At 35.2% G+C, this 72,089-nt stretch overlaps 1 protein-coding gene across 1 annotated transcript; it reads left to right on the forward strand.

Annotated features, from left to right (window-relative positions):
* The first annotated feature begins 17,806 nt into the window (after positions 1–17,806).
* On the forward strand, positions 17,807–37,533 carry LOC138320370 (cholecystokinin receptor type A-like). The gene is made up of 2 exons (XM_069263333.1): positions 17,807–17,854; positions 35,714–37,533. The coding sequence occupies exons 1-2, from the start codon at positions 17,807–17,809 to the stop codon at positions 37,127–37,129; spliced, it is 1,464 nt and encodes a 487-aa protein (XP_069119434.1). The 3' UTR covers positions 37,130–37,533.
* Positions 37,534–72,089: the final 34,556 nt, after the last annotated feature.

Below are 72,089 nucleotides of genomic sequence, written 5' to 3' on the forward strand. Positions count from 1 at the left end.
CCCTAAAGAATGTAGTCGTTTTGGCAATGACGTTTACAAAGGAATATTAAATATATATCGAACTCCACGTGACCATGTTTTAGCCAATGAGAATGGCGGTAAATGAGAGCATATCTGATAACCCTCATTAAGTATAATAATACACTAAAAATTAAATCATGGGCCATTACATACGGCGTTTGTTTCGTGAGATTTACGTAATGCAACCGATAGACTTTGCGAATTCTTTTAGATGTATGTTAATCTGTCACCGACAATATTACTGTCACTTCAGTTGATAATTGTATCCAAATAGGTTGGTTGATGATGCAATACTTAAAATCACATTTAGACGCATTGGCATCAAACAGGGTGAAATTCCGTTTTGATGCTAGTACCATATATGATCAAACATACATTATTTTTATTTCTTGTCGTTGAAAAGTAACATATTAATATTGTGGGTATGTATGATATGTGTGGGTATTATATTAACTGAATCTGACTTATATTCTGGTTCGGCGGTGCTATATCGCTTGCCTGTGTTCACTATACCGTTGGTGCTATGTCTATGGGCTGTGCTGGCGATAAAAGGTTCTGATTGGCGCGTCAGGCGTCAGTGTTGAAGCGAGGAGTCAAGTGGTTAAACCTATATAAACCATAGCAATACGAGCTCTTTGATACAACGTATTTCACAATTTACACCTCCATCAAAGGAATAACGTGGCGCATTGACAGATAGGAATCTCTTATTGATCCCTAATTATATCAAGGTAAGTAATTTTTTTTTTCAAAGCAATATCATCATTTGAGTTAAGAACTTGTTTCAAATTTAGTTGTACATTTTTGGCACGTCAGAACTTCATGATAAACTACATTGATTTTCAGCAGTTTCAGCACTTCACAACGTCAGCTATATTGATATGTTAATTACATAATATAGATGATAATGTCATTTTTAGATCAAGGATGTACTTATAGATTCAATGGAGTAAAGATAAAGTCTGGACAGTTTTCATGCCTCCTAATTTTACACTCAAAATTGTTTTTATTTGTACAATTTCTACTTTCTCTTTCTTTACATATATATATATTGTTTATTCATTTTGCTCTATGGTCAGACGTTTAGTTGACCGGAATTTCATTACAAGCCTCTCTTTGGTGGTTATGTTATATGAAATTAATTAAACAAGTTCAATGCATTTATAAATCACGAGACTTCATTTAATGAATTTAACAATTTTCTTATTACATTACTACCATTATAGATTATAAAATGATCACATAACTGGTATTGATGGAAATATAGACAGGACATTCCATTTCGTTTCTATTTAAGCATTGATATCAGTTGGTTTTTTTTCATCGGGAGATGAAAAAAATGTTTGCAAAAGGATTATAATAAAAATACATTCTTACATGGGTCTGTCAAGTGGACAAGTGTAAGATTTTGACTGGTCTACTTTAGGCGGGCTGAGATATCCATGCCCACTTGGCAGATCTATGTTTGATTCTTTTACTCCTATATAGTCATAGCGTCGACATCACAGGAATGCCTTTTATTTGTATGATTAATTAACATCCTATTATCAGCCAGGGTATTATAGCAATGCCTCAAAATTAATGACGTCGCCGATAATGGTCTCCGCTTGTATTGTCCTCTTGGTCCTACCTTGATAAAAGTTATCTTTTTGCCATCCTGCAAAATTACAGAAATTGCTTTCCCAATCATCATGTGCCATCCCTCACAAAATGTCCGTGTAATGTGACAAATGTTATAATATAAGTCGACCTCACTCGATCATATACGTATATAATCTGTTTAAGCTGGTTGCAATCGTAAAAACTCTCCATGCTGTGAAGCTCTGTTTGCATATCGAATACTCGGATTGGTATACCATAGAACAAACAGTGAATGGAGTGGCGATCATTGGCTCACTTCTTTATTAAAGTGGCCGTATTTATTAAAATTTTCTTTTAAAAACATATACATCAAAATTATCATTTAACAATCTTACATCAGACATAAAAAATAATTTTATATAAAGGTAAATATACAAAGGTGAGCGGACTATTCGCCAAAATGTCCACTAATAACTGAGGAATAACCATGTGAAGTATGGGAGAAAGGATATTCATCTTTAATCAAATCCTTGTGAGTTCATACATCCGGATACACACAAAATCCTTGTGAGTTCATACATCCGGATACATACAAAATCCTTGTGATTTCATACATCCGGATATATACAAAATCTTTGTGAGTTCATACATCCGGATACATACAAAATACGTTTTCGTGTTCTAATCTAGCAAATAAATCACTGTAAAATCAATCTGCTATATAATTTGTTTACAAACTGAATTGGATTTTCATTAAAAAAGTGAGAAAGATTTGTTGCGACAAAACGTCAGTTCAATAATCGTTGCAAACAGTTTTATCGTATTTGGTTAATGCTGCCTGCTGTTTCATGACTAGAGTGGTAAATGGCAAATTGTAGCCTAATTGTTAAACTAAAACGTGCAGCCACTGTATATTCTCTCGGACACTATTATTTGTGTTAAGAAATACACGAACCTTGTAATCATTTTATTCTGCCTCCATAAGTAGACAAAAGGAAAAGAAATCAGAACAACACAAAAAAGGAAAAGAAAACCAAAAAGGAGCCGCAAAGCGTGGCATTATCCCCCACGCCAAATACATAATGGTCAAAGTAAGAATTATTCAAGTATACCTTTAAATGTATGTGGGTATTGCAAAACTGAAATAAATAACAACAGTTAATAACAAGAAACAGTAATATGATTTATATGCAGAAAGTTTCACGGAGCTGCATTGAAATGTTTTAGAGTTATAGCCCGAAAACAAAAAGAAACAGGACATGTAATTTGGTATTTTTGTCTAAAATTCCTTGGTAACAGAAGAAAAAACCAAACATGGAAGATCCACAGATATATACAGAAAGTTTCATGGAGCTGCGTTGAATGGTTTTGAAGTTATAGCCCGGAAAAAGTAATGGTAATGGGGAAAATTTCAGAAAGGTCTGCAATAGCGAACGGCACAACTAGATTAGTTGTCTGATGTAAATAGAAAGTTTCAAGGAGCTGCGTTGAACGGTTTATAAGTTGTATCCCGGAAAAAATTCGCGCACGGACGCACGGACGGAGCCCAATTTAATATCATCCGCAAACGCGTTTCGCGCGGGATAACGGAAAACCAATAGACAAACAGAACGTGAATTGTGATTTTCTTTAATTTTTTGAACCATTATGCGTTGTGATTGTTTTTCTTTGCAAAGCATTATGTTATTACATCACGTAACATATATAAAACTTTACTTTTCAATTGGTGAAAATATCTTGTAGATGTAACCTTTACTATTTCATCAAGAAATCGTTATGGAATCTGTACAAATGTGTTGTTAATGTCTTGATCTCTAAAACACTTTTTTCTACATTTTGGTATCTGACGATATATCACTCCTTTTATTAGGTCTCTAAAGTACTTTTTTCCTTTTGACCTTCACTTTCTGTGGACTTAACGGTTCACCCAATGTCGATAAAGGAAACCATATTTGTCGTCCTTATATAGTGACTGAGATTTTCAGTACATATTCACTTGCTATCACAGGCACAGGTAAGCCTCCATCTTACAATACATAGACAACATTACCTTTTATTATAATCATTGGTTGGACGTTACGCGGGATATATTAAAGTGAATAGTCGGGCAAAAAAAAAAACCAGTCCAAAAAGCGTTCATTGACCTTCCAAAAGTCCTCACATATTCAAACGACGGTCAAGCTCTGCTTACGTTGCCTAGTTCTGACCATTGAAATAATGGAAAAGTTCTAAAAATAACTCTTTGAAAGCGAGGCTCCGTGGAAATGTAACCACGGACATAGCTAGCCGGGAGGACGTTTTAGGATTCCTACAATTTAAATTAATTTCTTCGCATGCAGAGAGATGTTAATGAGAGATTTTATTTTTCTATTTCATAAGAAATTATACTGGATACATTCACACCATTTTTACCAACTTTAGCCTTCCTTGCCCGACTATTCACTTTAATCACCTTTCGAATCGTTCCATATCTGTGCTAGTAAAGCTCTTGTTTCTGAGTTTTGAGAGTGTTTGTGTGACTTTTTATTAAATTACTCAAACTCTGGTATTTTATGTTCTTTTTGTTGCTTCATATCATGTGCCATCGTAATCAAATGGTTGATATTCCATTAAGGTATGGTATAGTATATGAATCGATCAGTACGAAAATATCCTCATTATTTCATACAAATGAAGTCATACGTCGGATATACATTTGCGTTGTATTAGTGTTACGTAATCCAAGCGTGTAATTGATTAAGTTTGCTAAATCACCCATCAAAATATAGTGAAAGAGTGGTATTTTTAAGGCACAATGATAATAAAAGTTTGGTCCCTCGGGAACTGTTAATAGGGCATCACAGAGAGGTGGTAATATCAGTGAGTTAGGACTGAAACACACAGGCTGGGAATGACAAAGGTTCAATGAAAGTGTGATCACAAACACTATCTATATAATAATCTGATGATTCACACATTTATTCTTACTAATTGATTTGATTATGTCACGGTGTATATATATAATTGTATGCCTGTCGAGTCAATAGCACGGCATGAAATTAATATTACTGAGTTCAGCAAAGCGATATCAACATTTGATACATGAGAAGTGTCTATTATGCTTTAGGTTCTGAACTATTATTGTCGTTTACAAAAAAACTGACCAAATATTTGTGTTTACTGTTTGTATTGTTACTTATTATTTCGAACATTAGCTGTGTTTGCTGCCCAACCGCATGTCGGGCTCTGAGAATACTGTTTTAGAATGGCCATAGCTGAAATTCAAACCATTTTATTCAGTTGATTGATCTCTAAGGAGTCTAAAGTCGCTGGTTCCCGGGCATTTACAATAACTATGATCCCTAGAGTTCATGATATTGTGATCATATTTTATCGTGTTTTAAATCCCCTTTTCTAGTATGAATGCCTAAATACTTCAATCACACACACGGTCGTTCTTAACTGACTTAGCAGTCAATCGAACCTTAAGCAAAAAATCATAAAATATCGTATGACGGCTCACAGATTAGTATCTAGGTTATAAGCATTGCCTGTTTGCAAACATTTTGTAATACATTATATTTGGTATGTCGAAACGGGCTAAAACCTATCAAAAAAAGTCATTTTTGCGAATCCATTTTCTGAGTTCCCGACAAAATCATATTGCTACAAGAGCGAGCGGTACGAGAAAGTTCCAGTGGAAGAGAAAACTATTCTTAAAATCTAGCCCCAATGCCGTTTGGTTTTCTACGCTGACGATCTCTTCGTATAATGACGTTTAAATCAATTGGGAGGCTGGATGTTTTTGCTTGTGCTGGTTAACATTAATTTGCAGTTAGCGATAAACAACAAGCGTAAAGTGATATCACCGTTGAAGTATGAAGGTATCGAAAAATGTAAAACTAAAAAAAGACAACCAGAACCATTGCTTCTGTTTCTGTAATTGTACCATAATAATTGACATCTCTCAAAACAACTTCATACCGATTTTCGCCACAGACCATTTGGAGACATACAATCACAAACAATATTTTAGAAAGTTGAGATATATATTCGCATATATGATTTGACAAAAACTGCGCGGGCAATGTGATTTTTGGTATGTAAACCTTTTAACTGTACTGTATTTCCCAAAATATAATGGGACTTGAATTATTTTCCTGTGTTAGCATATCTATTTCCGGCGTCAATAACAGTTGTATATCATGGTTCGTTAACCTAATTAACAGCACCATGCCACGTACATAAGTAACTGAAAAGAAAATCATCCAACGTATACATTAAAAATATGCCATTGTTTGTTAAACATTATCTATTTCATATACGTAAAGGGAAGTTGATTTATACCTTTAAACACTCTTACTTTGTGTCCTGACTGTAAATATTGTACTGTTCATAATTGAATTTACACAACTATGTTATGTCTTAATTAAGACAAAATTTCCCCACTTTCACAAAAGACCGCAATGATATGGACAAATACATATCAATAAACAAAAAGCGCGAAAGAATAGCGATATGTAAATCAATGCCAATTTGTGTTCTGTTTTAATACTGTACTGGTTGTCATATTTCTTTTTAAAACTCATTTTAAACACAATCATTGAATTCCATAATAAGTGTAACTATGAACAACGTATTTTCACAGCGGCTTAGGTTGGGTGTTTTCATGCATTTTCCATTAAAATTTGAATTAGTGATTTACAGTTTAAAACTTAATAGTACTTTAGTTTAAGCGTTTTCGTTGCGATTTGTTTTTTTCGGGGGGGGGGGGGGGGAGGGGGAACTTATTATCGTCCATGAAATATGCAAACGTTAATCGCACATAAAAATAGGTTTAGAGATTAATAAACTTGTAGGATAAAATAACACCACAAAGTCTCTTCCCTCTGTCAGCCATAGACAGGGACAAATTAACGTTCGTCTTCTTATATATAAGTAAGATGAATAGTAGGGTTCATGGGCCTCTGCTTTGACCTGTGACTAGATACAGGCTGTTTAATTTTTATCCCAATTACTTACATTGTATAACCATTGGTAAACGTTCGGTTACAAGAAGTATTGTACTGTACAGCTGTAAAGCAAATTAAACACAATATAGAGCAAATGCAGTTTGCTTATGAATGAAAATTAATCGCTATTACACAAACATGCCACAATTTGAGTGTGCATGGATCGATCTATAATATACTGAATCGTGCTATAAGCTATATATAAAATACTTATCTCGTGATTATCATCGCCTTTTATTTGCTCTGCTTTGATGACATTGTAAGGAGAATTTCCCTACAGCATATTTATAGAAAATATGTAACAACTTATTTAACAAGGGTAAAAATATAAAAATGCATAAACGATATAAAAATATATTTTTGATAAACACAACGGATATGTAACTATATATAAATGCGTTAGTTTAATAAAAGCAACGGATTTGGATTGAAACATTCCTCAGTGATCAGCAAACAATAATCGTAGCAGTGATTGGTAACTATCATTTTTTTAGGATAAATTTCTGAGATGATAACGTTGTTCATAAAATAAGACTGATCATTAGCAACTACCACATCCACCAAAGTAGTGCCTAATTAGTATATCTCTGAACTATTCAAAGTAAATTATCAGTATTATTCTCAATATATTTTTGGTTAACGAACGAATTTATGGACAAACATGGAAGGGTATCTTTTTTCATAGACACTAATCCTAACCCCTCTTTGTACAAAATATCATCTTGCACGGCGGAATCATTAGTTATAAACAGTATTTCTGTGTTACCAAAACAACATTTACGGGTCTTCATGTAGCGTATGCCTCCGAAAAAACCGAGCAACACACCCACACCGGTCACATTATACTAACAACGGGCGAAGCTGAGCGCTCATTAACTGCTACAGTAGCATAGGTAGCGTTCTACTTAAAATGACTGTGACTATTTTGTAATAGTTATAATAGACCTGATGTGACATAGTTTGGTGTGTTCTTTCTCTTGCATTGTGCCTCTGTGAGAAGGAGCGCCTTAGACAATAGGGAGTTCACTTTCTCACTGAAGACATTATTACATAAGGGACCACCTATGAATAAGCAGATGTCGATTCGACGGTAAACATTATAAAACCAAAGCCCATATAAAAACAAGGTTTCATAACATGACTTCCAATGTATACGTTTGATACAACCGACAAATATAAAAAAAATTCCCCGTCTTAGGAAAATAATATGGAGGATCATATGAGAGCCATATTTTCTTGCGTCGCCTTCAAACTCCTACAGTACAGTGTGTAGTCGTATATTGTTATAGATATTTCCCTGGGGTTTTGTCTCGTTTTACGAGGACCTCTGTCTATGAAACAGAAGGACTGTGGTACAACCATGTGATATATTACTCCTAACATTTCTAATTCTGTCTCGCCGTGAGAAATATCATCATAAACATCCTGATTTCGATCCTGATACATACACTCCTACCTGTAGTATTAATTCCACACAGCAAACAAGAAGAAAACAATACTCATGACAACTGGTAATACCGTCACTTATCTATGGTTGTTATGATTTGTGTAGAGATAGGAATTCTAGATAAAAGCACTAAATAGGGACAGTCGTCATGGGAACGTAACGGCAAATTATTTTTATATGAAATTTCATTGTGAAAAGTAAAACATAATCAACGATGATGAAAATTTAGACAGTAAAATATGTATTTTCGCAAATAGACGTATTTCGAATACGTCAACATCGTGATATCAAAACGAATAAATATGTAACTTGATCATTATTATAAACGTTTAAATACCTTTAATGGCAGTCTATCTTGGAGATATGTTGATACATTTTACAGAGTTGATTACTAACTACACGACTTTAATAAGACGTAATTTCAAATCTGAATTCCGAAAGGGGTAGTCAATTTCATACACAACAACACAGGCCTAAAATATGACTTAGGTTTGGCAGTTTTATAGACGAAATTACATTAATTTTGTATTCGTTTCTGTTTTCGGTTATCGTTTGATTTGTTAGTGGTCATGACATGCTTGTTTTCGCTCCTGCTACATCACACACAATAGCAGGACATGTTTTTGCGTGACTGAATCGTGTGGATGGATGTTGTCATCAGTGGGCATGTTACAGTTACGTAACACTAAAATAGATCACAATATTTCAAAGAGTTATTGCTATTCAACAAATAATGCACGTGATACATTTAACGTGGTTTTTTTCTTTCTTTTCTGAGATAAAAACATATACATTATGTCACAACAAGCTTCGATACATGTTTATTTTGAAATGTTATAATACTTATTTTAAGGCTGATATGTTTTATTAATTTGTCACTTAATTTTACTTACTTAATTAACGACATATTAACACCCATGTTAGGACGGCCTTCCGTGGATGCGGTGTGTATCGTGTATGTAGTGCGTGTTTTGGGAGACTGATGTATATTCGTGTTGTCTTGTATAGTGGAACTCTTACCCTTTTTATAGTTCTATATCTCTCCCTACCCGGTCACATTATACTAACTACGGGCGAACCAGTCGTCCCGCTTCCTTTAAATTGAACGCTAAACAGGAACTACTACTTTTATGGACTATAGTGTGGCTCGACGAGGGGATAGAACCCAGAGTCTATCTTACAGGGGCGAGGTCCCTATATTAACTTCGTTACTACAGGTTTATCTAATTAAAAACAACAGTCATTAATCCAGTTAATTTGTCATGTTGATTATATTACAAATGGCCTGAATTACAAAGGCTCCTTTCCATGTTATGTCCGACATATTTTACATGAAACCCTTGTATGAATTTTGACTGTAACATTCTGAATATTTACCATCGATGATACATAAAACGTCCTAAGCCAGACACGATTGTCGTAACACACTGATAGTGATAGGGAAACACTTGCGAAACCTTACTTATTTTTCCTGACGATAGCTTCCCAATCTTGTAAAATAAATTCAAACTACCTCTGACTTTTGGGTTCATTTAAAGAGGAAGACTTACATGGTCTTCTCGTAAATTATTTGTGAACATGATTGCATTTTTAAGGGTTGGATATCTGTGTGTGTATCTGTTTTAAATTGCTTGTTTAAATTGAAATCAATAAATGTACGCAAGCCTTCGCAGCCCTTCGTGAAGTGCATCTAGAGAGCGTAGATTAATTTTGAAGACATTTATTAAGTAAAATATGGCTGTATCCTCTTGAAAGTGTCGAGCATGAAGTAATAAAGAACAATAAAAAATCTCAATTAACTCGAAATTATCTCGCTTGACTGATGAGATGTCAACCAAAATAATCTTAAAATTCAATTACGAAGCAAGCATTGTTTAAGTAAACATATTAAATAACACAATTGGTTTGAGATCTACCTTCAAACTTGTATTTAAATCAGTATAATTTCATTATGTGTGAACCTCAATGTCTCATAGGTTAAATAGTTTTGTCTATCAACTTAAGGAAACTCTTAGAAAACTCTTGGAAAAGTTGAAACATACCATTTGTTGACTTCATAAACAAACGACTAGTTTTAATTAAGTGACCTTATTCTATGTTGTTTTAGTTATCGTAACTAATACTTCGATGTGAAAGAAAGTTTACATGAAAAAAAAATCGTTTTTGTAACTATGTCATGTGAGGATTTTAAATAATAGAGAAAACAATGGATAGCAGTGTACAGTAGAATTACAACATTTAGCAAAATAAAGCGCATGTTGTAAGCATGTAAGTAATCACAGCTTTGTAATCTTAAGTATTTCATACAAAAGTATAATTTTTCTAACCACACAACATTGGTAATATCACTGTCGCGATAGTTGAAATGCGCCTATTTAGATAGTGGTTGTTCATTCAACTTTTAAACAATCCTACCTAAGAATGGAACAGCATGGTGTGAAATGAAGTGTTTCTGTTACTATGGAATGAACAGAGGTCATTTAATTGTGAGAATGATGTAGTAAACACAACTTGGCCTGGTAATAGTGGCTCTTTTGCTAAATAACACATCGTTCTGTGTCACAACTGAATTCTTTTTGCATCTCCGTAGTAGCTTTTCAATAATTAGTTTTTTCCGTATCGCATGTGACTAGCCTCGAGGATTTTACGGTATTACAAAGCAAACAGCTGATATCAAATCCTTCTCTAAATGTTCCCGTGTTGTGCGTGGAATAACCTCATTAAAACAACCCATAACATGTTTTAACAATACATTTATGTTTTTGTTAAACAGCTAAAGCCGTGGTGAAATGTGTCAATATTTTTATTATTGGCGTGTTCGTGTTTAGTAGTTAAAGCCAAGCGTCAAGATAAGATAGTAACTTTGTATCACTAATATGTAAATCAGTTAGGGTTCGTTATTCTCTTTGTTTGTTATTGACGAACAAATTACGTTTGATAAATTATTCAATTATCAAACAATTAATAATGACACCAAATTGTTACGTGCACTAAATTTGTGTTTTGAAACAAAAGAACTAATACATAGGGGGAAAAGTATTTTGTTAAGCAATGCAGTACCATAGACCAGCTATATGATTGGATAGGACGATACATGCTGCAAATCTCACACGCAAACACTAATCTCGCTACAGAACTAAATAGTAAATTAACAGAAAACAGAAAGTCCATTGGATAACTGGTAATGTATGGTGCGTTTTGCATACTAAAACCAATTTATTTTATTTTTGATCGGCCTTCAGTTAGTCTCATCGATAAGAATGTAGCAATGTTAACAGTTCGATGGTATCCCATTCGTGAGAAATATCCCTGCTATGTTTAGTGACCAAACGCTTTTAGATTGGTTTTCCATATACCATGGATACGCTGACAGATTTAATATGTGCCATTTTTGTCCTGATCCAAGAACAGTGTTTGGATAGGAAGAAATATGTATGTCAGATCTTGCTATGAACAGCGGGAGTCTTGTACCGAAGCCGACAATTATATCGCCTATCACCCAGCACCTTTAAAGCGCGGCCTAAAACGATTACCCCGTAGTTATAACAACGTTTGATGTAAGCGTTTTCTCTCCACATGCCTGTATACTGTTGACACGCACGATCGGTGTGAATGGCTGTTTTTATTAGCATCTGTCCAACGGTAATCCCACAGTTGCCGAGTGAAGGGTTTATATAATGAAGTCCTGACACATTTTGACGGTCTGGTATTGTGCATCAACTCAGACGATGTGGAATACGTTTGTTTTTTGTTTGATTATTCTAACGACCTATTGACAGCCAGGGTCATTTAAGGACGGCCTTCCATGCATGCAGTGTGTAGCATGTGTGAAGTGTGAGGTGCGTGTTTTGGGAGACTGTGGTATGTTCGTGTTGTTTCTTCTGTAATACTAAACATGCCTTAACATTAAAACATCTTCTTAACGCTGAAAATTATATATTCAAAACATTTGATAATTCTATTACTTTAACAACTGGCATAAAACTGTTATCGGGTTATAATGCTTTAGTGGTTAGTATGTATTTCATAATTCCTATACATGTATATTATTTATATATTATTGCCTTCTTTTGAGGGCACGATGGACTCATAGTGCTGTCGAGGGATGGCATAGTACCCGAGACGGATAGTACATAACGAATTGAAAAAAATGATAGGACAAACAATCATGTACGATCACCAATAACAATTTATTTAAACGAGCGTGGACATGTCTAACGTTTTGAAATGCCATGACCGGAGGCGTCTAAATACATTTTTCCAGGTAGAAATCTTTGAAAATACTCACAGCATATTTCGTTCCCTTGTAAATTCGTCAGCATTCAAGTTTCCAAACCGAGACATTTGTGTTTTGCAAATCGTCGTCCGCACACAGCTTGTTTGCCAGAGAACAGCGCAGATAGCGACAGTGACGTCATTTTCGTCAATATGACGTTCGTAACAAAAAGCGCGACAAACCATAGTCCCGCGGTAAACCATAGTCCCGGGACTATGGCTCAATATTGCCCGGGGGTTGAGCCAATGAAAACGCGGGAAAAAGTAACGTTATGTAGTTGAAGTTGCTCATAATACTTTATTACACAATGTTGAAGTGTTCCTTAAAACTCTATTACACAATGTTGAAGTGTTCCTTAATCCTCTTTTACACAATGCTGAAGTGTTCCATATTACTCTTTAACTTAATACTGAAGTGGCTCATAATACTGAGCATTATAGAATTGGATCGTATTTATCAATTAAATAATACACAGGCGGTCCATAATACTCCATTACACCATATAGTTTGTTTGTCTGTTCAATTAAATAATACACAGGCGGTCCATAATACTCCATTACACCATATAGTTTGTTTGTCTGTTTGTTTGTTTAAATCAACGGTATGTTGCGTGTATGAAATACGTGGTGTTGGGTAACTGCAGTATGTTAGTTTTGTGTCTTATTGTAAAGTGAAAACTCTTGTCCTTTTAATAGTGCTTTATCACTGAAGCATGCTGCTAAAAACACCAAGCTACACATTCCACCCAGTCACATTATATTCACATCGGGCGAACCAGTCGTCCCACTCCATTAATGCTGAGCGCTTAGCTCAAGCAGAAACTGCCATTTTTTTAGACTTTGGTGTGTCTCGGCCAGGGGACAGAGCCCAAAGCATACCTCACAGAGGCGATTGCTCAACAGAAGGCCAAAAGTGATGCAGTGTCAAGGGAGACGTTAGAAAGAAGAGAGTTAGTAAGGAAGAAAAGAAAAGATTAGATATTAAATGTTGTCGCATTTTACGACCATGCAATAGGGGCAGCAGGTACAGTTCTAACGTACCTGCAGGGTACATACAAATATGGTTACAAGTTTCCATCAAACAACACTGAAGTGGTAAGTGTATGGTTTTCCGATATAACGACGATGTTGTTATTAATTTAAAAAAAAAAATCCTATATGATATAACGCATTGCAGCATGGCTCATTATTAGCTCACCGGGCCCGAAATGCTAGTGAGCTTAAGTAATGGCGCGGCGTGCGTCGTCCGTCAACTTTTCACAAAAATCCCTACTGGTCATAAACGGCTAAATAAATTTTCACCAAATTTGGTCTGAAGCTTCCTTGGGCCAAAGGGAACCAATATTGTATAAACGGTGACCCTGGTCCCCCAGGGGTCTGAGGGGCCGGGCCCAATAAGGGAAATATAGCAAATTCTTTTCAATCCTTCTTTTGTAAAATTTGGTCTGAAGCTTTCTTTTGTGAAGGGAAACCAATCTTGTATAAACGGTGACCCTAGCCCCTAGGGGCCTGAGGGGCAGGGCCCGATAGATGAAATATAGTAAATTCTTTAAAATCATTCTTCTTCTGTGGGAATGAAGGATTTAGTCTGACGCTTCATTGGGTGAAAAGAAACCAATCATGTATAAATGGTGACCCTGCCCCCAGGGAGCTGAGCCCCATTGGGGAAATTTAGCGAATTCTTCAAAACCCTTCTTCTGCAGGAAAAAAAGGATTTAGTTCGAATTTGGTCTGAAGCTTCTTTGTGTGAAGGGGAACCAATCTTCTATATAAACGCTGACCCTTGACCCCCAGGGGCATGAAAGGAGGAGCCCAATAGGGGAATTATAGAAAATTCTTTAAAATGCTTCTTCTGTGGGAATGAAGGGATTTAGTTCTAATTTAGTTTGAAGCTTTCTTGGGAAGAGGAACCAATTGGGTATAAACGGTTGAGTTGTTTCCCCAGGGGCCAGAAGGGGGGAGGCCCTATAGGGCAAATATAGCAAAAAAAACATGTGTTGAAAAAAATAGATTAAGTTCAATTCTAAAACCTTCAAGTGGGTAGCTTGTGTTCTTAGCCTGAATCAGGTGAGCGATACAGGCCCACTGGGCCTCTTGTTTTCAGTGACTAATCAGTGAGCTCTCTATGGTTTGAGAGAATGGCATGCATTCTTTAATATCTTTTCTGGGATTAAGGTAATATATAAAATAAAACCCAAAGATACGTGTTTTTGCAAGCGCTTACTTTTTCAAAAAGGAAAATTCATTATAATCCGAGAAGTGTTATTTTTTTTATTGCTATCTGATATGACATAACACTGTACCCTGTATATTTTGTGTTAGAATGTACAGTTAGAGATGGACATATTTTCTCTTGGGCTATATACAAGGCTTATCCAGCTTTCACCATATTACCGTACATTAAGGACTGATGGCTTACTTGGCATAGCCATTTAGTTGCACTAAGTGCTTAAGACAAACCTAATGGAGCTTGGAGACCAACCCTTTCTTGGGAGGTCGGTCACGCTTACGTTTTATTCTATAAAACAAAGCGGTAGTATCCCACTAATGGTGTTACCTAAATACCTGTCTGACTGGAATCCAAATCCCCTAACCAAAGATATTAATTCGTCAAAAAGGAGCAGCGTGGGTCAAGAAAAGCTTACATGTATGCGATGTAAAATTAAATAATATTGAACATATCTATAACATCATCGTTTTAGGCCGGAAGCCGAAGACCAAAGTCCGAGATTTCAACACATGCAGATCTAAAACTCAGTCAACAACTGTTTTTTTTAATCTTGTATCTAAATACGAAAGAATCTCCTTCATTACACATGCATAATCAGAGTGTATGGTAGGAAATAAAATGAATGCAGGGATTTTAGTTTTGAAATAAAATATTACAAAAACTGAATTCATTGATTTGCGATCAATCAAAGATAAAATACTTGACAGTACACAGAACGATAGAACATTGATATAAAACAAAGTGCCTGGTTTTTTTTCTGAATCCGTCTGATTCTCACCACATATATAGGGATTGGATTTCGCTTTTATGTTAACCATGCCTGTATGGAGCAATTCCTCTAAGAATATATTCTATGGGGCGCGGTAGTTTCAGAGATAATTTTATTTAATCAGATCAGAACTTTAAATATATATCCAATTTTGCTAAAAGTTAATATGTAGCGTAATAGAATCTAACATAAAGTATTTGTACTCGGCCACATGTGTGAACTCGGTGACCGTTATTGTGCAGCGAGGCGAAGATGACGCACGCTTACACACTGGAGTTTGCCGAAGTTGTCAAAACACCAATGTTCAAGTAGTTAAATGTGTTTGAGACTGTCGTCTGACTTGACGATATATCATCCTTGGGAGCCATGTAATTATACCCATCGCCATCGATAGATGGAATAACTTCACTTGTGTTCAATGGATACAATGTAATTGTGGTGACGCGTAGCTGTCAAAACGTGGATTACTTGCAGTGCATGTTTTATAGTACACATGATGAAATTCTCAAAGAAAAAAAGACGGGAGGATATGTTTATAACTAACCTCTGTCAGAAGGTCTCACGCCCGTCCATCCAAAAGACTCGATCGTAGGACGAACACAGACACAGAGGTAATGTTTACATTTGACATCTATCATTTTTAACAAAAATGAAAGCACTGCACGTCGCCCGTCGGGATTTTTTTTCTCGTTTCTTTATACAATTGTTAATTTTAAAAATATTTGGATCATATATAAATATAATACATATGTGTATTGTTTACATTTTTCCAAAATTCTAAGAAAAAAAAACAATATACACGTGATGTTGCGTCAAAATGTAAACAAAGCCATGTGTTGTTTTTTGGTGTTTTTTTTTAAAGTAGTCCCTTTACGTTGCATAGAACATTTTCATACGCAAGTTCAAAGTTACCATGCAGTTATGGTAAACAAAATCGGCTAGTACTTGCGTATAGTGAACAAGCCTAGCAAGTGTAAATATAGTGATATGCCGAGAAATTGTGAGTGTTGCGCCCATAAGTTGCCGAATAGTGTCTGATGAATTGTGACGTCATGATGACGTAAGCAGTCAACATTTGACGGGCGCAAATATCTGAAAAGTTTGACTCTTTTTTAGTATAGATAAGTATAAGGAATAAAAAGAAAAGGTATATGTAGATGCAAAACAATTATATTAAAATATTGTCAGTTTTTGGTTCGGAATTCAACACATTTGCACCCCATCTAAACTTTGAGCTCAATGACATTTCTTTAATTAATGATTTTCATTCACAGTTCTTTGAGGTTAACTTCTTCAAAATGAAATGATAAATGACCAAACCAAACTCATTCCGTTATATGGTGTCTATTTAAAGGATATGTGCAGCCATTTTTGAATGAATGAAAAAAACAAGGCCCATCCAACAAATCGCATAGTTTTTAGTGCTATAGGTTGGTTTTGGTCGTGATTTACGGGTAGTGTCGACAACAGTTCAAGATAATGAGCTTGGCGGTCATGTGGTCTTATGACGTCATAAATGTATTAGTCCGAATTGAAGAGTTTAACGTACCGTGACGTAATCGTTTCTGGGTATGCTGGTGTATTAGTCCACGGCTTCACAGTTTATAACGTATACGCAGTGTTATATACTATTTAAATCTCTGGTATACGTTAGGTCTACAATATGTGTTCGAGTACATGTTTATTCTACCTTTATGATATAGATTTTACATTTCAAACAAGTAAATCTAACTATAAATTAGATAATAAGTCCAATGTGATGATGATATCAAATTATGGTTCTGATCAGTCTGAATAAGGGCGTACATGTGAATGACGGATTCTTGATTATTTCAAGTATTTATATATAGAGTATATTATCTGAATTTCTGGGTATTATCAAGAGTAAAATGACAAAAATAAGCAAGAGTACATATATAGATATCGCGTACATGAAATTTTTGCCGGTAAGATGGAGACTTATCGAGGAAACAATAAAATGTGGACGGTGGGCAGTTCTGTTTATATTGGAGTTACGGTACCGAACGTAAATCGAAAAGTCATATATCCATATGTTGCCTTCCACTTTACCCTGAACATTTGATTAAGCAGAAATACATCTACGATATTTTTATGTATCTTTCTAAATTATAGTAGACTATATTTGAATTCAAAATACTTTCATTGGTGATCCTTTTGTATATTATACTTAAAATCCTTACTAATACCTTTGAAATTATGGAAGATTGCTGCATGAATATGCCACGATGTTGTAATTACAGTATATTGTACTTGAGTTGATTATTTTTTAAGATTAAATCTTAGTTGAAATAGGTCATTTTTATGTCATCTAACCCTAAGGGTCATGTTTCGTTCGTCGTCGTGCGACGTTCGCCGTGCGTATTTTACATTTGGACCATCTTCTCCAGTTCTACCAGTGTGATTTGGCTGAAACTTGCCTAAAATGATCCCTACAAAGAGTTCTTCTTTTTCGGGTCAATCCGAAATCCAAGATGGCTGCCACAGCCGCCATATCGCAAACACATTTTGAACTTCTACAAGTGAGTTCGATGATTGACGCTTAATTAATACGTACAGATAAATAACATCCTGGTCGATGTACCACATGTTTTGCATCAAGCAAATGGATGGCTTAATATATATCTATATCACTGTATCTTATAGTATATCGATTGAAATTTGAAAGAGATCGCACCGACTGCAAAAATAGTGTTTTTAATATAAGAAAATGAAATTCATTCTACCATATGTAGAACAAATATTTATCAATGAATTTCAATATAGGTATCGGTCAGCAACATACCATAAATGTTTGTAATGATAAATCATCAGTGTATGTACGTACGTTAAGTATTATATATATGTATACGTAATTGAAAATCATTTTTCTTTCTATAATTGTTGACTTAAGAAGTAAACTTCATTTGACACTTTCAATAAACTTCGGAATTAATAAAATATCACAAAGATACAAAAATGAACATATACATGTATATATTACAGGAAAATTTCATTATCGTATTTGCTGCTGAACTCATTTCATAAACTTTCTGTGTGAATTTTCCTTTAGAATTACATGAAGATACTTGCAATTAGAGCGCACAATTTAAAGTATTTTGAACATTGAATTCCACACGTTTACTTATTTATATTCGAGCCAAATCATTGTACGATTAACTTCCCTGATAAAATCTTAGAAAAACACCATATCGACTATATAATTTATATAAACGTCTGTAGAAGTGACAGCACATTATCTATAGTACAGCTATAAGCCAGGACTATTATCACGCCACTTCCGGTTTAGGGCTAGTTTTGTTTGTTTGTTTGATTTCTTTAACGTCCTATTAACAGCCAGGGTCTTGTAAGGATGGCCTCCTATGTATGCAGTGTATAGCGTGTGTGAAGTGCGAGTTGCGTGGTTTGGTAGACTGCAGTATGTTCGTACTGTGTCTTGTATAGTGGAACTGTTGCCCTTTTTATAGTGCAATATAACTGAAGCATGCCGCCGAAGACACCAAGCAACACACCCCATCCGGTCACATTAAACTGACAACGGGCGAACCAGTCGTCCCGCTCCCTTTACGCTAAGCGTTAAACAGAAGCAGAAACTACCACTATTAAAGACATTGGTGTGTCTCGGCCAAGGGACATAACCCAGAGCCTTCCTCACAGGGGCGAACGCTCAAGGCCGAAATCAGGCAGTGCCAATGGAGGCATTAAGAAAAAACATAAGATTTTAAATTTAATCGCCTTTTACGATCATGCAATAGGGGCAGCAGGTACAATTCTAACGCCCTACCTGCAGGGCAATTTAGGGCTAGAAAATATCCATAATCTGGCGGTCAGAATATGTTACCTCGATATCGACGGTTGCCAGGTTATTCCGGTCGCGCGTTTCTATACGTGCTAATAAAGCTATTCCCAGCATAAAATGAAATTATCTTTTTTGACTGCACAAATCCTTTAAGTTGTGTTAGCTGTAAGCTCTAATCAACAGCTGAATAGTTCTCAAGTATGGAAAGGTTTCCGCTTGTTGATAACGCCGTTTCACCAGTCATAATCATAAGGGACGTGTTGGTTTTGGAAGCCTATGAAAAGCCATATTTGTTCAGGATAATACAAAAAAACACCAAACAAACAATACAAGAAACACTGCTCTTTGACAGTCGCTTGGCATCATTGGTATAATACGCATGCATGTATCTGCTGTTTCATGTTTCTTTGACACGATAGATCAATTCAAATGCTGAAATATTTGCTCAAAAGAATGCTCCAAACATGATTTTGTTTTCGTTCCGTATGTATGTTTATATTGCATTTTCAAACCATTAACTACATAAATCAGTAATTCTAAGTGATGTTTCTATCTTTAATTTCTTTTCTTAATTTATAAATCAAAATATCAAAAAGGTTACAGGTAAAGATTTGCGAAACAAACCTGCAAAAAACAATGGAAGGGGTAGGAAGGGTGTAAGTACCACATGTACCCCTTGGTACGGTTACTGGACGTTAGTTAATCAATCAAGCAAACATTAACGTGCACTAGGCAACGCTATTTTACAGGTTTTTGGTAAATTGATGTTGGAATTAGTAGAGCGACATACTAAACAAGAGACCCATAGGCTTTAACGGTCACATGAGTTCGTTTAGAATGAAACAAAGACATATAAACACTAAGATACCGGTACTTGAAGTCGGTCAGTGATTTTATGAATTTAACTTTTAAATTTATGAACAGTATTTGCTTCCATCAAACCTGTGAACTCAGAAGATTTTTTTGAAATATTGAAGTCATTTTGACCCTGTTTGGCCCCACCTCTCTGGTCCCCCAGGGGGTCAGCGAGGACTGATATGCATGTTAAAATACTATATCTTAGGCTAATAATTCTAGTAAAGGTTGACTCATTTCTTATGAAAACTGAGCAAATAATCTTCATGAATGTGTTTTTCATATATAAACTAAAGTAAACTTGACCCCTCCCAAAGGGGAAACGTGAGACTTAATTTGAGGGTCATATAATTCACAATTTTCATAAAACACGTTAAGACCTTTCCACCTCTAAAGAGAATTTGATTCTACCATTTTCAGACTTTTTAAGTTTTCGCCTATTTGCTAATTTTGGCCACGTCCCTTTGCCCCTACAGGGTCGACCAGGACCAATATGGATATTATATTAAAATGCTATCTCAGGCTAATGATTCTAACCAAGTTTGACTCATTTCCTTTGAAAATGGATAAACAAAATGCTCATAAATGTGTTTTCCCTATATAGACTATAGTAAATTTGACCTTCCCAAGGAGAAACAGGAGACCCCAGAGTTATACAATTCACGATTTTTTAAAGGACCTTTAAACCATCGACGAGAAGTATTTAATCCTACCATTTCCAGAATTTTAGGAAACGGTTTTTGAAGTCTTAGCTTGTTTGATCCCTTTTGACCCCGTCCCTAAGGCTCCTGGGGTCAGTCAGGAAAACTTTGTTAATATGATTCAATGGCCAATTTATACTGATAATTCTGACAATATTTGACTCATTTCCTGTTACAAATGACCAAATAATTTAAAAAAAAGTGTTTTCCCCTATATAAACTATAGTAAAATTAACTCCCTCCCCAGGGGCAAACTAGAGACCCAAGGGTCATATAATTCACACTTTTTATTAAGAGCATAACGACCTTTCTATCTATGAAGAGTAATTGATTCTACCATATCTGTGAGCGGAGAAGAAGATTTTTGAAATTTTAGTCAATTTTACCCCTTTTGGCCCCTCCCACAGCCTCCTGGGGGATGGGAACCATATAATTCACAATTTTGATTCGCATTAGAAGGTTTGTGGGAAATTTCATTGAAATTGCTCTGCAGTTTTGGAGAAGAAGTCTAAAATGTAAATTGTTTCCGGACATACGACGGACGACGCACGACGACAGACAAAAGGCGATTAGAATTGGTCACTTGAGACTTCGACCCAGGTGACCTAAAATACACTTTCTGATAAAAGCAGGAAATTTGGCATGCCAAGACTACCAAAACAATTTTTAAACCGCGAGCCATCGAAAAAATGTATCTACTACGGGTATATCTCTCGAAATGACCGCTATTTTCGTTGTCGTAGAGAAGTAATGGCATTCCTGTTTATGCCGATGTTGTTTTGGTAAATATAAAACATTAATATCGCCATTAAAATTGAGCTTGTATACATCCGATGACTTTCGCTTTTAATCTCATTGACGTTTCCTTTAATGTAGCATTGTAATCAAAAGGGATATAGTTATATAGTACATTGTCTTACTAGATGGGCTTTGCAAAAATTATTTACGTCATTAGCAAGTAATGCAATGCACATATAATTCAGAAAATATTCCTGAATAATCGCAATCTCCTCCTAGAGGGACCGAAATTATTATTGGGATAGATTAAAAGAATAGGAAAGAAACAAGGAGAAGTTACTCTAATAGATCAGAAGAAGTCGCATTACGTTATGTTGTACTGCACGTCATGTTCAAGATACTGACTCGGCCCTGCAGGTAGGGCGTTAAATTTGTACCAGCTACCCCTTTTGCATGATCGTAAAGGGCGACTAAATTTAGGATAATATCGTTTCTTTCTCCCTACATTAATTTTCTTCCTAGATTCTGTCCTCTGGCCGAGACACACCAAAATCTTTAAAAGTGGTAGTCTCTGCTCAGCATAACGGGAGTGGGACGACTGGTTCGCCTGTTGTCAGTATAATGTGACCGGGTGAGGTGTACTGCTTGGTGTCTTCGGCAGTATGCTTCAATGATATAGCACTATAAAAAGGCAACAGTTTCACAATGCAATAAGACAGAACACAAAGGTAAGGCGTTAGAATTGTACCTACTGCCCTTATTGCATGATCGTAAAAGGCGACTAAATTAAGGATCTTATCTTTCTCTTCTTCCTAACTGACTTGATCTTTCCTAAGGCCTCTCTTGACACCGCCTCACTTTTGCCCTTGAGTTGAGCGTTTGCCCCTGTGAGGAGGCTCTGGGTTCTGTCGCCTAGCCGAGACACACCAAAGTCTATAAAAGTGGTAGTTTCTGCTCCTGCTTAGCGCTCAGCATGCAGGGAGTGGACAACTGGTTCGCCCGTTGTCAGTATAATGTGACCGGACGGGGTGTGTTGCTTGGTTTCTTCGACGGCATGCTTCAGTGATATAGCACTATAAAAGGGCAACAGTTCCACTATACAAGAAGACACAACATGAATATACCGCAGTCCCCCAAAACACGCACCTCGCACAACATGCACGCAACACACCGCATACATAAGGGGCCGTCCTTACATGACCATAGCTGGTAATAGGACGTTAATCAATCAAACAAACAAATAAACCACAGTTTCTCAAAAGATGCACCTCGCACATATACACGCAACACACCACATACATGGGAGGCCGCCCATACATGACCCTGGCTGATGATAGGACGTTAATTAATCAAACAAACAAACAAAGTTACTGACTACAATAAATATCTAAATGCATACCTACTAAGTACGCATGAGCTGCGGTGGCAGTACATCCACTGTGTACCAGGGTAACAGGGGTTAATGGGTACGCCATCAGTTCCTTCAGATCCAACTGCAAATGCTGGCATTGAGACTTCACAAACAGCTGGAAAGCAATATTGCCATGTTGCTTTTACTTGACCACATTGTTGTTTGCAGTGGTTACTTTCATCATCATGTCATCAAGGGTTTTCAGTTTCAGGTTTTTTATTGGTTCGAAGAAGTTTTCATTCTTATTCAGTCCGTCTTTGATGAAGGCTTCCTTTGCCCCTTCCCTGCTGTTTCTGATCTCAGAACATCTGATATAGCTAGATTCAGCTCTAGATGATAGTCTGAGGAGCTTTCCATTGTCTACGGCCATGAAATTGAATGATTTCAACTGTCTTGTACCTCCTTTTTCACTACTCAGGATTTCCGCAGAGCAAACATTACGATGTGTTGTTCAACTTTTGATCCTCTTTTGCACGTTTCGCGATTCCTGTGGATGCCAGAATCACCGATGTCTCTCCCGCCGGCAGATCCGTCGCTCCTTGGTGTCAATATAACGAGGAAGTATGTGAGGTACCGGGCGTTGCACAATGCTCTTTACAGCCTGCACAAAAGAGGCTCTAAGTTCTGTCTGCTGACACACTATAAAATCAATAAAAGTGGTAGTTTTTTCTTCTCCTTAGCGTTCATACGGGGAGTGAGACGATTGGGTCACCCATTGTCAGTAGTATGTGACCAGGTGGGATGTGTTGCTTGGTATCTTCAGTATCATGATTCAGTTATAGAGCACTTAACAGCGATAACTCAACCCTCGTGAAAGATTTTGACTAGCCAAAATCTTTCCCGAGGGTTAAGATATCCCCGTCCACTTGACAGATCCATGTTTGATTAGTTTTTTCTTCCATACTTGACAGGGTTATCCCGCTGTTGCTATGGAAAAGATCAATTTGTCTTTTACCCGGGTAGGGAAAAGACAGCTCATACTAGACACTGACGTCATCAATACATGCGGCGACCATTATGCACAGCGACGTTCTTCACCGTTTCTCGTTAACGTATGTTAGAAAAAGAATCTTATATGAGCCTGCCGGATGGACAAGGATATTTCAACTCTCGTGAAAGAGTTTGAACATCAACCCTCAGCAGGATTTGGGATTGACCAGCCAAAATCTTTCACGCACTTTCCACCTGACAGGCCCAAGTGAGATCCTATTAATCAAGCCTGTGTGAGATGTCTTTTCTCTACCCCAGTAAAATACACAGTATTTTCCCCTAACAACCGAGGGATAATCCTGTCAAGTATGAGATAAATTGTTATCTTGAAGTAAAATAAGATATTCAATGGTGGAAATGGTGTAAAGTAAGTAAGTTTTGAAACATAAGATAATTACCAATTCGCCTGTTCCTGTTTTGATAGAGAAAAATACCATTTCGTTAGTTTGAAAGCTCACTAGAAGGTGACTCCCTGTTGCAATATTGTCAGATTTTCTTTGTAACATAACCTCAAGTGAGCATAACGATTTGTATTTTTTAGATTAAATGCAATACATGTACATACCATAATATATTCTGTCATCTAATTGGGCCTACCTGAATTAACGTTTACATACATTGTATTGTATATAAAGGCTTGCAAGAAGTGTAATATACAGTTGTACTTTCACCTCAGATAAAGCTTCATCTTTAGAAAAAATATAGTGTTTTTGAGTTTATTTGTATGTAAGGCAATTGTATCATTATATGTACACGTTTGTTTAGGAGGACGCCTTATTCGCCAGTAGTCCGCGCCCATGTCTGCCGTCTAGATCTATTTAGCTAAACCTCGGATATATCTGTTATTCAGAGACACTACAAGAACATACCGAAGTCTCCCAAATAACACGTAACACATAGCACACATCAATAGCCGTCCTTACATAGCATATCTGTTATTGGAATGTTAATACCCAGGCAAGGTGTTCACGTGAATTTCATGTAAAAACTTTCAATTTAGGCGTATGTCGTTTCATTCGTAAACTTACATTTTATTTTGGTCAATAGGCCTTGAAATACTCTAGTCGCCATTGAGTTTTATCACATGCAGCACCAATGAATCGACCAGAAACATGTAAAAAATATGTCAAATTAGAAAAAAAAAACTAAACGTCTTACCCCTCTCCCATGTATACCTAAACTTATGAAAAACAAAGAGAGAACAAAGCTTAGTTTAACATATTCTTTTACAACCAGTGATAAATATGTGCCCCTAGTTAAAAGCAGTCACTTGGAAAACTTCCAGAGCTTTATAGATCCAAACCGCATTATCTTGGATACGACACGTGTTTAAATTCAATATGTTCTTCGTCGCGAGATCTAAGTGTATTTTGGTACATTATTTCGTCCGGGTATTTGTTGGTTTTACACAAAATCCAGTTACATCCGTTAGGTACATGGTAGATGGTAAAGGGAAAATATAATGGAAGTCTAATTGGGATCATTGGAAATAGATGTATGTTGGAAACAGTTTACCAAGAAATAGTTTAGTTCTAGTTTGCTGTATGTCATCTCAATAACAAATGACTCCATTAATGTCACGTGTTTGGGGGAACTGCCAAAGATACTTAAAAAACCTGTTCACGGCTTTGTCATTGCACCGCCTAAATGCAGAGCGCTAAGAAGAAACAGTAGTTACTATTTCCACTTTGTACATCCAGCCCAAATCTTAAAGTAAGAAAGTGTCAATGGAGATTAGGAAGAAGTGATTCTAGTACATGAATGTTGTAGGTTTTACGTGTCATCGTTACCAAAACAGCTAAACAATTGTTTACAACATAACCGGGACGGTGCCATTCAATTTTCTTAGCATTTCACCTGATTTTGTATTACAGTGTCATTTAAGAATATGTCAGTTTTTGAAGGTGGGTAAAAGCCTTATAATCCGCGAATAAACCATCAACGTATGGCCAGCAGCTGCTATCGGTTCATGGCGGCTTCACATCATCCCTTAACAAGTGGTGCTCTTTCATTCTATGAACACTCAGTAACTAATGTCTATTGTATAGGACAGTGAGATAACGTGAAAAGAAAAGAAAGAAACAAATATCAAGAAATGTGATATTAAATAGATATTGAATATTGAATAACAATCTGATTAAAATACAGAACCTTATAACCACTCCGTTAAATAGAGAATCTGACAAAATCCCATAGAGGTCACGTCCAGATGACCTTTATACCACGTGGAGTTCATACCAAATTCATTTTCTACACCTTGCCACATCAACTGAAAACGATATGTAGTCCCAGAATACATATACAACTAGCTTTGTTGTGCCCCTTGGGCGCGATGACTACGTAAACCAAAACTATTTCGTCCCCTGAAATTCACTGTAAAAATTTTGCAAGTAGCAATTTGATTGGTCATTTTCAAAGGTCACCTGGACATGACCCCTAATGGAATTTTCTCAAATCCTCTTATAAAACGTAGTGATAAAAAGGATCTGTATTTTAATCAAATTGGACAAAACAAATGTTTGTTGGTGTTAATGTGTTTTAGTCAAACATAATATCACAATTGAGAATGTCGTTAATACATAGAACAAAAAGAGTGTAAGCTAACCACTCACGCTGGGGTTACATCTGTAATACGGACAGTATGCATACGTAGCACCTGCCGTTGACACGTGTGGTTGAAGACAGCTTAAGTTTCCCCTCGTGACATTGATGCCGTTCACCACTCTCAAGTTTATATGTAGGAAAGCCGAAAACGTTTATATATGTACATAGAATGCAGTGGGCTGTCTGTTAAAATCACATGGATCAATACCTTACTCAAGCCAAACCATAAATCCTGCGGAAAGTATTCTTGATTTTTTTTATATCTTATAACTGTAAAATTACACACGTACTTGTAAATGGAACACCGAATGCTGTCTCAGGATTAAATCTGTTCCCAGATAAACAGCCTTATTAATGGTGTATGTACTGATTAACCCCAAACTATAACGAAACTCTATGAAATTAGCATTTCCTATAATGCCTGCTCGTCGGTAATCGAGGCATCTCTGTATGAAAACCACATGGCGTATATAATTTAGGCGGGTCTCAGATTTGAAGATTCGTGGTTCTGCATGACAATAACCATGTAAATTAGCTTGTTGTGAGGTTAAGAACACAAATAAAGACCATTGTGACCGTACACTAAAATCTACATAGCGAATTTTTCAATGGTTGTAATGATGTAGAGTATGAAACTTTTGTAATTGAAGAAACATATAGATTCGCCTGTTCCTGTTTTCAATAGCCGAAAATGTAATAAGGCTCTGGGCTATGTCCCCTGGCCGAGACAAACCATGGTCTATAAAATGGTAGTTTCTGCTCCTGCTTAGCAATCAGCATTAATGGAGTTGGGCAACTTGTTCGCCCGTTGTCGGTATAAAATGAGACCGTGTGGGGTGTGACGCTTGGTGTCTTCAGTGATGAAGCACTATATAAGGGGCAATTGTTCAACTTTACAAGAAGATATAACATGAATATACCGCAATCTCCCAAATCACGCACCATGCACTTCAAACACACTACACTGCATACATGGGAGGTCGTCCTTACATGCACCTGTCAGTTAATAGGACATTAATTAATCAAATAAACAAAGTCTGCGTAATAGCACAAAGCCGCACCGAATACCATGTAATGGTATTAGACTTGAATGTGACATCTTCGTCACGTTAAAAACGTTTTACAAACTTTGGCGCATTACAAAAACAAACAAGCTAAACCATGAAGTAATCATACATTGTATAAAGCGCTATCGCATGTACATAAGCATCCATGCACAATAAAAACAGATTTAAATGAATGTGATTTGTTTGTTTTATTATATACAACGCTGTAATTGTTTCGACGATCATAAACACAGTGCTTACCAATGTCAATGTAGCACGACTCTCAGGAGTAAATAAACACAAATCAAATAAGAAGACTCCTGTTTATGGATTACTAATTTGTGTTACCATTTCGTCTATCTGTAAATCTGCACCATCCACTTGGAGGGGAGTTTCGTAGTGCAAATAAACTGGGATGTTTTTTTTATCATTGAGAGATATTATTGATATGCTATCTCGGATACACAAACCAAAGCGACATTAGAAAATGGTGCCTGTAAACGCTTGCCCGCGTCTACACTGGCTTATGTATCAGAGAGCTCATCAATTGCTAGGACTGGTTCGTATCATGTACCGCATAATCAGCACTACTGGATCTCAACATGTACCCCGCAGTGCGTAACATTTGTCAGATAGTATTTAGTAGATATTTTTGATTTATAGGAAATATGAAAATGTGGAAATCTTATGTATTTTTTACCATTTGCCAATCATTTGTACTTGAAATTAATGATAAACTTGCCGCACGTCACTTGAAATAATAACGCCTTATTCCGGTATTGTTCTACATATTGCCCTTTCCTTCTACCGTGTTTGTTACAAGAAATTACGTTTACAAAACATATCCTGGCAAACTTTTTCCTTTATTCTATGTCTTCATTTTTTTCTTCTTACCTGATACCATTTTTACCTTACCGTACCTGAATATAATAAACGCTGTTGTTATTGTTTTGATGTTACGTTTAAATGTATCGTCATTTCCATGGCTTTTGCGAAATAAACAAGTTTATAAAGATGTTTCATTGTGTTGTGCATGGCTTAATTATAAATATGTGTATACTTACTGTATATAGAGCAAAATCACTTTGTGGGGGGGTGCTTTGAAGAACGAATGAACCAGTTATATTTCCCGCACATTTTAATAGAACAGTAAGTGGTTGTTTTATAGACATGTGTGTCTCCGTTAGGATTAAATCAAATATTCAACCTGAAACTTATTTTTAATAGAATGCGAAATAAGGAATGATTGTATCATTGATATCTGATTCAGTCTCAGTTACAGTGGAAACAGTGACACTCGCACTTAAAAAAAACAACAAACAAAGCAACAACAATTAATTTGTATTAGCGATGTCACTGACAAACACCTGATCCTGTTGCTTTCATATTCCTTCAGAATTAATCTTTTTACTGCCAGTGACATGGATCAGATTTGATATCGTTCATTAAAAGTTTTCATGATTAATAATGAACAGCCGAGGAAAGAATATGCCTGCTGAATTCGTCATGAAATTCCGTTGTATAAGGTGTTATCGTGTGCATATTATATCCGACGGTCACTAATGAGCAAATCACAGACACAGCATATAAGAGTATCCAACTTCATTTGCGTATTGGTATATTGTTCCCCTATAGCTAGCCGACAGTAGATAGGCTAGGCTTCTGTCATCTGGCTTTTGAATTTATAACAATGGCGCTTTCATTTTCTGTCAAGCGCATATTGGGTGCTTTGTTAGATGTTTTAGACATATCAAAAGTCCATTGAGTTAGTTTTAAATGAATAATACTGTTAAAGACAATCTGTTAAAAACAAAGGCCTGTGTGAACTAACAAAGATTTACTCACACGAAAACAGCGCCGTCAGTGTTAAGTTACATGTCTTGTAGCATTAGCCTTGCAGACGTGTCAATCGTAATGGCCGCCAAAGTATTAAGTCGACGGTATTGATAAAATCGTACATAGTTATAAAATATTTTTTAAGACTTTTTAACACATATTACAGCGATCAAATAAAAAGTAAGACCGCCATAATTAATAATGTAATAATTTAAAAATGTGGGTTTTAGCTTTGTTTGCTTTAAAATGGTGCTAAAATGACGCTAAAATTAAGATAGTAACTGTTTTAAGTGTGATTGTCCTAATCAGAGGTTGATAATACTGCAGTCATTTGCTGAATTATATTTGATTAGCTGTGAACACATTTGTGGCGGTCTAGGACTGTGAATTCGTAACACAGATATGGGGGTCTATGAATTCGTAACACAGATATGGTGGTCTAGCTATATGAATTCGTAACACTGATGTTGCAGTCTAGAGCTGTGAATTCATAACACACATGTGGAGTTCTAACTATGTGAATTCGTCACACTGATGTTGCTGTTTAGATCTATGAATTCATAACACAGATTTGTCGGTCTAAAGCAGTGAATTCGTCACACATACATGGTGGTCTAGCCCTGTGAATTTGTAACACAGATGTGGCGGTCTAAAGCTGTGAATTTGTAACATAGATATGGCGGTCTAGAGCTGTCATTTACACAAATTTGGTGGTCTAGAGCTGTCAATTCGAAACACAGATATAATGGTCTAGCTATATGAATTCGTAACACTGATGTTGCAGTCTAGATCTAGAGCTATGAATTCATAACAAAGATGTGGCGGTCTTGAGTTGTGAATTCGTAACACAGATTAGGCGGTCTTGAGCTGTGAATTTGTAACACAGATGTGGCGGTCAAGAACAGTGTATTTGTAACACAGATGTGGCGGTCTTGAGCTGTGAATTTATAACACAGATATGGCGGTCTAGAGCTGTGAATTTGTAACACAGATATGGCGGTCTAGAGCTGTAAATTCGTAACACAGATGTGGCGGTCTTGGGCTGTGAATTCGTGATACAGATGTGGCGGTCTAGACATGTAAATTCGTAACACAGATGTGGCGGTCTTGGGCTGTGAATTCGTAACACGTAAATTAATGTGAAAAAGTTTGATCATAATTAATAATAATTTCTTTGAAGTTATATGGTCTGTGACTTGTAGTTTTGGCATAGAAAAAGTATTTAGAGTGTTCTACATATTTTTCTCCGCCTCTATAAGTTTTAAACTTTCGATATTTACCGAGTTTTGTAAAGTTCGTGATCGCAAATTATTAAACAATTGAATTAAAATTTTGATTTTTAACGTGTACACGTTTCAAATAGCTCAGAAGTATCCGAACTGTTCCTATCTATTCCGATCTGTACGGGTATTGCCAATATTGACCACGTGATACGGCTGTATGATGCCATTCGGTTTTCCGATATTACCCGAAAGTTTGAAACATGGTGTTGACTGTGGCGATTCCTTCAAAACGTGTGACATTTCATGCGACATTTACCGCAATGACAATAGTATATTGGTGCTTTCATGGATCTGGAACATCATATTTAAGCATCCATGCTCACACATTGAATGTTTTATGAGAGTTTGTGATGTTGAAAATTACAAGAAATACAACTTTAAACAACACTGATCGACATTGCTCTTCCTCCGATATAAGTTGGTTCACTACTGCTTTCGGATTACTCGTGAGTTTCTACATAACGGAAGTGAGAGCTGACAATGTAAGTGGGGTATTTTCTTAATATATGTTATCGATCACGTGTGTATTCATCAAAATATACTCCACCTAGCAACAGCGGCTAAAATCACATTTTTAGTAAAACAGTTACTACTGTTGGGAAACGCGATAATTTGCCTTCCAAATTTATCCTACACAATAATACAAAGTGTTATGAATAAGACAATTGCTGGTCCGTTTCAAGAAAAAAGATGTCATCAGTCGGGCTCTCGAAAACCATGGTGCCATTTACAAAAATGTAAAAGAGGTCACTTTACAATGATTTATCAATAAGTGTGAAAATGCATATGAAATGTGGTTTTAAACATCTGCTTAGCTTCTCGGTCTTACTTATGTACTCACTTTCTGGAACATAATTCGACAAACTATCAATTCGCAAAATTAAACGTATTATATTCAAATTGTGTATGTCAATTAGTGCATTCGTAACAACCCGTACACTTTTCATATTCGATCGCATGTAGTTTTTACCCATAAATGGCATTTTACATGACATTAGACAGTCAGGAAACTGGAAACTTCCTAGTAATGGATTTAAACTTTCGTTTCACAATATAACATAGGCGGTATTGCAGATCGTAGGACGACAAATGGCAAATAACCGATCATTTTGCTTCGATATAGGAAGAATTGCAAGTGATTATTAATATTTATGCGATGAATTAAAAGCGGAAAGACAATTTTAGAGTTATATGTATATCATTTACTCTAGGAAGAATATTGTCAACACCCCTCCTATTCATACTAAATACGGTATTTTATATTCGTCCTGACCATCAAACATTTTTTTATGTTGCTTCGACAATCGCAACATCCGGTAACCGTACAGAAGAGTTCGCACACTGGCATTATATAGTCAAAGATCTCCTTGGTGCAAAGGGTCAGTCGAATTCGGTCCAATTTTGGCCGGGCTCCAAATGTTTTGATATATTCTAGGACAATAGTGTGTGGTCAAATGTCAATAGTGGTGTTGTGTTTTATCGTGGCAGTGTGTAAATTACTTGACCCGCGTGGCTTGTTCTAATAGTCAACCCGTGTCCTGGTTAATATAAAATCTTTATAAATGACTGGACCAGAAATCGATTTAGAGAAAGAACTCCCAGCATTTTGACTATCAACACGAGTTATATTGTCTATCATCAATTAGGACATGGAATACCAGCAGATTATGTTCATGTTAATACAGATAAAAACATTATGTATTGATAGTATATTAACCCACAAAATAAATAGTGAAACTCATAAAATTATAAATCTTCGGAATTGTACATGTTTTTGTCTTCCGAATTAATTATACAATTACCATGCATTTAGTTTCTTGTTTTTTTTCTTAGAATTTTTTTGAAAATTAATGAAGCGATAATCTGATCATAATGAATTTGAAATATGCGTAATGACCCTTATTTGAATTCAAAGGCATTCCTTTTACTGTAAAAATTGTGTGGATGCATTCATTGTCAGCAAAATATGCAAATCAAAATAGTCACTAAGGATGGAATGCAATCGTTCTAAAACCTAATAATTATTTGAAAAACAACAGTTATAAAATATTATTTTTCTTTAAAATCAGTACTTTAACAACTTTCACACATATACATTTACTTTTTCCTTTGCTTCCATTAAATGCGCCTGTTAATTTAAGATACAACTAATTTGAACAGCGTTTCCCTATGCTCTAGAAACTTTCCGTATTGGCATCATGAAAGATAACTAAATTTTGGACCATACGTAATATAGCCACCATCAATGGCCTTCTCCCTCAATGCTGCTTTGGGATTTAAAGGATCTTTGAGCAATACACCATATTATTAAAAATGTATGTGTCTGCTTCTCTTTGCTGCTAAATAGAATCAGAGTATTACATGTTTGTGACCAGTTTGTTTTGTTATGTAGTACATTAAGGAAACAAGGTGAAAGATGAATAATGACACCTACATACGATTGCGTCAAAAGCAGACAATTTCCGACCAGGCCGAACACACTGTATGTAGGAGGGACCATCCTGGAGACTTTGGCTCTTTCAATGTCAACAAAATTTTATTTCAATTGAATCGAAAATGGATTGAACAGCAAGCAATGCCTATGTATGTTCATTTCCTAACCTTTGCTGTTCACAGAAACTACAAGAAACTTTTTTTAAATAACATCGCATATCCTTTAGTAAACGTCGAAAACGAGCTAACGAGTTACTTAACTGTGAAAAATGAATGGAGATTGTAAAACAACAATCAGATTATTAGAATCTAGACCTTGCTACATGGAATATTTCCTAGTATTACGTGGAGACTATAGCGTCATACTCGGTAACCTTGTAACGTCTACAAAATTAAACTACATTGATGACATCTTCTTCAAGATTATACTTTATCCATTTTTAAAAGACGGATGTGGTTTTTTTCATCTTCGTCTAGACGGAACGGATAATGATATAATGGCACCCTAGTCCTCAAATGAAAAATAATATCAAGGATTTTTTGAACTAACAACCAATATGGCTCAATTTGTCTGGCTACCGTTTTGAAATTTAAAATACGCATATCACATTACTTCAGGGCTTTAGTGAAAAACATGTCTGCGATTAGAAAGACATTTATCAGCAGTGGTGATCGGAGTCATCCCGAAGTGTTGCCTAGCCCTACATGTACAACATCTCTGATTTTTTACAATGTCTGGTTTATAAACACAGCGAGTTTCGTCAGATAAGCTGTGATTAGATTAATTCCATGATGTATTACGCTTAAGCTATGAAATAAAGTTGATGCATTGTAGCACCGTTATCAATGTCTGATAGTCCTTTACCTAGATGCGATGTATACTTCAATTCTAGAATCGCTGTCCAGGTGTGATAATCCATATGTCTTCGTCAACTGGGCCATTTAAAACATTCATGTGCGTTTTAAAATATTTCCTCTCCATAAAATTGTGTAATTATAGTGATTTTGTCTAGCTCTCCAAAAGCTACCGTCACAGTTGTATGTAATTACTATCATACTCTGTTTAAGAGTATTTGATAAATGTATCGAGCATGGACTACTCGACATTGGTCCGTTTTTGTATCCTATGAACATTGATAGCGTTCCAAATATCACCCGTAACAACGCCCTTTGCTAACTATCAGAATTAAAACGTTTATCATCTGCATTATTTAACCAATTACTCCGGTTGAAATTGTGGTTTTGGATTCAATTGCTTATATTCTAATTACCATCTTAAATTACTTACCTGTAAAATCAACATTTCTCACTCCCTGTTCGGTTAGTCATGCTTTCACAGAATTTTTTTGCCAAGAGTCGAAGTTTGTGTTTCAAATTATACATGCGTTGGATGAAGTTCGTTACTGTGGATTGAACATGTTTTCAATTGTGCCATTAAATAACCTATATTGCTATCTTGGTTAGGTACTGATTATTATCTTATTTTAAGCGCATAAAGTAATATTTTCAAATAGTCCAACCACTCGCTTGATACTACGCATTTAAAAGTCTAGTCAAACGAAATGTATTCACTTTGCTACCACTTAATGACACTTTTTTTGATGTGAACAAAGCGCTGTCAAGACTTTTAAGACAATATGTGAGACCAAGCATTTGATTTACATCATCAAGACAGATAGTTCGACCAAAGAAAGGACTAAAATATAGCATCTAAAGCTGAAATTGGCACACCCATATTACAAATGCTTTTGTACCGTTGTCACTACATCTCGTTGCATGTTCGGAGCAAAGCCTAACAAAAAATAGTAGAAAAACCACGACATGCAGTTCAGTCTACACACGTTGTCAACAAGGTTTCGTTGAAAGAGACAATATTTTTTTGATAAAAAATGTCGTAAATTTTTGCTAAAGCCTAATGTCGTCGCAATAAATACTTTCCTGCAAGGGATTTAAGTCTGTAACATGCAAAGACAGAAGAAATAGTGGAGTCGTTTAGCAAATTGATAAAACTACAGCGGAAACCCTGATAACTGCAGTTTTTCTGTTGTTTAGGAAAAAATGTTCTTAAATGACTCCGGCTGTTCATAGGCCGTTAAACTAATAAAAGTAACTGATCGGAAATGGATAAAATTTTCATTTTCTTCGGGTCTCATACAACAACGGTATGCCAAATTGATAAAATGTTCTCCGAGCAATATTGACATACAGGCCTGTTGCTTGAACACCAAACGGCCATGCCGAGAAATTAATAAAAACCTAGCTCAACTGGCCATAGCGCGGCGTCCGTTTTCCGTCCGACAAAATTTTCTCATGAAAATCCTATAAATTGTTACTCGTTCTACAGTTCTGGATTGAAACCAAACTTAGCCAAAAATATCATCGGAAGGGGAACAGAGTTTGTATAAATTTTGGCTCTGGCCCAAGGGGACAGGAGGGGCGGGCCCTAATAGAAGTAATACAGATAAATTCATTAAATCGTTACTTTTCATATAGTTGTGCTTGGATTGTAACCAAATTTTGCCCAGAAAGGGGGGGGGGGTAACATAATTTGTATAAACTTTGCCTTTGATCCCCTGAAGGGGAAAGAGTGGGGCCAAATAGGGAAATTAGAGGTTTATATTGGAATTCCTTCCGAAAAGAAACAATGAACCTGTATTCAGAACATTACTTTGCGTTGCAAACCAGGTGAGCGATACAGACCCTCTCGGCGACTTGTTTTCGGATTATTCACATAAAACCATCAGTGCTTCGTTAACACAATTGTTTTATTGCACGTGTCTATCATCCCTTTGTATAATTGATTATGTATGCTTTCTCTTTACAGACATTGGTGACGAACAGAGGATGGACAATATCACAGACTACACTATTAGGTCCATAGAAGAACATGATGACTACCCAGCCATTCTCGTCGTCATGTGTATGCTGAGTCTATTCAGCGTAGCGGGAACTATTGGAAATGCTTTGGTCATTTATGTGTTCTCTAAGCAACGTGACAAATCTACTTCGACAATGTTTATTCTTACGTTGGCCGCTACAGATTTCTTCACGTGTTTAGTTATTGTACCCCATACAATTATATGGGAATACTTAAGTAAACGAATGCAGTTTGACGCCATATGTAAAATATACCATTTTCTTATTACATCAAATGTACCGTTTTCTTTCTTCATTATGGTCGCTATTGCCTTCGACAGATATTTTAAGATTTGTCGACCATGGACGCATGCTATGGACCCTCCGGTGGCCAAACGTGTCATTCTTGGTCTACTGATCTTTGCGATGTCACTAGGAATCATACCTTTCTTTTCCTATGGCATATATGAACCGCCAGCCGCTGTAAATCAGACATTAGGGAAGGCTGAAGGTGAGCCTGTTGTCAGCAGCCATGTATCATTCACTACGGCAACTTTTATAAATTATTCTATGTACGACTCGGAACCAACAGAAACATCGTCAAACGCCGATGCCACGAAGCCCCCAGAGTATTATTACGGAATGTGTGTAGCATCGGAGACATTTATTAGCAATCACGTGAGGATGTTCTACCAGAAAATATACGCCTCCCTGTTTTTAATTGCTTTTATTCTGGTCGGCATTCTATATGGACTGATTTTCAAATCTCTGATATCACGTCGTGCCAAGAAATTGCAAAATTCAATGTCAAATGGCAAAAGTTCAAAACTACAGGTCAATCAAACATCGACAGCAAGCCAAACGTGTATAAGCAGTTCCCGCTTAGTAACAAACGAGGAACAGAAAATGACAAATGATCAAAGTAACGAATCGCTTATGCCTCAGAAAAAGCCACTGCAGTCCAGCAGGGAAAGGGAGCGAGAGAAAATTAAAAACGTAAGGGAAAAACAAAGAATGGCGAACATTAAGACGGCTGGTATCCTGTTCATTGTCACAGCTGTATTTATCGCGGCTTTCCTGCCAGCTTGGCTCATGGCTATACGTATGATACCGGCCTACATGGTTCTGTTTTATATGTACTTTAGCTATAATGTAGCCAATCCAATCATTTACGCTTTTTTCAATCGTGCTTTTAGAGTGGAAATGAAGAATGTGATACACTGTAAAAAGTCGTCGCCATTTTAAGGGATAGCTGGAAATTATTTACCATCTTTAAGCTTCTACCTGTCCGAATTTATCTATATTTCAACGAATGACGTGTACTATAAAACACTGATCAGTGTCATCGATAGTGAAACTTATTACATCGATATATGTGTATCGAGTATCATCATTTATGTACAATTAACAGTGGACTGTTTTCAAGGCATGTTGTTTGGAAATACATTTTGAATCAAAGATGGTATGATTTTTCTTTCACAATATTGTGTCGATGTTTCTATTCGATATCGTCAATAAGAGCAATTGCCAATATGAATCGAAAGAAGAAAATTCATCACAGAAGAGACGTAACGTTGCCAATGGTTACTTTATCCTGTCATACCTTCTAGTATCGGGGATGCCTTATTGAGTCGAGATAGTGTGTCTGACAGTTTAGTTGACCATGTTGCCTTTTTGTGTTCGACTTATGTTTATTTCAAAAACCATGATGTAAATAATAAATCACTTGGATCAAAGTCATGCGTAATGAGAACATTTACTGGAGATACGTCAGGCTGTATGGATGTCAAGGATTCACATCGGCGGTTCTCTAGGGTCGAGATCACGATCTCTCTAGTATGTACATTTGTAGTATCATCATTGTTATCTCTATTGAATAGCACATTCTCATTTCTAATTATCCATTACATATATATGTCACCACCAACTCACATTCGTTCTACGTTCATTCATAAAATGTATACGTATACAGTCGTACTTACATTTCAATTAATGTATCAAAACATATATGTAACTACTTACATCAATTGCATTATCATTTATTGAATGAAGACGTGCAGACGGGGCTAGATATGTCTCCTGTATCGGCGCGGGACTGAAGTAGATTTTGCTCGTCGTAACATATTATTTCATGCTACATGAGAAAACATAGGTGCCGTTTTCACAAAGCGTTGTAACCTACGAAAGTTCGTATCTTTGGCGCGAATTACTGCCAAGTTACGTAATTTACGCCAAAACATGTGTAACTTTACGCCACTATTCAATCCTGTCGTAACTTACCACTAACAACCGTTAACTATTATGCAGATTCTTAAACATCAACTGGTTCCTTACACTTTTCAAAAACTACAAGTAAGCGGGATATTGTTTAGGTACTTATCTCGAGTCAAACGAAAACCTTTTAAACCTTTTTATGTGAGGAAATACGTGGATTGAACAGTGTGCTGCTTGCGTTAAAGGTGGCATGACCGCAATTGGATGCCGACAAATTCACACCAAAGGACGAAATAAAACTCGTTTGAGTACATAACACGGGCTTAGATCACATTTACACTCGACAGTGTTGTTCTACTTCCATTTTAGAGAGTGGTGTATATTTTCCGGAATAACATATGCTTTTGTCGTGTCGTAGTTTACCAGAAGAAAATGAGTAACACATTTGTGAAGGGACTTAACTTTTTCGTTAATGTTTACAAAGTTTTGTTATATGGTTCGCTGGAGTCGCTCTCAAAAGACATAGAAATGACAGAATAAAACCTTGCCTACATGTTGTTCACTGATATAATTTATGTAAAATATTTACAAATGTTTGTTATCATAATATGATTGTGAAGCAATTAACATACTTTGCTATGCTTGTCATTTTATCAACATTCGATGGATCTGATATAGGCACTGTCTGCTGTCAAATATACTTTCCTTTTTAAATACAATTTGACGAAAAGAAGAAAAATGTAAGATATATATTTAAGGATTAACTTGAATAGATTTTTTATGTTATGGAGATATAACACAACAATTTGAGCGTACTCTAAATAAACCGCGAAGCGGTTTATGATGAGAGTACATTCGCGGTTTATTTAGAGTACACTCAGATTTTTGTGTTATATCTCCATAACATAAAAAAATCTATTCAAATTAATCCTTATAATTCAATTTACTAAAGATTATATCTTCAACATTTAAAATTCATTTTCGGACTCTTTTGTCTATGAAATTATTACGTCGTCATCTCAGCCAATATGAAGCACGTTACAAACGGCGACGCCATTTTTTCCTTTATGGGCTGATAAAGTAAATTGTTAAGCCAATGAAAATGCTCGTAACAAGCAAAATTGAATTATATATATATATTGTATTTTAAACAACTTGATCACAACTTTACCGTATCGAGTCAAATAATGTATGTTATTTGTCTGCTCTATGCGATTGTTATGCTGCTAGATATGATATATGACGAGCCTTTGATATTTAATATACACAAATTCCATGTACATTGTAAATAAGTTATTATTTATGTGTTCACCAGGGTCGAACTGCGACTGTGTGAGTTCCCCAAGTAGCGATTGCCGACACGGTTTTCAAGCAGTGATATTTCAGGTTACTTTTAATGATTATTAAAGCTTACCAAATAAGTGCAATAGGTTTAATACGATAGATATTGGTATCGTGTTCTTAAACTCACATAATCAACAACTAATCAACAAAACTTTCATTAAAATTAGGCATTTCTAATGGTAACTAAATTCGATAAGTTTTGAATTCATTAAAACACAATCAATCGTAATTTATATAAAGTTAATGCCTTGTTGTGTACAATCGTGACTATCACTCACAGACTACTATATGGTTTGTTGCCGAAATCGATATACAGTGAATTAGCTATAAACCATACAGTAGCATGTCCAAGTGTGGTATTTAGATCACTGCTTATCGCTCTTATTATTATTATCTTTGAATACCTGGTTGTTGACTTAAGGAAACATTAATAATTTCACAGCCATCTTTGTAAATGATTATAATATGTGGCAAACATTCCCTTTTATCACAACTAGATTACTGTAAACAACTGTGTCTCTCGCTGTGGGTTTCGCTATTACTGGCATTGTAAACTTTTCGAGGCGATCTGTCCCTTTATCAAGACATACAAAACTATTATGTGACCGTGTTTGTTTGATGAGATCCCTGGAAAATTCTGTTGATATCACTTCTTTGACCCTTATTACTAGCATTCATACAGTTCAGTTCGACCTCCGTGGTATTTTTATCAATAGAATATTTTTTGAGATTCATGATTAATTTTGTATTTCTGTTATGTTGTATCTTTCATCATGTAGATATTAATGAAGAAAACCATTAATTGGGGTCGATTTGATTTATTTATGTGTTATTACAAAATCATTTCAGGCTTCAGGTTCGAAATCGTTTTGCCTCCCACAAGATTAGTATTTCTTTGATATGCTTAAGCAGAAGAGACACGGTTAGCAGGTTGTTAACTTTCCTACATCGATTTGTTCTATTATTGTTCATACAGTAACGAACAATAGGTGAAATTTCATATGTAATGTTGTGTTTGTTAAGTACAATGATGTATGTCATATTTTGAATAAAATAAAATCTGAATGTTACATATCAAGTTATTATTTTGCTACCAATTTGTAATATAATTAGATTTGCGCTAAGTCGATAAAGCTGATATTTACTGTCCCATTAGGTAAAATACTGTAACTGGAGTGGGGCGCATACGTAAAAACAGTTTGGCATAAATAAATGATTTTGAAACATGTGTAAATCAGGAGACTGCGGTATGTTCGTGTTGTGTGGTCTTGTGTAGTGGAACTCTTGCCCTTTTTATGTGCAATATCACTGAAGCATGCCACCGAAGACACCACGCAACACACCCAACCATGGTGATTAAATAATTTTCCAGATTTCATATAGCAAGAATGACTGAACAAATTAAAACGTTTCAGGTTTGTTGAAAATTCACATCACTTAAAAACAAAACGTAGAATATTAGTATTCACAAATTGTTTGGAAATTTCTATTTGTAATCTCTGGCTGATAATGTTCCTATCATCATGGAAATCTAGAACAATATGGCGCCTTTCTGTCTATTAAACAAGAAACTATGATACAAACGATATTACAGTAACATCTGAATATTGCTCCTTTCGGAAAAAGGACAGGATGTCTTGGTTTCAGAAATCTTCCAAGAAGGCGCGTGAACATCACATTAACATGGCCACCAGCAGTACACTGAGAAACGATTTGCTAATGACTGCTTTTGAATGCCTCGCCTTGATCATAATGTGCTGTCATATAATCAAGGAAAAGGAGAATTTTCACTCTATCTGATGCAAATTTGCAGTTATTTTCAAATGTTAGATTGCAGTCAGAATGATGCCATTAAATGTCTGTAGTTACCATTACACGCACCTACACCTCAGAGGTAATAAAACATTTTTGTAGAAATAACGTAGTGTTTGTCAGAGATTAAATTGTTCTGGTACAAATGACACAATATTATATCGGTTTGGTTCACATTTACATAGCCTTATTTCACTAGCTGTGGTCTATAATGACGAGAAGCTTGTCTTCCTACCAATCAACTATTACGCTTGAAACTATTGGTGTTATATATACATTGATATGCTCTCTAATCAGGGACACAATACAGGGACACTAATATACAGTGGTATGCTTTATATACAGGGACAGAATACATTAAGATGCTTTATATACAGGGACATAATGCATTAAGATGCTTTATATACAGGGACAGAATACATTAAGATACTTTATATACAGGGACAGAATACATTAAGATGCTTTATAAACAGGGACATAATATATTAAGATGCTTTATATACAGGGACAGAATATATTAAGATGCTTTATATACAGGGACAGAATACATTAAGATGCTTTATATACAGGGACAGAATACATTAAGATGCTTTATAAACAGGGACATAATACATTAAGATGCTTTATATACAGGGACAGAATATATTAAGATGCTTTATATACAGGGACAGAATATATTAAGATGCTTTATATACAAGGACATAATACATTAAAATTTTATACTCTCTTTAGTCAGGGACAGAATACATTGATTTTCTCTATAGTCAAGGACAGATTACATTGATATGTTTTATATCCATGGACAGAATACAGTGAAATTTTCTATAGTCAGGGACATAATACATGGATATGATCTATAGTGAGAAATAAAATACAGTGATATTCTCTATAGTCAGGGACATAATACATGGATAGTATCCATTGTGAGAGACAGAATACAGTGAAATTCTCTATAGTCAGGAGGGAGGATATAATTAAAGATAAAGTTGGGTAGAGTATCAATATTTGGAATGGACCGTTTCGTGGTCCATTTCAAATATCGATACCCTACTTAACTTTAACCTTCAATAGAGCCACTAGAAAGAGACTATAATCCTTATGTTTACAATCTTAACTATAATAGCTCAAAATGTACCCTATTTAGTGTTTATGGCGTTTATTAGACTAAAATTGGCGGAATTTCCCGCCAATTTATCATTGAACATACAAATGAAAAAAATTATGTCTGATGAAGCATATATCTGAGGTTTTCCCGATATGACACTATAAATTGTTTTATTTATCTTATGTTAAAAATTCCATAGTGCAGAACATTTTGATTTTAATCTTTTGTTTTGTAGGAATACACATGCTTACACAATTCAAAACGTGGCATGATATCTAACGTAGTTGCAATGCGGCGATTGATCCAAACCGCAAGCTTCAAGGAGGTGTGACGAAAAGAGTTTCTTCAATTTTGTGATCATTTGAGCTCACGTTTAAAAATACTTAAATACACGGATGTTTAAAATGGTTACATTTCGTTAATTCCGGATTTTGGAGGTTTACAAATGAATCGGAAGTCGTTTCGAGGAACATGTACAAACACAGGTAGGCCCACTTCTGTAAACGTTTACCGCTCTCAGAATATTAGCATATATTAGTATTGCTGTTTCAAACACTTAAATAAATGTTAAACATATCTATTACAAGTTTCGTTACAACTGTAGGATTCCGCTTCATTAATTTTCGAAACACTCAAACGTACTCTCGCCGATTAACAGTAGGTAGTCCCCTGGCCCTGCGGTGAATAAAATGCATTGTCTAGCTACTAGTAATATGTCGGTTTTTTAAAACTAATCTAACTCAAAGACGGTTGTTGTCCTGACATATCTTATTCATATGCATGTAATGAAAATGTTACAAATACAAATAGGATAATACATGTTCTCGCGAACAACACAGCGTCACCGACACACCAAATGTAAACATTGCGACATCATTGGAATGTACAAAACTGTACATTGTACAACATTGTATATTTATCATACGCACGGAAGCATTGCTCAAAGAGATACGGTAGTAACATAAACAATGTAAAATTTCTACATTTGTATTTACACACGTACATGTATATGTGTTAAACCCTATATTTGATAATATATGTTCCTCGAACGTTCTATCGGTACTGAAAACACTAACAGTTTCTGATGCTGACCATCATCCGAGCGGCTCCAAATTGCGCGTGACATACTCAATCTATCGAGAAATAAAGTTGAGTAGTCTTTAGTTGAAATCAAAGGGTTTATACTATCAATTCACCACTGACTGTAAATATACATGCATATGCTCTTTCTTGAAAATTCCTTACATGATTATCACTATTATCTTGAAATGAAGTTTCTAAAGTCTGTTTTATAACAACAGCTTCACAAATTGGTATCAATTCTAGTTGAAATAACAACTGACAACAATCGCATTGGTAAAATCCAGATATCGGAATAATGTTGGTGTACGAATAGAATTAGCTGTGTGAAATTCACTGTTTCATCCATTGAAAGCTGTAGATAACAAAAGTCCATCTGTATATTGAGGTCAGGCCTAATAAACGTAAGTTATACCAGCTTTATTTGTAACAACACCTTCCTACAAGTATCGTTACTGATTAGGAATCTATACATTCTGACGAGATTAAGGCTCGTTTTGTGAATCTGCCAATGTATTGATATCGCAGACAATGCTCATAATAACAGTACGACCTATTATAACATTGACCTAGTTAAGCATTAGTGTTATTTTAGTATTAAAAACTTGATCTTGCTGAAAACTTCAACGATTTGATAGTTTCAGCTGAATGATTAGTTGACATGACCTGCTTAAGAAGATTACATCCTAAGGTCACATTGGCTGGACCTTGCGCATACAAGTAGTTCATATTCAATGAATGGTATCGCTAGGTTTTTTATCTTCATTAATTTTGTTTTGGATATGGTGGCTGATTACGGCCATCTCGTGTTGTCGTGTTGTCGCCTTGTCGTGTTGTCGCCTTGTCGAGTTGTCGCGGTCTCAAACTGCGACAACCCGAGATTTAACAGTTAAAATGTCGACTTGTCGCGTTTTCGAACCGCGACAAGTCGACAACACGACAACACGACAACACGACAACACGACAAGTCGACATTTCAAACACGCTAATTAGCGCGTACAGAATATCGTGTTGTCGCGGTAAAATGTCGACTTGTCGTGTTGTCGAGTTGTCGACTTGTCGTGTTGTCGCCTTGTCGTGTTGTCGACTTGTCGTGTTGTCGAGTTGTCGACTTGTCGCCTTCCTGTACACATGCGCAAACAATGGATAACACTCGCCATATTGGATTGCTAATGAAAATAATTGTGTGCATGTGTTTGTACCTAGATGAAGAAATTTGATAGCAATTTCTTTACCGAGAGTTGTCAAAGTATTTTTCTCTGAACTATGAATTTCAATAATTTGTTTATTATATGATAATCGTGTAATAATGGTCTGGTCACGCCGTCTGATTTGTACGCAGTAATCGTCATCTGTTAATTTTAAGGTCACTTGAACCGCTAAGGCCTAATAGTTCGAAGGCCCGTTAATCCGAAAATTAGAAAATATTGCAATTTTATGGTGGCATATTTCTGCTATCGATTTGCCGACTTACGACTTAATAATGTCGACATCGTTAAGGCATTAAGTCGAAATCATATCGGAATATGTCGACATAAACAGAAGAATATGTCGACTTACCACATGTACATGCCCACATAATGAATCCAAGATATTTATGTAGACAGTCGGTAACTCGGCGATTAATGTGTTTATGCTCGGGTGTGACACCGACTTGTCAGTTATTGATGTCGACATCTAAACTAAAAGATGTCGACATCTGGTCTTGAAAGTGGAAATCAAAGGCCACCCTTTCATAGAGCACTGTGTAGATCGACGTTGATTTTGTTAATTCAAGTTTTTACTCATTTGATTTCAAAAAAAAAAAAAATGTGATCCTGCACATCCCGGCCATGAAACTGTAGTCTGCGTGTACGTAGCTGTTAGCCCGAGCTAAGGAAGTGTACAACGAATTATAAATATATATAACCGTGGGTTGAAAATTCGTTTCCAAGCTGTGTGTGTGTTTTGTTGATTGGCATTCGTACCAAGTCCATGTAGTACATACCGTACTATACTATATTAAAAGAATGAATGAAAATAAAAATAAAAAAAAAATTTAAAAAAAGATTTTTTTATGTTGTATTTTCTTGTGAATCCCGAAAAAAACCAGTTACGTAATTTAAAAGCCATAAAGGTCACAGTACAGGTACACAATACACGTTGGGAAACCAGCTTTACTTGTTAGCTTGGCCTACATAAATATTTACATCCCTCGATCAGAGATTTAAATGTAAATCTCTGCCTCGATACACTTATATAAAGGCACAACGAATTTTTGTTACGGTCTTAATGGTCAGATTCAAACTTTGGGCTAAAAATCCTCCAGGGACGCGGTTTTAAACTCCCAACTCGCGATACATCTGCATCTATTTTTCGTAGTAAAAACATGCGTTCTTTGTAGTCAAACGTAGTAAAAAAAGTCACGTGCTTATACCTCATTCACGCCATTGGCCGGAATATACAATTGTATTATGGGTAACTAGTGCTCACGTGATTTTGTGTTTACTTCCAAATATGGTGATAGTTTGCTTGCCATTTCTTCGGAGAAATTGATTTATTTGAAAATATTTAGACTCCAAAATATTATTAATATTGCATGCTTATCGTTTGACTTGCACATATGCACTGTTTTACTATAAATAATGAACTGAAATGAGTTGTAAAACTGCCATTTTCACGTTTTGTAAATAAATGATATAATACGAATTGACCAATTCAATAGGTCTAACCGTCTAATCTAAAATCAGCGAAGATCGGCTACTCCCGGCTAAATTCGTAGAATTCTAAATTTATATTTATATATATTATTACCTGCTTTAGGGCTCAGAACATATACATATAACACAGAGAAAATAAGGCCAAAGTATGTATAAATACCAGGTCAGAGAAATCACTCTATTTGGAAGTAAACACACACTCATGTGATCACTAGTTACCCACTAATACAATTCCATATTTATTTCGGCCAATGGCATGAATGAGGTATAATCACGTGACTTGTTTTACTACGTTTTACTACAAAGAACGCGTGTTTTGTACAATTATGGGGAAAATCCTCCGCGGATCGTGGTTTCATTTCCACCATTTGAAATTGTTAGCAATACTATCATATCATAGTTTATTTTCCATATTATTTCCAAACAAATAGTTATAAGCTTCCGCATAGCCCACTTAGCTTTTTGGGAATCTAATACATATGTACACATATACTAAGAAACACGGGCTTATGTGCTTACATGGCAGGTCTCAAGGCCCTCTACCAATATTGTGAATTTCATGGCCCTGGGGTCTCGGAATTTTCCCCAGGGGATAGGGTCTTTACCATACAATGTAGTTTATATAGGAGACATATTTATTTGTTTGTTTAAAAGCAAAACGTTATTCATAACTGTGCATATCGGAATTCAGGTGACTATTAGACATTCTCAACTCTCATCCATTTGTAAAAAATTCAAATTTTAACAAACTTCTTCTCCACAACACGGTTTTTCTCATTTTACAGCAAGTACAAAAACAACAACAAATTACAATCATGAATATTTTGTATTGATATATTTTTTTTTGCAAATTTTCAGCAAAACAAACATGTTTCAAATTAAATTAATACACATATTTGATTAATATATTTGATCTGCATTCATTATTGAATTTTAAAAAAATTAAAAAAAAACTTTATAACATAGCAAAGGTACATGGTTTGTCATTTTCATCAAGAGAGATAAATCCGATTTGAAGGATTTTCCACAAAGTGGAAAAGTTAAAGCCGCATAATCCGTATCTTTCAGGGTCCGTAAATCAACAAAAGAAAATTAGGGTACATATATTATAAAAAGTTATCAACTTTTCCCTAATTACACACCCAAAAAGTCCCGAGTTCAAAAGAAATTAATGATTAAAAATTCGATATCCAGAGTGTTTGAATAATTCACTTTCCATGCATTATTCAACCAAAATTTAGACTGGTACATTTCCTGGTCTAGTCCGCTAAACCTGCCTATATTATTAGGCTTTTTTTTTTCTTTTTTTTTGCCTAATATATAGTCTATATATTAGGCAAAAAAAAAAAAAAGCCTAATAATATAGGCAGGTTTAGCGGACTTTTCCTGGTCAACATCAATTATAATTTCAACACAAATTTATTAGATGATGTTTCAAGTAATTGTCGAGTATATATACATGAACTTTGACATCTGCCATGGCACAACATGTAATCTTCAATTTATCAATGTTTCACAATCAAAGTCTACTCTAAGCCTTCTGTTTCAAATGGTGGAAATGAAACCACGATCCGCGGGGGATTTTCCCAATAATGGCACAAAACACGCGTTCTTTGTAGTCAAACGTAGTAAAACAAGTCACGTGATTATACCTCATTCATGCCATTGGCCGAAATAAATATGGAATTGTATTAGTGGGTAACTAGTGGTCACATGAGTGTGTGTTTACTTCCAAATAGAGTGATTTCTCTGACCTGGTATTTATACATAATTAGGCCTTTTGAAGAAGATCTTATTTTCTCTGTGTTATATGTACATGTATATGTTCTGAAACCTAAAGCAGGTAATAATATATATAAATATAAATTTAGAATTCTACGAATTTAGCCGGGAGTAGCCGATCTTCGCTGATCCTAGATTAGACGGTTAGACCTATTGAATTGGTCAATTCGCATTATATCATTTATTTACAAAACGTGAAAATGACAGTTTTATAACTCATTTCAGATCATTATTTATAGTAAAATAATACATATGTGCAAGTCAAAATGATATGCATGCAATATTAATAACATTTTGGAGTCTAAATATTTTCAAATAAATCAATTTTTCCGAAGAAATGGCAAGCAAACTATCACCATATTTGGAAGTAAACATACAATCACGTGATCACTAGTTACCCATAATACAATTGTATATTCCGGCCAATGGCATGAATGAGGTATAAGCACGTGACATTTTTTACTACGTTTTTACTACAAAAAATAGATGCAGATATATCCCGAGTTTGGAGCTAAAACCGCGTCCCGCGGGAGAATTTTTAGCCCAAAGGTTGAATCTGGCCATTAAGACCGTAACAAAAATTCGTTGTGCCTTTATATAAGTGTATCGAGGGATGTAAATATTTATGTATATATATGGACAGGGCAAGCTAACAAGTAAAGCTGGTTTCCAAATGGGTATTGCGTATCTGTACTGTGACCTTTTTGGCTTTTAAATTACGTAACTGGTATTTTTCGTGATTCAAAAAAATTAAATATTGAAAAAATAATTGTAATATAGTATAGTACGGTGTGTACCACATGGACTTAGTACGAATGCTAATCCACAAAGCACACACACAGCTTTTAAACGAATTTTCAACCCACGGTTATATATATTGATAAATGATTATGGCCAAGAGGATGGAAATGCACTCTAACTTCCTCAGCTCGGACTAACAGCTACAATGTGTACGTACACGCAGGCTACAGCTGCATGGCCGGGATATGCAGGATCACAATTTTTAATTTTGTAATCAAATATATAAAAACTTTTCTGAATTAACAAAATCAACGTCGAACTCTGCTGTATGGCGCCTTGCTGCATATACACAGTGCCCTATGAAAGGATGGCCTTTGAATTCCACTTTCATGACCAGATGTCGACATCTTTTAGTTTAGATGTCGACATCAATAACTGACAAGTCGGTGTCACACCCGAGCATAAACACGATTAATCGCCGAGTTACCGACTTTCTACATAATTATCTTGGAATCATTATGTGGGCAGGTTCATGTGGTAAGTCGACATATTCTTCTGTTTATGTCGACATCTTCCGATATGATGTCGACTTAATGCCTTAATTATGTCGACATCATTAAGTCGTAAGTCGGTCACTCGATGGCAGAAATATGCCACCAATATGGTCTATGGTACAAGCACTGACTTCAGTTTTCTATATTCAAAGATAGTGGCTATTTCAAATGATTTGCGCATGAGTAACAGGAAGGCGACAAGTCGACAACTCGACAACACGACAAGTCGACAAACACGACAACTCGACAACACGACAAGTCGACATTTTACCGCGACAACACGATATTCTGTACGCGCTAATTAGCGTGTTTGAAATGTCGACTTGTCGTGTTGTCGACTTGTCGTGTTGTCGTGTTGTCGACTTGTCGCGGTTCGAAAACGCGACAAGTCGACATTTTAACTGTTAAATCTCGGGTTGTCGCAGTTTGAGACCGCGACAACGCGACAACGCGACAACACAACAACACGAGATGGCCGTAATCAGCCACCATATTTTGAGCTAATTCCAACACTTGCAAGTAGGATTAAGAATAATGCGTGCCGCAAATGGCATGGTCGTAAAAGGCGACTAAATGTGGAACTTTTATCTCGTGGCTCTAGCAAACTATCGTGCACATTTAGTGTTCAGTGTTCAAAATAACTGGTTTGCAGTGAGAGAAAACCCGTCTTAAGAAACACGAATGTGAATTGTTTGAGAAATCCAATATATTTTGATCTACGTAATCAAGATAATTAATATCCCAAATTTAGTTATTTGCGATCTATTCCAAGGGGCAGAAGGCTTTATTCTAACCTTCAACTTCCAATATAAGTTAATGCATTGCTTGCAGTTCCAACATAAAGCAAACTTAAGAAGCTTAAACACTTGCTTTAAACATAAAAAAATCTAGAAGATAATTAGTTTACAGACGCTAACAATTACTGAATGTTACCTTATTTATCCCCTTCACTAAGTTCATGTGACCCTAGTTTGCAATACTTTTTAGTAAATCATGTCTAAACCCAAATGAAGTGTTAACATCTTTCTAAAGCTTTGATATTGTGACAAGATGAGATCTTGTGTTTCTGTGATGTGTCAAGTTTATTACGATATTATTTCAATCTGTAGGAATATCAGAACATCTGTGAATAATTATTAACAAGAAGATACTGGGAAACGTAATTCAACCATTGATAAATATATACCCGATCTTTAATGCATCGTAACCGGCCGATATTCTGATAAAGTATGAGCGATCCGTTGAGAGAAAGCGTGGTTAGTTACAGGAAGTGTGAACCTGAAATGACGTAGTACGCAAGTTTTCGTGTATGAAATGTTATTATTTTTAGTCCGAGCGAGTATAACAGAGTTTCGGATGTAAGTGCAGTTCGTATGCAAGTTATAACTAATTTTGTAAGTTAGGATGTGTTTATTTATTACGTATAATACAAATGTTGCAAATTGTGTACGCAACCTTTTCCAACAAGAATCCAGCAATAGAATAATCTCACGTGGTTACTATAGTTTTCCAGCAACGCTCCAGCAAGGTTCCGTTACTTCGGGGTTTGTATTTCACTTCTGCTTTGGGAGTCAAGGTGTGAGTACGTCTAGTGATGTTTCTCTGTGTATCTTTCCGCTAGGGATGTGAGGTGTTTCTTGGTAGGAAATATTGTAATGTAACCATAGGATAGCTACTGTGAGAGTGTGTTGAGAAAGGAATAGATCTTCAGAATTTATCATTGTTTATTGTAATATATTTAAAACATAATTAAATCATTTACCTTTATTTAACTCTTGGTTGTATTTGATTAGGGAATCGAATCACAGTCTCGGTGACAGTGATTATTTAGTATGAGAAGCTTGAAACCTCATACCTATGTACAACTGAAGTTTGTTATAAATTATACATTGTACCTAATGGTCCAAGGGTAGACAACTCCAGGATTATAGATTATAGATTTTAATGAGATATTCCTTGACCATTAGTCAAGTTCTGTATGGACATGGTATCAATCAGGTTGATACCCAACCTATGTAACGGTCAGACACGCTACCTGAATTATAGTGGTTTTGGTCATACCACTTGGCCGTTACAATATGGTTAAAGGAAGTATTTTGATCTAGATAGCCTTAAGATGCATAGCTGCGATGACGTAGCTCTGAGCGACGGATGGTTCTGACAGATGGTCGTCGTCAGAGCTACGATTCCTTCCCATTGACCGCAGTGTTGCAAAACATCCAGCGGAGAAAATGTCAATTAAATTGTAATCAAATTCAACAATATCAAACATTTTTAACATAAACTGACTATTTTTTACTTACCTCCATGTCTAAATTATGTTTGTAAGCACATTATAATAGCTCATATCTCCGAACCAGTTCACTTTCGCCGCCATGATACTTCTCGTTAGAAAGTCTCTCACTCCAAATATGATAATTTACCATATATGGAATGACCTACAAATTTTTATTGCGAAAGAAATATAATGTCACAGAGTATAAACTTGAATTAAATAAATCTTTATCGGTAAATTCCAATCGATACTTACATATTTTCAGTTTCACAATGTTTATTCTTAGTTAATTGACCTATTTAAGCTTCAAAAACACTTTACCTGTCGAGTGTTTCATTTCATTACGGTTTCCAGCAAATTAAACATGGCGTTGTATTTAGCCAGAATTATATGTGTTGTGTTTGCCTTGGATTTTACCACTAGTAGTTGCGAAAACATTATAATCCGCAGGTTTGTGAATTAAATAGTAATCATGGTTTTCAGAAAAATACAGCTACATATGGATAATATCCGAAAATATATTTTATCAGCCTCAAAGTGCCCAATGTGGAGCACATCGGGGCTTGCAACACTATCGGCAACGGAATTGAATTCATATCCTATCTGGAACGGAGTGGAGACAAAGTACGATTATTCGTTCTATAAGATACATCGCATTTTAAGCAGTGATGCATTATGCACAATTCAAACATCCAACCTTCTTTCACGCATAAACGCTTAGTTTAGGGCAATTATTGTTAGTTTGTATTTTCAGTAAATGATATGCATCAAGTAACTTTAGAGATTACTTAATTAAACAAACATAAATTATTTAAAATCCTAGTACTTTAAAGTTGGGGATGCCTTGTGATAAGACGATACCATTCATATAATATGACCTAAATTTATGCATATGACCCAACCCATATGACTTGATGTGATCATCTTACGCAGTTTATGCCAGCATCAACATGCAGTACTTAACATCAATCTAATGCAAATCAAATGATGTAAAATGACAGTTTTTAGAAAAATCGTTTAAGTTTAAATGATAAAATGCACAAATGCTTAACTATGTCACTGTGACCTACTTTCTTCAATTTTTCATCATTCTGGAGACAATGCTAGCTTCCTGAAAAGTTGAGTATCGCTTAGGTAAATAAGGTCAGTTCTTCTTCCACGCATAAACGCTTAGTTTAGGGCAATTATTGTTAGTTTGTATTTTCAGTAAATGATATGCATCAAGTAACTTTAGAGTGTTCCATTTGGGTCATGTGACTTCATAGTGTTTGCCATGCGTGGAACTGTGTATATAATGACCCTAAATCTTTTTTGTTATTTAAGATAATTTGAACATAGAAATCACAAATTCGCATGGACAATGAATGAAATCTGAGAAGATAGCCGTGCCAGGTTACGAGAAGACAAAGAAATTAGTCTATTTGATAGAGAATCTTTCTCGACTGGATGATATTCACATGGAACCAGATTACTGCTCTGCTTCCGCTTATGGCATCGGATGGAATTTTAATCAATAACATGAAAACGGAGTAGACAGGAAATATAATTTCAGATTCTAATTTGGTGCAGAGAAGGTAGGGAATCTATTTCTGGTCTGTTCGATGATTCCTCTACAGGAAAACATAATTGTTTACAAATTAAGTAATACTTAGCAGTATCAGAGATAAGGAGGGCTATTTTAGTATCACCGCTGTTCGAAATGTGTCAATATAAATGAAATTCAATCATATAAATTGGGACAAATTCGAAGATTTGTCTTTTTCATTTTTATTAGATTAGTGTAAAGAATAACTCGGATTAGTGGTCAAATATGACCCTCCTTTCATTGATGAATATACGACACCGATATTAGTTCAATCTTGCACTTAATTCTGTGACACGTGAGGACTTCCTGGCTATGTAAGCCAGAGGCCTGATCAATTATACGCGGAGTAAGATAGAAACGTACTTATGCCTTTCGCAGTCCAAGAGCTTCCATTGTACTTGGTGTCTCTTCGTCCACGTCATCTGTCTCAGGTGCACTTATCTAAGTTAATCAGAAAATAGCTTCCCCTAAGATGGACAACCTAATCCACACTTATGGGGACCGGTATGTGTTAAATGTACTTCATGTTAATTCGATGACTGGCGCCCTTCCCTCTCGTCCCTCTCTCTTTAACCTACCTCGTCTGAGCAGTCAATAAACAAGCGCACATGTTTGTACATCCTGAACAGCTTGTCAACATACCATCAATCTTGAACACTTATCCAAATCCATAACTTAATCCGTATGGGGTGTACTATTATATTTCACAACCATTAGTTATATTGGCTGTGAAATTCAAAATGTAATATGGCAGTAAATATATGTACAATTAAACGCGGACATAACGAATTCAGTTAGAGGGAATGTTCCTGAGTAACGTAATCATTCCATGGCTGTCATCTGATATTAGTAATATAACAATGTTTTATGTATAGTGATCTCATCCTTGGGTCAATTTCTTTCATTTTCTTATTTTCGTAATGTTACACCCTTTGACAAATACCAAATTGTCAATCGCATATGGCCCTATCCTAAAGTTTTCAGCAAACATATGTTTAATATTGTATGCCATTTTTTTATTATTTCAGATTATACTTTGTTTATTAAGTTTTGTATTTCTGCCAGAGGCGTTGTTTGGAAACAAAATACTGCATAACGAAACAAAGACTATGCGTATATCCATTACCTCGATCAATACAACGAACTTCTTATACGGCGAATTTAACTTTAAGATCCTTTGAATCGACAGAGTGTACTCTAAATAGTGTACTATGGTGTTTGTGTTATACCTTCATAAAAACGATTCCGTGTAATTTTTTTTCTGTAAATTCATTGCTCGCTTGTTTCAGCCAATCAGAGACGGCGTTACTAATGGCGACATTTTGTTTGGTTGATGAGATGATTTAATGAACAAAATTGTTATACCAAAGGAAATTTTTGTTAGAAATTTTTTGACGGGCAATGTTTTTGACACGTGGATAAGAAACGTAATTAAATAAGAAGTTGTCCAATTATGAATGCACGAACGAAGCAATGTTGCTATTCCTATTTTGGAATTGAAAAACACAGCTGTATTTTTTGTTTTCTTTGCCAATATATACCGATGAATACAGCGTGTATTGGAAGCAACATAAGTTTATCATGTCAGGTTTCGCAAACAATTATCTTCGTAATATGATTGTTAGGAAAAAGGACATTTGCATTCCGCAACTTGTCAACGTGCTTTAACGGAAAACAGCGTCGGCGAAGGAATTCTTGCCCTACCCAATTACGCGACGTTTTAACCTCTTTCTGCTCAAATTGACACAATTTAAATTAGCAACACTTTATGAAGTAAGCTTAAAAGCTTCAGCACGTTACCGGGAAATGAAATGTTTTATGAATGTGAAGAAAATTGTCAATATCACTTAAAGGGTTTTGATGCAAAGTTCATATACTGTGGGTGCTCTAGAATGGTGTATGATGGGTCTTCAATCCACCATATGTACTTTTAGCAGGATTAGGCCATTTATCAGTTATCATAAGAAAATCCTCTCAATACCAAATATATAAGAGACTGCCACATTTTCTATGAGACACTATTGTGTAAGGACATATCGACGATGAGCGTTGCTGCTGTGACATTCTAAACAAGCCAACGGTAAAATGCAACATTCCGTAGAAATGTGCTATGGATATTTTGAATTGTCAATTAAGTGGTTGGCACATTCTACAATAGGGCTACAACGAGCAGCGCAATAACTGATCAAATTATTAATTATAGTTTAAAACCATAACAGGCATGTACTAAAATGAGAATAATGCTTTCGGAATAAAGCATTACATACCTTTTTATCTTATAATAGCTCATTTGACATCAGTATCATTAAAATCCGTATAGGCCTGAAATTATTCACAATCAATTCTATCTCCCAGTCTTCCCAAATCTGTTGAAACAATGAGAACTGGTGGCCGATCACCAGATATGTAGTACATTTATTAACGATAACAAAACCACAAACTAAGATTAAAGCCACTCCTGTATTTTTGATGTACCACCCATCAATGGGTGAAAGGTAACATCACAATTTTACAAACAAATCTTAAAGATTTGAATGAAGATACCAGCATTCACTCTGTGAGGGTTAAATCAAATTATTTCTTAATCATATTATTCCAAATGTTAAAAAAATAATTGATGTAAAGAAATTTAATCATCATAAATATTCTAAATACAATACTTTCTAAATTTTGAATTTATCTATTAAGCAGAATCAAGTTTTAAATGAATTAAATTCACAGGTATAATTTGATATTCCATTTAAATAAGTTTTAAGGTATTTCAAAATCGTCTTTTCCATTAAATGCAACACTGTGGATAAAAATGCACTTTAATGCCAGAATGGATTTACTGTCAATTATATGTCAGTCTTTTAAAACTTAAGGAAACAATAAGAAATGTGGGTGATGCTCAGGTCTGTAGTACACATGTGTCTGTGTAGTGATATTCGCTCATCAGATCTACGTCTTAATAATTAATATATGTTGATAATTTAAGGATGTTTGCAGTCAAAATGTTATGTTGTATCAGTATAATAACACTTTAAACTTTTTTTGTATACACTGTATATGCAGTAAATAATTCAGCCTATAATCAATACCTTGTATTTCTTTAAATACATTGCAGTTCATACACCAATGACAACGAAAGTAACAAGTATTTATTATATAACTGTATTTATAATTTGACGGGTTTTTCATAGCAATACTTATAAGTGCAAAATATTATTCATTTGACTTTGAACATATTGAATAACAGCCGATCTCGAATCCGTGGGGAACTGTTTTAACTTTAGGAGCACAACAAAAGATGTCCATAAAATATTGCAAAATTATATTTAAAAGTTCAAATCAAATATTTACTAGATCGTTGGGAGTAAGTTCATTAACAACGTTTACAGCATTTGTCATTCGATGCCGCAATGATATAGATATACACCCCTTTCAACCTGAGGAAAGGAATATTAAATTTTGTACATAGTAATAGGACATAAAAGATGTGCATTTGCCGAATATACTTCGATGCCATTCATCGATATGTGTATGTATTTGCACGCGTTAAAATGACGTTTATTCAAATAGTCGGATAAACACAGTTTTCAAACTAGTGACACAAAACTTTCTATATACAGTATATACAATAATATACAGGAATAGAAACTGCCGATGGCTCACACTGTTAAACCCTATAAAACATCGTGAATATAAGCATTTAGCATTATATCGTACAAAATATATCTTTCTGCCATCCTGGATTTTAGATAGATACAAAACAAACAAAATAGATGACTAGTAAGATTCACGTAGAAACACATTAAATATGTTAAGTTGGAAATGAATGTTTTAATATAGAAGTTATTGATGTAATAGTTTCGAAGGCTGGAATTGTTCATGAATTATTCATGATTAAAATTCACGAATATTCTTCAATTATTCATGAATATTTTAATGCAATTCATGAACTGAAAAATTAATGAATAATGTCGGAAAATATTTTATGAACATTCATAAATCCTTTTAATCATTAACATTAATGTAATACTATGTTTAACGTGATAGTTCATGAGTTATTCATGAACTGCAACTCGCAGCAGTATGCTCAAATAATTTATGAATATTTATTAAACTTCATGAACTGGAACAATTAATGATTATTCATTAACTTAAATCTTGTTCATAAAGTTTAATGAATTTAAATTGGAGTTAGCAGCATCTGAATTTCGTGAACTCTAATGGGGGTCTAGAATTAAAAAATTTCTATCAAACCAATGACAACTCTATTGGAATCAGTTCAATAATTGATGAAACAAATTCTTATGACAACAGGTATAAATCATATATAAATATATAACATCAGAAGAGTTTAACATGAAATCACCAACAGCTTACTGTGCTCATTATATTGTCATTCTGACACAGATAAGTGTCAACAGAATCTGTTTTCAGTAATACGCAGCAATCAATTTTATATTACATTCCAAGTTATTTAGTATTTGTCAAAAAGAAACCTTTAGTTGTAAAGCACGATAAGTTATATGGACAACTTAATTAAGTAATATTTGACAAAATTTCATAAATTAATATATATATGCATAATCACAATAGTGATATCAGTGTGCAACAATTTCCTGTTGAAAAAGAACTGCAGATAAATCAGAACTTACTAAAAGTGTTCATCTGTGCTTAAAGAAATCAAGTAATGGAATATTTCGTTCAATAATGTGCCAAAACTTCCATTTCAAGATGAAAAATGGTTTCCCTTCCACATACCAGCAGATACAGCAGCCATTTGGGATTATGACTGTTTGGCGGGAAATTTATATAGAAGTCATGTGGCTCATGTGGTCATGTGACTTCAGTGGATATTAATTAAAATTCATCAAAATGTCATTTTGAAGAATTTTTAATGAATATCAGTCATGCATTAAACTTCATGGATAATTCGTGACACATTGGTCATGACAAATCATGAATGTTTCATGGGTTCATAAAACATCATGAAGAGTTCATTTGATGAGTATTTATGAACCACAATCTGCTAATATTCTTGAAAGTGAATCATTCATGAATATTCATGATGTCATGAATACCATTTCGCAGGGTTCAGAATGTAAATATACGTTATCATCCATTGCATATAAAAAAGTACAACTTTGTAACAATCGTTTTCGGATGTTTTAGGAAACTTCAAAGGAACTTTCAGAACATTTCATATTGTGGAAAAAAATCCGGTTGTGTAATCGCAACTTTGACTGAAATTTCGAGGTCAAAGTTCCAATCACTGGATAATAAAGCTGATAACAAAGACATGACTTTCAATCCATATTGCCCGCTACGTTATAATCAAGTTGGCTAATTACTGGCATTTTGATTCCCTTAAACTAATGTGTCCACGGAATAATCAATAAAAGGGGATTTAGATGACGCTTTCTGAAATGAATCTGAAGATTGTATATAACACTAAGACCGAGGACCATATCTTGGTGTAATGTTGCCAAGTCTTCATGTTTTGTTGATCGAAATGTCGTCACGCTCCGCTAATGAATCTATCAACAATAATTAGGTGGCGCCGCGAACTGTGATATAGGGGAGGTCGCCATCCTTAGGTTATATGTAGTCAAGGAGATAATTATCGGAGATAAACGTGCGTCGACATTTAGGCTTACAGACAATGTATTAAATATACAGGCCACCATCGTGCTCTAAGTGGTAGATGTTCACCAGTAGTGTGGGTATAGTGTGACGGCTTATATGGTACAAAGACTACCATGTGTGAAGCGATGCCCTCTTACAGTACGACCGTTACTTTGGACACAATAGTACGATATGATATTAATATTGATTAGTAATCTTTGATATATAGGTCAACCAAATAGATTTCGTCGAAGGTGAATTAATCTAATCTGTACTGGTTTTGAATAGAAATAGTGGCCAGTAACAAGACACTCAAAATCGCGACACCTTACATAATTCTTGTTATTAAACAATTAGTTTAAATTTATCTATAAACCCTACCCCTTCTGTTTTGTAATTTCGGGGAAACATTTACAGAATTTAAATCTAATTCGAATACTTCAAAATTATTATCATCGTTTCTTCTTGTTCCGCTATTCAGTGTTCCGCTATTCAAAATGTGAAATTTGCAGTTGATGAAACTATTTTTCTGAACGCAATAATCACTGAGTACACAGACAATTTTGTTTTGAAAGGTAAGATACATGATTTTATAGGCCTAATGGTTTAATCAATCTGGGTTTCCGTTTGTCCAATTAGATATCAACCAAACAGAATTATTTTCAGGTTAATATCCCCAGAGCGGGATAAAGCTAATTCATCTTATGATATATAGACTTTTCTTTCATACCTACGAGTGTATTACTGGCTGGTCTAGGGTTATACACTCATGTCTGTATGGCATGGCTAGCCATGCAATAAAGCCTCGTGACGTCACGGCTTCAACAAAATCTCTTATTTCCCCGGTAAAATTTTAAACATTTTTTTCACAAATATGACTGGTTTTACTATAAAGGATGCAAAACAACGGAATTCATTATGAAAATACCACGTAATTTTTCATGTATTGAAAATTGTTTCCCAGTCGTCGATTTCTTAGTATCCGCTTATGAAAGAGTCTATATTCTTTTTCACATGAACGTACAAATGTCATTTTATAAATCCGGGCTATGATGCCATTAACCAATTGGCAGATTTGCATGGCTGGGTCATTTGTCCTCTTGGCAGCAAAAATACTGACGATTTGAGTTGGTGCCTACTGAATCCAGATCCATCTTCATCAAAGAACATGAATCGGACATTGCTACCGTTTTTCAGATCCAATACCGTGGTATAATCTAGAAGTACCATACATCTTCATTGCAATAGATTCAACTTCTAGGTCCTCGCATCTGGGAAATTAATAAATATATATTGCCTTTTGGACTGGAAACTGAGTCTTTCCATCTGACCGTAGTTCCCCTGAGGTTCTCCAGCCAGCGCTAATGACATCGATGTCAGATTACCGCGGTATATTACACATAATGTGACCCCGATTACTCTTCTAGCGGTCGAAAGAAGCCTCGCAGAAACCTATGATTGTATATTGGTCTAAGAACTAATGAATGTTACTCACGAATTTAAAACGATCGCGTATCCGACTTACTTATCGAGTGATTATTAATCAGATTTAAGGATCTTATTGAAACCTTCAAAGTGACTTAACACTCGATTATCCGAAATCTGCAGTACTCTAGTTAGATTGTTTTACTATTTGTTTTATAGAAAATCCATAGTACAGCGAGCGTTCCTCGTCATATAACACTATATGAATGTATGCCCCTCCACACATATCAAGAACAACTCAACAACCAAATGAATTTGAAATGGCCACCCCAAAAGGGTGACATTTAAATTCATAGGTCACCATGAGAGGAAGTCTCATGGTGACCTATTCTAATCGCCTTTTGTCCGTCGTCGTCCATCGTCCATCGTCCGTCGTGCGACGATAAACTTTTTACATTTTTGATTTCTTCTCCAAAACCACTGAAGCAATTTCAATGAAATTTTGCATAAACCTTCTATGACATAAGGCCAATCAAAATTGTGAAATACATGACCCCCACCCCCCAGGGGGCTGTAGGAGGGGCCAAAAGGTGTAAAATTTACTAAAATTTCAAAAATCATCTTCTCCACCAACAGATATGGTAGAATCAAATACTTTTCATGGATAGAAAGGTCTCAATGCCCTCTACAAGCATTTTGAATTATATGACCCTGGGGTCTCTGGTTTTCCCCTGGGATGGGGTTAAGTTTACTATAGTTTATATAGGAAAAACACAGGAAAAACACATTTTTGAGCATTATTTGATTTGGTCATTTGCATTAGGAAATAAGTCAAACATCATCAAGAATATCTCTATGAAATGGCCATTGAATCCTTTTACCAGGTAACAAATTTTCTATGACTAACCCCCAGGGGTCATAGGGGCGGGGCCAAAAGGGGTCAAATGAGCTAAAAATCTTCTTTTGAAATTCTGGTACTGGTATAATCAATACTCTTCATAGATGGAAAGTTCATAAGGTTCTTTACAAAAATTGTGAATTATATGACCCTGGGGTCTCAAGTTTCTTCCTGGGGAAGGGGTCAAATTTACTATATAGTTTATATAGGAAACATACATTTATGAACATTATTTACTAAGTTTTCATAGGGTATTAGTCAAACTGGGTTAGAATTATAAACCTGAAATAGCATTTTAACTTCATATCCATATTGGTCCTGGCCGACACCCAGGGGCCTTAGGGGTGGGGCCATAGGGGGTCAAATAGGCTAAAACTTTAAAATTCTTCTTCTGAAGTTCTGGAACTGGTAGAATCAAATACTCTTCACAGATGAAAAGGTCTTAAGGGATTCAAAAATTGTGAATTATATGACCCTGGGGTCTCAATTAAGTTTCTCCCTGGGGAGGGGGTCAAGTTTACCATAGTTCATTTATGAACTTTGTTTGCTTAGTTTTCATAGGAAATTAGTCAAACTGGGTTAGAATTATTAGCTGGAGGTAGCATTTTAACATCTTATCAATATTGGTCCTAGCTGAACTTTAGGGGCCAGAGGGGTGGGGCCATAAGAGGTCAAAATAGCTAAAATTTCAAAAATCTTCTGAAATCACAGATTTGATGGAACCAAATAATTTCCATAGATTAAAAAGTCAAATTCATAAGATCATGACTGAGTACAAGGGCTTGGTGGGCCAATATATAGTGTTTATATGTCTTTGTTGTTTTATTCTGTATCTTAACTCAGGTGACCGTTAAGGCCCATGGGCCTCTTGTTAATGATCCAACATGTGGATTAAAACAAGAAATGACGATTATCAATGCAAAATCAAAATCACTACAACTAAAGAATAAAATTTTATCAAAATTATGTTAGCCTAAGTGGGTTTGACCCAAATAACTGCCACAAAGACCTAGATGATATACAATATCAAGAAAATATTAGGAACCAAAATCATTATTAAATATACAATGAAACTTATCAAAATTTATTAATCAAAGTGGGGATGAAAAACCGCGACTGTGAACAAAAACAATAACTGCCACTTAAAGGGTAGATTAAGGGTGTGTTTGAAAACTTTCAGATATTGCAGTGCTTGAAAGGAAAATCAAAGATGACTGCTGAACAAGAATAGGGATGCGTACCCACAGGCCACACTAACCAATCAAAAGCCTGCAATATCATTTCGTCATCAGCAGCCAATCAGAAAAGACATTGATCCAATTAAAGATATATTGTCCAAATTATAAGAGAGTAAATATCAGAGTTTAAAGAGTCAAACTTCGATAATTTTTTGAAATCCAAATAAGACATTCCTAGAAAAAAACCTAAAATAATTACAAAACATAACGATATAGCTTGATATGACTTACAAGTATAAAATACGCTAATTTCTTAGCTAGCATTTATGCCCCTCCACACATAACAAGAACAACTCAACAACTACATGAAATTGAAATAGCCACCCCAAAAAGGGAAACATTTACATTTATTGTTAATGATCAACCATGTGGATTAAAACAAGAAATAACGATTAACAATGTAAAATCAAAATCACTACAACTAAAGAATAAAATGTTATCAAAATTTTGTTAGCCTAAGTGGAAGACTATATCTATATATATAGTAACACTTACTCTCTTACACCTATTAGATTTCGAGAACGATGTTGCTAGAACAAAAAGCTGAGTAATAGCTTCGCTACACCTCTGAATTGTACCTCAATTGTTTGTCTTTTTGTCTTTATAAAAGAGCAGAGCACGTCAAATTTTACAATATTTTTGTCCACACCGGGAGTATTATCTCCTTGCCCGATATAACCTCAATGTATTGAAATGTATCCATCGGTTGGTTACTAATTAGTCATTCCACAAAACGTAGAATAACACGATTTCCGTGGCAACCAACAACATACACACATGTCATCCAAACACAACTTCCTCTATCATAAAATTTCATTTTTCTAATATAACAATCTAATTTCAGTTTCTCCTTTAAAGCTATGAATATTGGATTCACGATAACTGCTGATGCTCTAAACTAAAAGCATAAATTATGTAGATTTCACTCCGATAAAATTTATCCAATAAATTATTCAAGCATTGATGTCACTATTTTTTAACTTACTCGGATTTTGAAAAAAAAATTGTTTGTAAACTGTGTGAATCCGCATAGCGGATTCTCACAAAAGTTTGCAAACAAAATTTATTTCAAAATCCGATGAAGTTAAAAAATAGTTGCATCAATGCTTATAATTATTTTTTCAGACTATTTGATAATATGAAATACGTTTAAACGTACGATTCCATTGATTTTACAATTGATTATTTCTTATAAATCAATACGCAACGTCGACACCCTTATTGTGACGTCACGATAATGTCGGGTTTTGTATTCTAGGATTTTTTCATAGTATATGAAGAAAAAGGATCTGTCAATCAGAAAGTCGGATATAGTATGAAAACAAATAAAAACTACAATCAAATGGTGTTTTTGTCTGGTACTCCGCATTTTCTCCACTTATAAACCTGACATGTCTTTAAATTATCCTATCTGTTAATAGGACGTTATACTAACAAAACAAACCAACACCAATGTAATATAATGTACATGATTTATGATTTTGTGATTCCATGTTTCAGTTGGTAACATATTTTATTGTATGGTCAAGGTCACCATTGCAAACAAATCAACACACTGTTCCCTCTGTCGAATGGAATTTTGATGAGAAGCATCATTGGTGGAAAAAGTAGACTTTATGCTGTGGATGTGGTATGTATATTATAAGACTCTTCCATGTGTGGATATGAAGGATAGGGATATTCTACCCGAGAGTCACAAAATGTAGTAAAACCCGAGGCTTGCCGAGGGTTTTGCAACATTCTGTGATCCCGAGTGTTGGATATCCATATCCTTCATATCCACTTATGAAAGAGTATTTTTCTTTTATACCTCGACGTTTTGTTACAATTTTACAACTAAAACATCCCGCCATTTTGAAATCCACGGCTGAAAGTCAATTTTTCATACGTGATATTTTCAACAAATTCCGCTGTTTGCATCTTATATAGTAAAACCAGTCAAGTTTGTGGAAAAAAATGTTAAAATTTTACCGCGGAAATAGACATTTTGTTTACGCCGTGACGTCATGAGACTTTATTGCATGGGTAGCCATGCAATACAGCCTCAGGCGGCATGAGTGCATTGTCCTAGACCAGCCAGTATTATACCCGTAGGTATGAAAGATTTTTTTATATGTATTTATTGAAGATATTACTACTTTGCACATGTTTGGCCTATAAGGGTCACATGTTTTATATAATTGATAACATGTAAACAAAAGGGCTGTAGAGTTTTCTTTCTTGCAAAATTGATTGACTTGTTGTCTTTTAAATATTTTATCTTCTATTTTGGCAGCTCAGCAGGCAGGGCATTATAGTTGTTCCTGCTGCAGCTATTGCATGATCATAAGTGGTGACTAAATTCAGGATGTTATTTTTTCTCTTCTTCCTAACTAACTTCCTGATGTCTCCCTTAACACTCGCCCCTGGAAGGTAGACTCTGAATTTTGTCCCCTAGCCGAGACATACTAAATTCTATAAAAGTGGTAGTTTCTGTTCCTACTTGCCACTCAGATTGGTTCGCCCGTTGTCAGTATATTGTGACCGGATGGGGTGATTTTGCACTTTAAAAAGGCCAACAGTTCCATTATACAAGAAGACACAATACGAATATACCGCAGTCTTCTACTTTGTTTATTCAGGATGTGAACTGTACTGCTACAACCATGCTGTATTACCTTGTGCATTTGGGATATGATTTGTACCATGCTGTAGTCGTGCAGTATTAACTTGTAACGGAGTTGGTACTGCAATTTCTGTATTAATTATGCTGAAATTGCAGGATGTCCGTCTGTCTGTTCTTTCATCTGTCTGTGTCCAAAATATCAATCATGTTGTAAGCTGCATTTATGAGATCAGGATTCCAATTATATTTATTTTGTACATCAATTACGATATGAGGACGCGGATTTGTTCTCAAATTTGTCAGATGATTCCTTATGCCATGTAGTTATGCTGTTTAACGACTGGGGGGTAACCAGATGGCTGCTCAATGCCAATCGTGCATTTTAACAATTAGAAAAACAAATGAAAATGTTTTTAGCTAAGTGATAACACTTTGGTGAAAGTATTTTGTTCACAGCAAGGAGTTGACTGAAATGGGTTATGGTAAGGGGTTCATAAGTTTAAAGGTCAATATTGCTTTTCAGATTATCTAATTGCATAGTAGCTAAGTTATTAAAGTTGTATGATCTATGACTTAAATTTTAGCATAAAAAAGTATTTTGAGTGTTTTACAAATTTTCTCCGCCTCTCTAAGTTTTAAACCTCACCGACTTTAACTTAAACAATGATTTTTAACGTGTACAAGTTTAAAGTAGCTCGGACGTCTCCGAACTGTTCCGATATGTGCCATCTGTACGGGTGTTGGCGATGTGGCCACGTGATACGACTCGGGATGCTCCAATCTCTAGGGGTAGGTCAATGGCAGTGAGCCACGGGTAAAAGTCACTGCATCAGAGGACAAGGTCACTGGATCACAATATGATGTTAGCATGTTATTTTGTTTTTCTTAAGTGATGATTGTGAATTTGAAGAAATTGTTCAGAGTTAGTTCTCATTTAGTGATAAGTGAATTTATTATTGCTTAAATAAAAAAAAAACCTAAGATCATTTGTGCTTCATTTTCAAACTGTTCTTTTGAATCAAACTGATTGTTACACTTTGCATATTGATGGAAACGTACTTGCACACAGTCTAAAACCCTTGTGCAGTGTCAGTTATTTATTTTGTCCTTCCTGACTTGTCGGTTTTCGAGTCTGCTGTAGCACATCGTGAGCTCCTTAATATCTTAAGTTTAATGTCAGTTACAACTGTATATTGATATATGTGATGTCATGGTAAAGTTTGAGGTGGACAGCTCGTTTAATATGCACTAACGTTATTGGTGTTAAGACTAATCAGTTAAGTATTTGAGTTACCTAAAACAACTTCATTTTATCTGTAAAATTGTATTTGTTTTTACATCTCTGGCGTGTCAAAAATAAATTAGTCAATGTCTAAATTTTGCTTTTGAGTTATTGTAAATGATCGAAGTGAGATATTTTAGAATATATCGGCATTGATTGGTCTATTTCCGAAGTACTTTTGTTCTGACTGCGGGAGTGCTTTGTAAGTCTAGAGATAGTAAACCCTAGATGGTGTGACAAATATGTGTCCTTGCAGTTAACCATGTACATATCTATCTCTATTATCTTTGATGGAATACATTAAAGGCGATAGTAAATAACGTGAGTCATGTCAACTAGGGAAATTATTACCCCGTATATGTTTCACTTTCATAGAAGCAACCATATTGTTTGATGACAACATACATTTAACATCAATCTTAATTGAGTCAACAAAACTTTATGAAGATAGTACCTTGTTAGCATCACTAAGTAGTTGTTCAATTTCAATAAGAATTAAGTCACACTAAAACTATTAGCATAAGATAACATTTTAACATTTTAACCACTTTGGACCTTGATGACCCCCATAGGCATGAGGGGTGGGGACAAATAGAGGTCAAAATGATCAGCAGCCAATCAGAAAAGATATTGATTCTATTAAAGATTCCTTGTCCAAATCATAAGGCAGTATATATCATAGTTTTAAAGAGTCAAACTTCAATAATTTTTTTTGAAATTCAACTAAGACATTCCTAGAAAAAATCCTAAAATAATTACAAAACATAACGATATAGCTTGATATGAGTTACAAGTATAAAATACGCTAATTTCTTAGCTAGCATTTATGCCCCTCCACATATCAAGAACAACTCAACAACTACATGAAATTGAAATGGCCACCCCAAAAAGGGTGACATTTAAATTTATTGTTAATGATCCACCATGTGGATAAAATCAAGAAATGACGATTATCAATGTAAAATCAAAATCACTACAACTAAAGAATAAAATTTTATCAAAATTTTGTTAGCCTAAGTGGAAGACTATATATATATATATATATATAGTAACACGTACTCTCTAACACCTATTAGATTTCGAGAACGATGTTGCTGGAACAAATAGCTGATGAATAGCTTCGCTACCCCTCTGAATTGTACCTCAATTGTTTGTCTTTCATGTCTTTATGAAAGAGCAGAGGACGTCGAATATTTCACAATATGTTTGTCCACACCGAGAGTAACATCTCCTTGCCCGATATAACCTCAATGTATTGAAATGCATCCATCGGTTGGTTACTAATTAGTCATTCCACAAAACGTAGAAAAATACGATTTCCATGTCATCCAAACACAACTTCCTTTATTATAAAATTTCATTTTTCTATTATAATCAAATATCATTTTCTCCTTATTGGATTCTCGGTAACTGCTGAAGCTCTAAACTAAAAGCATAAATTATGTAGATTTTACTCCGATAAAATTTATCCAATAAATCATTTAAGTATTGATGTCACTATTTTTTAACTTCATCGGATTTTGAAAGAAACTTTGTTTGCAAACTGGGTGAATCCGCGTAGCATTTTAACAATCAGAAAAACAAATCAAAATGTTTTATAGCTAAGTAATAACACTTTGGTGAAAGCATTTTGTTCACAACAAGAAGTTGACTGAAATGGGTTATGGTAAGGGGATCATAAGTTTAAAGGTCAGGGTTATTTAATATTGCTTTTCAGATTATCTAATTACATAGTAGCTAAGTTATTAGTTGTATGGTCTGTGACTTAAAGTTTGGCACAGAAAAAAGTATTTTCAGTGTTTTACATATTTTTCTCCGCCTCTCTATGTTTTAAACTTAACCGACTTTTGTAAAGTGTGTATTCACAAGGTTATTAAAATAATTTAATCTAAACAATGTTTTTTTAAATCGTACAAGTTTAAAGTAGCTCGGAAGTTTCCGAACTGTTCCGATATGTGCCGATCTGTACGGGTGTTGGCGATGTGGCCATGTGATACGACTCGGGATGCTCCAATCTATAGGGGTATCGCCGATGTCTGTCAAGTTTTATGAACAGACTCGAACCGTAGGTCAATGGCAGCGAGCCACGGGTAAAGGTCACTGCATCAGAGGACAAGGTCACTGAATCACAATATGATTTTAGCATGTTCTTTTATTTTTCTTAAGTGATGATTGTGAATTTGAAGAAACTGTTCAGAGTTAAATCTCATTTATTGATAAAGTGAATTTTTTAATTAAGCAAGTTATACGTGATCATGTGCATTTTGATAGTGACCAAAGCGTTTTTGGTCAAATATCCTGGTGAATTTTATTAAAATAAAATAAAAAAAAAACTTAAGATCATTTGTGCTTCATTTTCAAACTGTTCTTTTGAATCAAACTGATTGTTACACTTTGCATATTGATGGAAACGTACTTGCACACAGTCTAAAACCCTTGTGCAGGGTCAGTTATTTATTTTGTCCTTCCTGACTTGTCGGTTTTCGAGTCTGCTGTAGCACATCGTGAGCTCCTTAATATCTTAAGTTTAATGTCAGTTACAACTGTATATTGATATATGTGATGTCATGGTAAAGTTTGAGGTGGACAGCTCGTTTAATATGCACTAACGTTATTGGTGTTAAGACTAATCAGTTAAATATTTGAGTTACCTAAAACAACTTCATTTTATGATTATCTGTAAAATTGTATTTGTGTTTACATCTCTGGCGTGTCAAAAATAAAATAGTCATTGTCTAAATTTTGCTTTTGAGTTATTGTAAATGATCAAAGTGAGATATTTTAGAATATATCGGCATTGATTGGTCTATTTCCGAAGTACTTTTGTTCTGACTGCGGGAGTGATTTGTAAGTCTAGAGATAGTAAACCCTAGAGATAATGTGAGATGGTGTGACAAATATGTGTCCTTGCAGTTAACCATGTACATATCCATCTCTATTATCTTTGATGGAATACATTTAAGGCGATAGTAAATAACGTGAGTCATGTCAACTAGGGAAATTATTGCCCCGTATATGTTTCACTTTCATAGAAGCAACCATACTGTTTGATGACAACATACATTTAACATCAATCTTAATTGAGTCAACAATACTTTATGAAGATAGTACCTTGTTAGCATCACTAAGTAGTTGTTCAATTTCAATAAGAATTAAGTCACACTAAGAACTATTAGCATAAGATAACATTTTAACATTTTAACCACTTTGGACCTTGATGACCCCCATGGGCATGAGGGGTGGGGACAAATAGAGGTCAAAATGATCAGCAGCCAATCAGAAAAGATATTGATTCTATTAAAGATTCCTTGTCCAAATCATAAGGCAGTATATATCATAGTTTTAAAGAGTCAAACTTCAATAAACTTTTTTTGAAATTCAAATAAGACATTCCTAGAAAAAATCCTAAAATAATTACAAAACATCACGATATAGCTTGATATGAGTTACAAGTATAAAATACGCTAATTTCTTAGCTAGCATTTATGCCCCTCCACATATCAAGAACAACTCAACAACTACATGAAATTGAAATGGCCACCCCAAAAAGGGTGACATTTAAATTTATTGTTAATGATCCACCATGTGGATAAAATCAAGAAATGACGATTATCAATGTAAAATCAAAATCACTACAACTAAACAATAAAATTTTATCAAAATTTTGTTAGCCTAAGTGGAAGACTATATATATATATATAGTAACACGTACTCTCTAACACCTATTAGATTTCGAGAACGATGTTGCTAGAACAAATAGCTGATGAATAGCTTCGCTACCCCTCTGAATTGTACCTCAATTGTTTGTCTTTCTTGTCTTTATAAAAGAGCAGAGGACGTCGAATATTTCACAATATGTTTGTCCACACCGAGAGTAACATCTCCTTGCCCGATATAACCTCAATGTATTGAAATGCATCCATCGGTTGGTTACTAATTAGTCATTCCACAAAACGTAGAAAAATACGAATTCCATGGCAACCAACAACATACACACATGTCATCCAAACACAACTTCCTTTATTATAAAATTTCATTTTTCTAATATAACAATCAAATATCATTTTCTCCTTATTGGATTCTCGGTATCTGCTGAAGCTCTAAACTAAAAGCATAAATTATGTAGATTTTACTCCGATAAAATTTATCCAATAAATCATTTAAGTATTGGTGTCACTAGTTTTTAACTTCATCGGATTTTGAAAGAAACTTTGTTTGCAAACTGGGTGAATCCGCGTAGCATTTTAACAATCAGAAAAACAAATCAAAATGTTTTATAGCTAAGTAATAACACTTTGGTGAAAGCATTTTGTTCACAACAAGAAGTTGACTGAAATGGGTTATGGTAAGGGGTTCATAAGTTTAAAGGTCAGGGTTATTTAATATTGCTTTTCAGATTATCTAATTACATAGTAGCTAAGTTATTAGTTGTATGGTCTGTGACTTAAATTTTGGCACAGAAAAAAGTATTTTCAGTGTTTTACATATTTTTCTCCGCCTCTCTATGTTTTAAACTTAACCGACTTTTGTAAAGTTTGTATTCACAAGGTTATTAAAATAATTTAATCTAAACAATGTTTTTTTAAATCGTACAAGTTTAAAGTAGCTCGGACGTTTCCGAACTGTTCCGATATGTGCCGATCTGTACGGGTGTTGGCGATGTGGTCACGTGATACGACTCGGGATGCTCCAATCTATAGGGGTATCGCCGATGTCTGTCAACTTTTATGAACAGACTCGAACCGTAGGTCAATGGCAGCGAGCCACGGGTAAAGGTCACTGCACCAGAGGACAAGGTCACTGAATCACAATATGATGTGAGCATGTTCTTTTATTTTTCTTAAGTGATGATTGTGAATTTGAAGAAACTGTTCAGAGTTAGTTCTCATTTATTGATAAAGTGAATTTTTGAATTAAGCAAGTAATACGTGATCATGTGCATTTTGATAGTGACCAAAGCGTTTTTGGTCAAATATCCTGGTGAATTTTATTAAAATAAAATATAAAATAACTTAAGATCATTTGTGCTTCATTTTCAAACTGTTCTTTTGAATCAAACTGATTATTACACTTTGCATATTGATGGAAACGTACTTGCCCTACAGTCTAAAACACTTGTGCAGTGTCAGTTATTTATTTTGTCCTTCCTGACTTGTCGGTTTTCGAGTCTGCTGTAGCATATCGTGAGCTCCTTAATATCTTAAGTTTAATGTCAGTTACAACTGTATCTTGATATATGTGATGTCAAGTTTGAGGTGGACAGCTCGTTTAATATGCACTAACGTTATTGGTGTTAAGACTAATCAGTTAAGTATTTGAGTTACCTAAACAACTTCATTTTATCTGTAAAATTGTATTTGTTTTTACATCTCTGGCATGTCAAAAATAAAATAGTCATTGTCTATATTTTGCTTTTGGGTTATTGTAAATGATCAAAGTGAGATATTTTAGAATACCCCGGCATTGATTGGTCTGTTACCGATACTTTTGTTCTGACTGCGGGAGTGATTTGTACGTCTAGAAATATTAAACCCTAGAGATAATGTGAGATTATGTGACAAATATGTGTCCTTGCAGTTAACCATGTACATATCCATCTCTATTATCTTTGATGGAATACATTAAAGGCGATAGTAAATAACGTGAGTCATGTCAACTAGGGAAATTATTGCCCCGTATATGTTTCACTTTCATAGAAGCAACCATACTGTTTGATGACATCATACATGTAACACCAATCTTAATTGAGTCAACAATACTTTATGAAGATAGTACCTTGTTAGCATTACTAAGTAATTGTTCAATTTCAATAGGAATTAAGTCACACTAAGAACTATTAACATTAGATAGCATTTTAGCATTTTAACCACTTTGGACCTTGATGACCCACATGGGCATGAGAGGCGGGGACAAATAGAGGTCAGAATGATTTTATAATTACAATATTATTCTC

Source organism: Argopecten irradians, chromosome 1 (genome assembly GCF_041381155.1).
Source record: "Argopecten irradians isolate NY chromosome 1, Ai_NY, whole genome shotgun sequence".
Lineage (NCBI taxonomy): Eukaryota > Metazoa > Mollusca > Bivalvia > Pectinida > Pectinidae > Argopecten > Argopecten irradians.

Excerpts from the sequence above, each read along its gene's own strand:
- LOC138320370 (XM_069263333.1), top strand. The coding sequence starts at position 17,807 with ATGGCTGCCACAGCCGCCATATCGCAAACACATTTTGAACTTCTACAA. Across the intron at positions 17,855-35,713 it reads CACATTTTGAACTTCTACAA|GTGAGCGATACAGACCCTCT; the intron begins GTGAGTTCGATG and ends GTTGCAAACCAG.